This window comes from Arachis hypogaea, chromosome 18 (genome assembly GCF_003086295.3).
Source record: "Arachis hypogaea cultivar Tifrunner chromosome 18, arahy.Tifrunner.gnm2.J5K5, whole genome shotgun sequence".
NCBI lineage: Eukaryota > Viridiplantae > Streptophyta > Magnoliopsida > Fabales > Fabaceae > Arachis > Arachis hypogaea.
The window spans coordinates 25412224-25484312 of NC_092053.1; the positions used below are offsets into that span (position 1 = coordinate 25412224).

Genomic DNA, 72089 nt, shown 5'->3' on the forward strand with positions numbered 1-72089 from the left:
GTTATTCTTCTTCTCCTTCTCTGAGTTCTGTTTTCTGATATTTATGAGACAAAATGAAATTGTCTCATAAAGTTTCGCTGCACAGTTCAAACAGATTCCAAGTAAAAGTTTGCAAGTAAAGGCTTAATTCATTAAAGTAAAAGAAGGCCATAGATTCAACCTCCTTCTCTAAGCCTTCTACAACCTTCAAAAACACTACTAAGGCTTATTGGTCTAATGTGCTTCATAGTGTTAGCATTTCTAGTTTTCGGAATAAGGCAGATATTTGTATGATTGAAAGCTTTCAACAGTTTACCTCTTGAAAAGAAGCTCTTGACTACACTAATTACATCCTTCTTAATTAGCTCCCAATAAAATTGGAAAAACTTTTATGTGAACCCATCATCTCCTGGAGCTAAAAACGAATTAATAGAAAATACTGCTGCTTTAATCTCACTATCAGTTACTGTTCTAGTGAGCTTCGGTTTGTGCGAGTATCCACCTTCGTAGGAATTTCTTCTAAAACTTCCGTAGGTTCCCTTGGATTATCAGAAGTAAATAGATTAACAAAATATTCTTAAGCTACAGCCACAATACCTTACTTATCAGAGGCCACATTACCACTGTCATCAACGAGTTCTTGGATTTTATTCCTCTGGCACCTTGACTGAAATTTAGAGTGAAAGAATTTTGTGTTTTTGTCACCCCAATTTAGCCATTGCACCCGAGATTTTTCTTTCCAAAATCGTTCTTCCTGCTCCAAGTTCTCCTCTAACTCAGCCTCCAAAATCCTTATTACTGTGCCATCTACAGTTGCTCTTTTTCCGTTTTCTTCTTCCAATTTTCCCTGCACACTTTGGATCTGTTGTTTTGAGTTTGAAGCTGCTGATTTTTGCCATTCAAACAATTTATGCCTGCAATGTTTTAGTTTTACAGCCAATCTGAATATGAGTGAACCCACTACTTCCAAGTCCCAAGCATGTTTAACAACTCTGGATACCTCTTTTTTATCACACCAACGCTCCTGGAACCTGAATCTTCTTCTTGACCTTCTTTCTTCCTTTTCTGAATTAATGAGCAAGGGGCGGCAGTGTTTAGATCCTGTACCATCCAAATGAGACACAAACCCATTTGGATATTCTGCTTTCCATTCCATTGAAACAAGTGCTCTGTCTAGTCTTTCCTGAATGAAATTGCCTCCGAATTGCCTATTACTCCATGTGAACTTTTTGCCTTCATATCCCAGATCCACCAATTCAGCTTCATTAATAAAATTATTGAATTTCTGAATAGATTATGCTGATTTCATCCTCCCTCCCTCCTTCTCATGGTGGGCCTTTATAGCATTGAAGTCTCCTACCATCAATCGATGCTCTCCCAAATTATCCATGACCTGAAGTAACTGTCCGAACTGAGCTTCTCTAATAGCTTCATCTGTGTCGAGGTGCACAGCAAAAACTTCCCATGTTTTTGTATTTTGACCATCCTTCCATGCAAAGTGCACTAGAAAAGAGTCAAAAGCTCTTACTTGCACCTTCATTTCCTCCTTCCAAGCAACCATTAGCCCTCCTGCCTGTCCAATCGGGTCCATGCAAAACAAATTCGAAAAACCAACATTCTTAATCACTCTCTCCACATGCGAGGTATTGTTTTTGGTTTCACAGAGAAACAATACTTCGGGAGAATGGGATTTAACAATCTCTTTAATGTTATGAACGGTAAGGGGTTTCTCCAAATCCCGACAGTTCCACATTGTCATCTTCATGGATCCTTGGGTGCCAATTATTGGCGGCACCCTCACCCTTCTTAGTTTGACTTGTTTCTATCGAACAATGCTTCTTACATGCTGTCATATCCTCCTTTTCCTCTGTTCTCCTTTTAACATGTATCACCTTATTATCCAGTTTACCTCTTCTTGCCATATACTTCAAACGCAACTTGTGTTTTTCTTTAGTTTCAGGTGCACTGGCCGAAACACTAAAGAAAAATATGCCGTCTGAGTTAAAATTCGGTTCTGAATTTTCTTTTCTATTCTCCATCTGTGCTGCTTTCTCAGAGTTGTATTGCTTTTCCTGAATTGGCTGATCAACAAGGGCCAAAATCCTCCTCTCCTCATTATGTGGTTGACTTTCCATCTCATTATCCTCAACTCTTTTTCGTGTGTTAGCCTCATTAACCGAGAGACTTGCAAAGCTTTTCATTAGGCTTAACAAAGTTGGCTTTCTATCTCTTTGGTATTTCTTCTCTGGCTGCTGGTCAGAATTTGGATTCTGGTTCTCTTTTTGGGAGATGACCCTCCTTCTAGATTATTCAGCTCTGACCCAAGGCCTCATTTCTCTTCCTCAACCTTCCCTGCCGCTGAATCCACTAGGTATTTGCTGTATCCGCGAGCCTCATGTCTCAAGAATCCACAATAGTAACAAAAGTTCCTTATTCTTTCATATTTGATTTGCAACTCGATCACCTTCTTATCTCCCCCTGCAATCTTCATTGATCTTCGCAATAGTTTTGTGACATCCGCTTTCAAAAAACTATTACATGCATATAAATTCAACACTTTATGCTTAAACCCTTTTTTACCCAATAAATCCGAATTTCATGATACACCCCTTCGTACCCATGATAGAGTTATCTCAACTTTTTAACAAAGCTTTGCGAAAAAATATAACCATAATTTTCATCTATAATATTTTACTATTTATATTCAAATATATTATTATGTAAATTTTAGCTAAATGACAATTATCAGTGAACATAAAAACCAAATCACATCTCATTAGATATGATGGAAGTTACGGATGTTCAGGCCTCATTGCAACTTGATGTACAAAGACTCGGGCTAAGTTAAACAGAATCTATAATACATTATTTCAACTCTAAGAAGTTAAGGTTGCAATACCCATAATTATCATAAGACCTAATAGATCACATGAGTGCAGCTACTATTTAGATCTCCGAAAATGATTTGATTGTCTTGAATCCATGATTTTCAGGGAGGGGTCCATTTCCGGGTCGAATTGAAATGACAGCCTCCAAACCTGAAAACATCATCAACTGAATAAATCCATCTACAATAACAAAGCAGTTTCTTATCTGGTCATATTATTTATATAGCTGTGAATCTGTAATCTGTGATTCTATGATCCTAGGGAAGTTCAGAGAAACTCTTGTACCACAACCATTTTTGGTGGTGTTTAGGATATTACACACTACACATCTCAATTTGTAAACCTATAAAATTTAGGGCATATGAAAAGGGTGTCATGTGTAATATAAGTAAATTACCTTTTCCTTCTTGGAACTAGCTTGAAAGACTAAATCAATATGCCACATTATACAATATATGATGCGCTCTAAATGGTGTGTTTAAGTAAGTGGACTAAAGGCTGCATAGCTGACCAGTAACCACAATGCTATAATTGATTGTGACACCTTCATTAGATACTCTCAAACTTAACTTGCATATAAAGCTTACTAAAAATCATCCAGGGGTAATATATTGAGCTTTATGACATTTTATGAAACAATTAAGACTTATGCATTGCCTAAATAACTCAGCAAGAAGCTAGCTTAAGCAAACCTAGGAAAAAATAGTGAGCAAATAACTTGTAAAGAAATTAAAATTTCCCAAATCAAGCATTTTATTTTTATTTAGAATTTAAATAGCTATTTAATATTGGTCCAACATCAGTGTAAAGTTTTTTACATTGTCCACATACTAAGTGTTGTGCTACTTTCTTGTCCAGCGACTTTTATAAAGATTAAGATACTACATAGACAGCAAATCAAAATTTAAATTTTTAAAATATCGGGTCAATTATTTTTTCAATAAAAAATGTTTACTAATCACCTGAAAATGATAAGTAATGTAACAAGTTTAATACTAATTGTGGACAAAATATAACTCAAGAAAAATGCTCATACCTGCTCCCTTAGCAGCTGTAGCTTCTTGATAGACATCAGTGACAAATAAAATATCTGATGGTTTATCGACACCAAGTGACTCAGAAATTTCAACATAACTACGTGTCTCCTTTTTGTTCCTGAAAAGAGTTTTGAATGAATACAGGTATCTTTAAACAGAAATCATCAAGGGGAAACCTAAATACAAGCATTACCCCACTGTGGTGTCAAAAAACCCAGATAAGTATTTTCTTAGGTCCCCATGGTTAGTTTTTCCAAATATTAGCCTTTGCGCCAACCTGCTACCACTAGAATATATGTATACCTGGTGCAAATATCAGACACAGAAATTAAAATGCACGACAACATGCCTTTCCAAAATTAAGTAAAAGCTTCATACAAAATCTAATTGCTCTGTATGTTTCACCCTAAGCCAAACATTAGATAACTAAGAATTGGTTTGTCCTAAAAAGAATTGAGTTTAATGGATTTGCAATTAAAAGAGACAAGATTCAAATATGCTCATTAGTCCCTACAATTACGTGTCGTTTCGATTTTGGTCTCCCTATTTATTTTTTTTTTATTTTTTTGGTCACTCCCTTTTTCTTTATTAAATTGTGTACAGGTCAACTTGATTGAATGTTAAGTTGTGATATCATAAAAACATAAAGAAATTTAAAATATATTTGCAAGGACCAAAACAAAGCTTTTGATATTTTTACAAACTAATAAATACAAATTTCAAAATATTGATAATGATCAAAATTTATGATCATAATAACAAGGAATAAAAGCCAAAAAAAGGAAGATAAGGAAAGAGATGGACCCAAAAAAAAGGGCTAGAGGTACCATAATCAAATCACATGTTTACCAGGACCAAAAACATATTCAAGCCAAAGAGAAAATAACAGAAAGAAGACAAAAAGGAGGTGTTTGGTATAGAGGCATCTCAATATCTGATATACTTGGGCATCGTGGATAACTGGATATCCAAACATAAAATGGACAGGTATAACATGTCTGGCTATTTAGGATTCAAAAAGAATAGTCCACTCAAGTAAAGCAATGGGGCCTCAGGCAGGTTAAGCTGAAAGTGCCTCAGTGGAGGGACCACAAAGGTTGAATTGCTTGAAGAGGGAACTGTCTCTTCAAGAAAATTCCTTGATAACTTGATATTATGCCTATAGTTTCATATGCATGTGTGAGTCAACAAGTGACAGGAACAGGAACAGAAAAAAGGATGGCACAATCTTTAGGATAAAGGTGATAGGATGTGATGGGCGGCTAGCAAGAGTTACCGAAGAAGAGTGCTTCTGTGGGGACTCATGCCTTAACCAATGGCCTACCATAGGCACTTAGAGAAAAGGAAAGAAGAGAGTGGGTATAGGTAAATGGGGTATTTATTGAAAGGCATCGTATGCCGGCATATATTCTGCATCTCGACTAATAAAGGATTAAAGGGCATCTCAATCTATGGTTATTGTATAAATCATTTACAAAAACGGGCATCTTGCTCAAGCATCCATGATAGCATACAGAAACTTAACATGTGAATCAAAAAGAGATACAGAATTATGAAAAGCAACCTTTATGCCCAAGGCGTGCCATTTTTCTAGGGCTTCTGGTACATCATCATAAACTATTCCCTCCAGTTCGTCCTTCTCATAACCAGTTCGCCATATATGACCCTGCAATGCTTAATAATGTCAGCTATATTACAAATATAAATTTCATCAAAAGTAGAATCCAGAAATGTTGGGTTTAACCACCTGCAACTCTTTCAAGGCAGTGATCTTTCTATCAGCTTTGATCATGGCATCCACATTAGCAACTAGAGCAGCAATGACTTCCTCTTTTCCAGCATCATCAGAGGGGATAGGCACTGCACCTGGAACCCCTTGTTCAAGGTCACTTTCAACCTGTTATCCAGAGAAAGAGAAGTCAATATTCCAGAGTATATGAATGCAACAAAGGCATAAAATATCCACATCCCAATTAAGCAATTCTTATTATCAATCTTTTGCTTGAGACTCAAATTGCACTGGGAAAGATGTTGCACGGTCCCTGGCTTCAATACTTTATTTTATTACTATACAATTTACACATGAAACTTGTTTATTTCTTTTCTCTTTTGATGGATCACTAATATTTAACTCTATGCTTAAAAACAATTAAAAAAGTGTATAATCAATTGAGGGGGGAAAAACTTGAATGTAGTTAAAACAAAAATCCCAACCCTATCCTTAACATATCATTTCAGTGTCATAACACAGTTTTTTATTAGTATGTATATTAAATGCCTGATCCACAGATGCTAATTGGAGGAGTATAAAATTATAAACACATTAACCATACAGCTGTCCAAAAATTTTACCTGTGAACGAAGCAACTTGATATCATTTTGAGTATCGGGAGTATCATATGTCAGAGATAGATGCCTACCAACATTATCACGGGCATATGGAAAGAGAACTTCTGAAACAAATGATATGGGTGTAGTAGTTCCTTCAATGTCGAGAACAATGCAACGCTGCAATCCAAATAGTCGTAGAGACCAAATTCAGCAATTTAATTAGAAATGGTAGGAACCCAAAACTGCATAATTTTTACCAACGTCCTACGAACTGCAGACAAGTAGTTCCTGTTGACCAAGGATATTGGATCTTGTTTGGAATATGTGAACAAAATCTTTAAATAAAAAGGGAGCCTTATGCACACTCACTGGGAATGGATCAATATCACCATTATCTTTCTTTGCCTTAACTGAAAAGTTTGACTCCCCGACAATCCTTAGACTACTTCTTGCACTTTGTATTGGACCATGGTTTGGAGCGGACCAGTCTAATCCCATTTGGTGAAGTTTTATAGCAGCATCAAAGAGGTAGTGATAACACTCAGTCTGGAAGAAGAATGAAAAGCTTTGGCGTGTTTATATGTTATGGAACTTCTCAGCACAAAGTATAGCTAGACTTTGTATATAAATTAAGATTAATCTTCCTGTGGAATATATAAAAGTACAAAACACATACCTGGGTTTTAGCACTGATCCATGTATCTCCCCAAACATATACCCCATGGTTGCGAACAAGAACTGCTGTTGATTTTGGGTAGGCTTCAATCTACACAATGGGAAGAAATGCACAACAATGCCACATCACAAGTGGTCTTTTTGGAGAGGAAAAAAAGGACAGAACTTCGGGGAAGTCATTAGGTTTTCCAACTTATATATATATACAATACTATATATATGTGCAGAACTATTGCGAGGAAACATACAGCTTTAGCTAGAGAATCTGTGAGCTCATATTCATAGGCCGTGTTCTCAATTATGGGGACCACAAGTTCATCATAATAACCATGTCCCTTGATTCCTTTTATCATTTCCATGTGAGTGATCTGCCATTTGTGGATAGCATCAGAATCAGACAAAAAGAAGAAGAGGGGGGAAAAAGGAATGAGGACATACAATGTAAAAGAGAAACCTCAACCACTTATTCTTTGTCTTCTCAGAGCACTATATAATGAACTATAACAACACTAACAAATAACTTCCGACCCTTGATGCAAAAACCACAAAAGAATGAAAATAGAATGCCTCTTTGGAGCTTTATAATTAAACTTTGGTATATACTTAATTATCAAAGTGCAATAGAGAGACTCTTTTCCTTTCAAGAAAGTTTTGCCTTCATAGAATGCACTCCACAACTAACCTTTTCCCCAACAATCAGATGTTTCTTCAACTCAGCTTAATGCACTACTACCAGTCTCAAAGCCTCTTTAAAGATAAATTGATAAGCAAGAATCACGTATTATAATTTTGTACCAAGACTCCTGACCCCACAAGAGTAATAAACGAAAAAGCACCCATGTCAATATAGACATACTCGAAATTCCTTTGATAGAGGATTGATCATTGTTACAAGACAAGATTCTATCCCGTGACTGTGAATAACAGCCCCAGCATCACGTAACTCATATGCCTGGAAAGGAAAAAAAGAAATATATCAAATATTAATTATGTCAAAAATGAAAATATTCAGATATTGCAAAGAAGTTTCTAGGCATGAGTCTAGCAATTGATAGAAAGCACTTATCAGCCGAATGTTACAGTTAATTAATATTGTGTCGATACTTACTCAGACACCTAAGTGACACCATCTAATGCAAATATTGTTTTGAAAGTATAATAAGATTTAGATCCTGCATATTAATTATCACATATAATACAACAACCAGTAGCGAGTAACATTATGAAATGTCAAAAGATCAGTATGCATATTGGATACTACAATAACATATGTAACACATATATTTACACATACAAGGGATACAAAATGAACATTATACACTAAAATTTACAAATTATAGACACATATATGACATGTATGATATATATAGTATTCAAATCTAGGAAAAGATTGTTACTCATAATCATATTTATGAGGTTCATCGCCACCATATGTTCTTGTATCATTCTTTGAAATTGCTTATAAATTTTCAACAAACCCAAAATTTATGTTATCCCCTCCTCCCCCTCCCCCCCCCCCCCCCTCTTTTTCCCCTCAAATTTTAGAAGTGTGGCCTATGTTGTATCCATAATTAACTGCGCACTACAAATCCTTGTTGTTGCCATGTTTTGTAATCTAATATCAATGATAGTGTGTCCATGCTTTATGGACAGCAGCTAATAGAGTGTAAACTAGCCCCTACCTTCAAGAACACTGGACTAGAATCAGAACACTTGGGAGGCTTGTGTGGGTAAGGTTTGGCAGATGGGGCAGACAAGACTGATCCATTGTGCGACAATACATACATGTCCTCCGGTTCCATTCTTTCCTTCTGAACACCTGTACACATTTTTCAGCCAAACAAGGAAGATTTAATTCTTAAACACCAACCAAATTGAATTGATATCCAGGACAATGACATCACATTGGTCATATATATAAATGAAAATCTAACAGCAATCTATAAAGGTCCTAGCAGAAATGTATTACAATTTCACACAAATGTTACATTTTTTTTGGGTTTTTTTTGTTTTGGGGGAGAGGAAGGGGGGGGGGGGGGGGGTTCAAATAGTGAAATCATCATTTTAAGGAGCGGTACTAGCCAAAACCCGAAATTTCACTAGCAATGCTTTGAATTGGGCAGCAAAAATCAAAGAGCAAATTACACTGGTCTCTCTTAAGACTAAGCAATAATACGACAGTTTATACATGATACTTCTTCATTTGTCATGCCTAAAGGGGTTTTGTTATGAAGTTCTATCAAAATGTCAACTGTAGTATCACCTAAACTTTAAAGGGAATCAGTTTACATGTCTACCAGGATGCATGTCTTATATAATGGGAAACTCAAGTAAACTACCACTTTGACTCCCGAACGGTTAGTTTCCTAACAAAATAATCCCTCAAAGATTGGTTTTTGGTTGAGAAATCCACCCAAAGTTAGCACTATTTTGTGGGTAAACTAGCACCCAATGAAGCATAATTTCGTTAGTGAACTAACATTTAAAGGATTAGAATAATAATTTGGTTAGAAAGTAAATGTAATTTACTAATTTATTAAAAAACAAACTCCAACAGCAGATAAGAATGGAAACAAGAAGAGATCACAAAAAGCAGAGCTTAGACATTTTAACAAACAGAAAGCGATCAATTAAAAGTGGCAACAAAGGCAAAGTGATGGAATATAATACGAACCAGAAGGGGACATGAGTATGAGTTGGTGAGACTTGGGGATGGAGTCATCGTGGACCTTGAAGGCGATGCTGCCACCTGTCCCAGAGACCCATCCGAGGGTATAGAATTGGCGGCAGAGTTCGGCCATGAGAACTTTTGTTTCCTTAACTGCCTTCCCTTCCAGGTATGCTTGCGTCACCTTCAACCCGTTCAGGGCAGTTACTGCAGGTGCTGCCGCCATGGATTCTAGAGAGAGAGAGAGAGAGAGAGAGAGAGAGAGAGAGAGAGAGAGAGAGAGAGAGAGAGAGAGAGATGGAGAGTGGATTGAGGTTGGTATGGTGGCTATCTACATTCAACAGAAACAAACAATGCAATCTTTGTGTGTGTTTCTGTTAAAAGTCTTAAAGATGAAAAAGGCTGAACATAAAAATTTAAAAAAAATAAATAAATAATAATAATAATAATAGTAATATAAAAAAATCGAATAACTGGCTCAGTGTCAGTGGGTGAGTTTAGAAAATAGAATATCACAGTCACATACGTGATATTCCAAAGCCCAAAACACGTTGGCACGTTCGGTGAATTACATATATTGAAATTCAAAAATGTTATTTTTTTATCAAAAATCAATTGTTAAAATAGTTATTATATATTTGTGTATAAAAATATGGGACAAATCACAGTATTAAACCAAATGGTGATAAAAATTACAGGATTCGACCAAAGTCAAAAACGTAATATGGATCACCCAAAAGCATGTTTCCTGTAATTCGAATAAAAATAATTCGAACAAGGAAGTGTAATTCGAATTTGATCTATTCGAATTATGCATGCATGAACTCGAAGGTAGTTCGAATCAGGTAGATTCGAATTATGCATGCAACCTGAGTTTAATGTAGTTTGAATCACATTGATTCGAATTATAAAAGAAGCAATTCGACATGTAGTTCGAATTTGACTCCTTCGAATTATATATATAATTCGAATTAGTTTGATTCGAATTATGAATCTCCAGACGTGTATAAGCATGGTGTAAACGTGAATTCCTCTCATTTGAGTGAAACACAATGGCTAGTGAGGAGAGTTTTTTAGTGCTGGTGCATTACAGAGGGTCAATTAAGAAAAAAACTTGTTCTGGTGTGAAGTTTGCTAATAAGGATCCCCCTCAGTATTTTTCTGAAACCTTCAACGAGCTTCGTTAATTTTCTGAATTCTATAATACAGAAACTTGGGCTGCAAGGCGTGAAACAGATTGAGAAGTTATTCTATCGCATTCCGATCTCAGTGCTGCGAGATGACGTGAAGTACGATTCGTTTGTCATAGGGAGTGACGAGGATTTGGAGGTCATGTTCCATTGTCATCGGCAGTTTCCCGAGGTCAGGACACCAGAATTGTTGGCCAAGCTGGTTGACGTGGTCTCTAGCTCCGGTAGTTCGAACCGGAATACCCAAACTCCATGTACAGTAGCCGGTTCTAATTCGATACCTGTTGGTGCATCTTCCTCCGTGCCTGTGATTGCACCTCAGGACAAGCAAGTGGCCTCTCCATCGTTCGTTGTTGATATCAACCGCAGCGGTGGTGGAGAAGTTGGTATCGTTAATAGGGCCCCGACTACAATACAGTGTGGGGCACCAGCTGGGATGGATGATGCATTGCCAGATGATGATGACGTGGAGCCGAACATCATTGCCGACGATAGTGGTGATGACATTGCAGTGAGTAATCCAGTTAGGGTTGGCGGTGGTTCCAGCTCTGGACTCAGCAGTACCCTCCGCACTTTTCATCTTTGGACTTGGATGCCATGAGACAGGAGGGAGTTCCTGGGGAACCCACTGGATTCGGTGCCAGAGATACCCAGGGTACGGGAGGTCTTTCAGAGTTTCAGGTTGGCCAGCAATTTTAGGATAAAGAGGAGGTTGTGTTAAGCGTGAAGACGTATAGCATCAGACGCGGGGTACAGTACAAAGTGGTGAAGTCCGATTATCGCAAGTACCTTGGGAAGTGTACTGAGTTTGGGAACGGGTGCACATGGTTGATCAGGATCAGTCTCCGTCAGCGCAGGGATATTTGGGAGGTAAAACGATACAACAGACCTCATACTTGTCTGGCCACGTCGAATCTCTTACCATGCTGGCTCCACCAATCCAAAAAATCATGTGATGGACCTGGGTCTGGCACAACATCAAACCGGAGCACATTATCTGCCCCTCCCAATGAAGGTGCCAAAACTACAAGCTGTACAGGAACCAACGATCACCACCTCTGCCATCTTCGACATCAAGAAGTCGATGTCTGGTGCGGCCTGGGGTCGAGGCTGTACTCCACAAAACTGCGACAGCACCCGATCTATCTGGTGCCACTCTACGACAGCAAAATATATCAGTGCCATGACAGACCTCCATAACTCCGTATGCCGAGGCTCCAATATCTCCGGATGCACAACCTGAACAACGTCATGAGAGCTGTACGGCATCCAAATAAACTACGAATACAAAACGTTATGAAACGTCATCGTTTAGCTATGCAACCTTGTCCCTCTAAGGGAGATCTTAATTAAAAGGACTGGTTCAAATACTTACATCCCCAGCCTATAAGAGATCTATCCGGAGCCTCCACGTCGCAACTCAAGGTCCCTTCTCACTCGCTGTTGGGTTGTGACCTAACCACCTGCAACCCACAACCAGGTTATCCCAAAATGAAACTAACACCAAGTAATATAATAGAAAAAATGTAGACAGAATAACAATATTGCATATGATAGAATAAAATATTAGCATCTTACGAACCTAATACCTCGTAATTGTAACAATCAAAGCATTTTGAATATAATAGTACCTCGAGGCCAAAGGCCAGCTGAACGTATCATATCCAACGGGTCTGAATCCGGAAAATCGCCATGAGATCCATACTAAATTAGCTGTAGCAGTCCGGCTAACTTCACCATGTGCCTGTTCGCCACGCGACACATGCACCTGTATAACCACGAGAGAGCAGCTCATCCCCAACTATACCCACCCATGTCCTCAAGCCTAGCTACGTATGGGAGCCACCTAATGTGAATGCGATTGCCGAACTTATCAGCAAATAGCTGAGTCCCTAACAGCATCATGATATAGGCCCGGGCATACCTCCTAACAACGGGCTCATCGGCTCTGTCAGGAAGCTCTCCAAATGTCTCCTGGAACCAGCTGTAGTTCATTGCAAACTTCTGGATGCAGTTCGCAGGAGGTAATACACCCAGCAGCTCTTCAAACCACACCCAAGCCGGCCGACCACCCTCTATGTACGTCTGAAAATCTATTAGGCAACCACTAACATAACGTCCATCGATCGGCAGTCCTAACTGGTACGCCACGTCCTGCAGTGTAATAGTGCACTCCCCAAACGGCATATGAAACGTGTGCGTCTCCGAACACCAGCGCTCTACGAACGCACTAACCAGGGGCTCATCCAGCCTAAACCATCTCTCGTTGAGCCTTGCGAGATGGTACAACCCGGCCATCTGCAAGTACGAAATGTACCTCTCATCAAGACGCATACCCTGCTGTCGTCGCATGCTCGTAATACATCAATAGACTGCATAAAGAATGTACCAGAATGTCTCTCAGCTAGGCACATATTCGTACACGACCATTCACTAATGTACAATACCGAATAATGTAACGCGTTAAGATGGAAAATAACACCATATATCCATCAAACTGGGCCTACTGACCAAAATATCTTTAAATCATATTTCTTAAAAAAAGAACAATTAATAATTTGGATTACTGATTACTATTCATGTTAAAAAAAAAAACTTTCTTCAAAAAAGTTTCACCCGCTGTTGTCCTTACTTCTCACTCTATCCTTTTAATTTGTGATCACTAAAAAATCATTAGTATAACCACTTATATAACAATCCTATCTAACTTAACAATGCTAAATAATGACTACCATTCTAACATATATAAAGGGCAAAAACATAAAAAAAAATATTAAATCCTATTTTAAAGGAAAAAGTTCGCACTAACCTCTTCATTGACGACGCCAGCTATACGAGCGACTCCATCCAAACGATAAAGTCGGTCCGGGTTATCCCCTATCGGCTGAATATTCTGTTCAACCCTTTGTTGGAGTCGTATGGAAAGACTTTTCTCTGGGATTTGGTGGGGTAGAAATTCAGGATAGTGGTTCGAATAAGGTTCTTTCAAACTCTATTTATAGGCAAACCATTGTAATTCGAATGAGGGCATTTCGAAATACCATGGGTAGCTAAACTTTGGGTAATTCGAATCAGTGTGCTTCGAATTACTATGGGTGTGGAATTCGGCTGCTAGTTCGAATCAAACCAATTCAAACTAGTGTAGGTTAGTGTGTGTGTGTAATTCGAATCGGTTTAATTCGAATTACTATGATGATTTCATGCATGCATTATTCGAATTGTACCAATTCGAATTAGTATGGTAACATTAAATTCGAATTTTGGTGATTTGAATTACTATTGTTTGGTGTAATTTGAATGAGGTTAATTCGAACTACATAGAAATGTCCTCCTGGTAGATCCTTATCACGTTTTTCTCTTTGGTAGATTTGTGTAAAAACTGGCTCCAATTGGTTTATATGTGTGATTTGCCCTAAAAATATGTATTTTATATTGATAGTTAATTTTAGTATATATATCATTATTGATCTAAATTTGTAATATTAATAGTTAAAATAATTTTTACAAAATAACCTGTGTATTAATTTAATTTTGAAAAATCAAGAGTTTTAAATTAGTCTCAATGTTGTATATCATTATCTAATTAAAAAGGGTTAAGTACGATTTTAGTTCTTATGTTTTAGACCGAAAATTTATTTCGTTTCTAACATTTTTTGCATATAAAATCATCTCTAAAGTTTAATGTAATTTTAAAATCGTCATTTTTGGATAGATTAATTTTTTAAATGACAAAAATATCTCTCTCTTTCTTCTCACTACCATCATTATCTATTCTTCACACTGTTACTATTACCACCACCGTTAAACACTTATTTTTCTCTTCTCACCACAATTGTTGACTCTATCCACTATCACCCCATCACCATTTGTTCATCAATTCAACAAGAAAACTCAACGTTCAACAACAACCTCAAATAAATTAAAACCAAAATAGAAATTCATCACCAAGACCATCAAACAAAAAAAAAATCATCATCATTATCATCAAAACAAACATTGACAAAAAAAATTAGACATTAACAAAAATAACAAACATCTTGTTCTTCCTCCAATTAGGGTTTGTGGTGAAAGGGAAGGGAGGGAAGAGAATTAGGGAATTAGAATTTCTCTATTAGCTCACCCATGTTCTACAAGAGTCTGGACGGCGGAGGGCAGAGAAGGAAGGGAAAGGGAGGCGCGGTAGTGATGCTGAAAACGCGAGGAACACGACCACCACCACCACCTCCCCGACGACGACGGTGCGTCGCGGTGAGGTGAAGGCGAGGGCGAGGTGTGGCGAGGGCGACGGTGAGACTTCCTTCTCTCTTTCTTTGAGTTTCTGCTTCTGTCTCTAAGTCTCTGCTTCTCTCTCTCTTCTGAAGGTGTGATGGAGATGATGATACTGAATATATAATTGTCCGAAAGACGATTTAAAAGTAAGTTAAACCTTAGGAACGAATTAAATGTTAAAAAAGGTTGGGAACGAATAAAATTTTTGAGTTAAATCTTAGAGACTAAAATCGTACTTAATCCAATTATAAAAAAGATTTAATTTAATGCATTTGATCTTTTGTAAGTAATTTAAATTAGCCGAGCAACCAATTTATTTGATAACTTAAACAAATATCAATCTACTTATTGAATTAGATAAAACTATAAAAAATAAAAAAATTAAGGTGGTCAATCTTTTAAGATTAAATTGATGCCTATAATAACCTTATCTCAATTACGAAGAAACTGACTTTCTCTTCAAATGCTTAAAAAGACAATTTTTAAGTGTGGCAAAAAAAAATCTAGTTTGGAGAGTTGTTTTTGACAATAACATTAACTTTTGAAAAAACTATTGAATCTCAGATGTCCATAATTTTGTTATTTTTTCTCAAAGCAATATCACTGAAGACATGTTTGATAAGAGCGTTTTTTATTATGTTGCTGAAAATAGACTGGATTTGGAGTGCATTATAGATGTTCTGGAAGAGGATCAGCAACTCAATTTCACTGTCTTAAAGGTCTCGAAGCCAGATTTGGGAGAAGATGTGTAGTTGTGTGGCTCTCGAACTTTAATAGTTTGTTTACTATTGAAATGACTTATAGTCTCTACTTTAACTCTCGAAAGATTATAAAGTCGAACTTTTCCCTAAGATTTGGAGGCTTGAAGTACCTCATAAAATTTAGAGTTTTTATTGGTTAGTTGCTAAAAGATGCTATTGACTAATGAACTCCACTTCAGAAGACATATAGTTCTGAATAATTTATATAATATTTGTACATCTTCATCTGAATCTTTGCTCCACAATCTCTGTGTTTCTAAATTGCATATAGGACATGAAAGAGCATACACAGAAAGCTGGTCTCAGGTAAATTTTTAATATTATTCCTGGTTCCTATGTTATTAGTAAATTTATCTTCTCAATCCCATATCAAAAGAGTTTCGTAATCTTTTCTTTTTGCTAGCATTATAAATTTAATATGGTTTCATCGGAATGGGGTCATTTTTAAAGAGATAATGGCTTTAATGAAAGTAAGATTCATAAACTAGTTCTCTATTTGGTCAAAGACTACCATATGACCCAAACTGAGTTGTCTCTGGTGAAAAGGGACATGGATAATTTCATAGAGAAACATGTACATTGGCTGTCCTTAAACCCTATTCATTAAACTTAATTCAGATGGCTCTGTGACAAAAGATGGAGAAGGTGACATGTGGAGAAATTCTCAAGGACTATAAAAAAAATTAGTAGCCTATAATACGAATTTGGACATTTGTACAGGGAAATTTATCGAGTTTTGGAACATCCTTTTAGAATTGGATTTGATGTTGAATACGAATTTCATCCATATAGAAATGAAAGTTAATTCAAAAATAATTGTGACGGTGTATTTTGCAAAATTTAATTGATTTTCATTCTTTAAGTCCTTTTGTTTTGGCTATCCAAAATCGTTACAAGAGATTGGAGAATTGATTACTCTACTATGATTTTAGAGAAGCGAATTTTTATGCAAATAAATTAATCTTACATATACATAAATTACAATATAGTTATTATATATTTTCTTTTTTATCTCTGTGTATTTCTTCTAATTTCTTTGCAAATTCGATTAGAACTATATTTTAATTTCTAGAGTAATTTATAACAATATATAATGCTAATACATGGGTTTGGTGTCTAAATTTTTTTTTAATTTTGCCCTTCCTAATAATCTATCCCACTATATGTCAGTTATTTCACATTAAAAACTTCCACTACCTCATTTACTCTCTTATCACATACATTGAGTTCTCTCTTATCTCATTAATTCACATAATCACGAAACTTCTATAATTATCTCTTTCCTCTTTTACTATCTATCATATCAGATTATTGTTACTACATACTAAAAAAATTTTTTTCTTTTCTTATTCATCTTCTCTTGCATCATTCTCACTTTACTTAAATATAACATAAAACCTAATATCTATAACAATATATAATGTCAATACATGAGTTTGGTGTCTAAAATTCTTTTCCAATATTACCCTTCCTAAATATCTATCCCACTATATATCAGTTATTTCACATTAAAAATCTTTCACTACCTCATCTACTCTCTTATCACATACATTGATATTCTCTCTTATCTCATTAATTCACACAATCACGGAACTTCTATAATTATTTCTTTCCTCTCTTATCTATCATATCAGATTATTGTTACTGCATACTAGAAAAACTTTTTTCTTTTCTTATTCATCTTCTCTTGCATCCTTCTCACTTTACTTAAATATAACATAAAACTTAATATAAGGATAATTGGTGTCTAAATTTAAGTTCCAATATTGTTCCTAAAGAAAGGTTTATTATTAAAAAAATTCTTTCATCAGTTACGTTAAATAAAAAATTGTTTATCCATTTTTTCACAGTAATTTCATTAAGATTTTTGTACTGAATGTAAATTATTGTTGCAGATTTTTATTATTTGAATATATTTTTAAAAAATAAAAATAAAATAGTTCAATAGGAACAATTTTCTAAAAAATAAATTTACACAGAATAATTTTTTTTATTATACTCTTCTAATATACTCTAGGTACCTATATAATATATAATGTCAATTGGCGTCTAAATTTAAGTTCCAATATTATCCTACAGTTTAAGTCTCAATTGGCGTCTAGTGTATGACCCCGCACGGAAAAATTTATAAAAGTAAAAAAAAATTATATGCTTTGATATTTAAAACAAAAATACAAAATAATTATTATTTTAAGAAATTTATAAAATTATTATCAAAATCAAAGTTTAACTCAAAAAAAGTGAGTAATAATTATTTTATATTTTTAAAGTAAAATAATTATACACTGATACATAATTTAAAATAAAATTAAAATATTTATATTAGAATACTATTTTTTCAAAGACTTCTCTATAAACAACATTGATGGTTGAATTTGCAGACATTCCTACATGATTCATAAGTAAAACTTTTAAACTTCTCTTACTCTTAACTCTTAAATGTGCCACATATAGTTGGCCATGTGTAAAAACTAGTTTGGACAAATACAATCCAACATGAGATAAAGTTTGTCCCTGAGACTTATTAATTGTCATGGCAAACGATACTATTATGGGAAACTGTCTTCGTTGGAATCTAACTGGGACGGTTTCATTTGTTGGTACCATATTCATTCTTGGAATCAAAGCAATATGACCAACATTGTTACCCGTTAAGACTTCATATTCTATGACATAATTTTCAAGCTTCCTAACTTGTAGCCTTGTACCATTACAAAGACCACTAGATTTGTCAATATTCCTCAGTAACATCACCAAAACACCAACCTTGAGTATTAATTTATGTGGAGGCAAACCAGAGCAATTTATGCTATTCAGTAATTCAGGACTATAGAGATTTAGTTGACTCTCCATATTCCCTTCATCCATACAAATGGAATCCGAACTAAGATATAATTTTTTTCCTCCAGGAATGATAGCCATCAGATGGTTGTTGACCTCTTCAACGATGTCTAGTGTGGGAGCCAGTATAGTTCTTGCTTTGAAAAAATCCTTTGAGGACATATTTTCTAAAATATTTGGATAAGAAAAATGAACCAACTCATCAAATGCCTGGTCTGAAGAAGGAATAGCAATATCTCCTAGAAGACATATCTCAGATTCACCATCCATATTGTCACCTATTAGACCATCACCAATTTTCAATAACCACTCATTAAATTGCTCTGTCTCATCTTGATCTGAAGCAGTCATCCCTACAGAGAGTCTCATGTATTTTGTTAGTTTGAGCACCTGACAAAACTTCCAAAGGTAAGATGAATTCACGGTTGAATGAACGATGTCTTGTCTCGGTCCTCGTGGAATGACAGGAAGAATTTGTCTAAAGTCTCCACCTAGTACAACTACTTTTCCTCCAAAGGGTAAATCTTTGCTATATGTTGGAGAACACCTCATGATATCACCCAAGCATTTATCAAGCGCTTCATAGCAGTACCTACTAACCATTGGAGCCTCATCCCAAAGTATAAGTTTGGCTTTCAACGGCAACATTGCTTGAGGGGAACCAGGTTTGATGTTACATACAGAATCCTCAGTTATATTCAGCAGTATTTTAAACTTTGAGTATGCCGTTCTTCCATTGGGAAGAAGTAAAGATGCAATACCACTCAAAGCAACGTTTAACACTATATCACCCCTTGAGTGAATCTCAGCAGACATAAGATTCCAGAGAAATGTTTTTCCAGTATCCCCATGACCATACACAAAGAAAAAACCCCCTTTCATCACAATACATAGCTGTAACAATTTTATCGAATGCATATCTCTGCTTAGGTGTTGCGATGGCTAACATGTCTGAGGTATTTTTCTTTAAATCATCCCTGTTAAAGTTTAGCTCTTCCCTAATAACCCTTTCGGTTAACAAAGAACTATCAACTTCAGTTGCTAAAGGCATAGGAAGATAGTCTTTCAAGATTTTACCATAGGAATGTAAGATCTTGTCTATATCCATTAAGCACAACTGCTTAATCTCATCATCTGACATTGTTAACTCTGCATATTATACTATACTGTAAAAATTCAATCAAACTAAAAATGATCAATAAGAAAGAACTTTTATCATTGTAATTAATAAAAACTCACCCCTCATGTTCATCACGGCTCTCTGTCGATACAAAATATCATCTAAGAGTTCATGCCAACATCTATCCCAGACATGTTCTGTTATTGAGATATTGTTGGATGTTAATAGAATGACAAATAACCTCCTAACATATGATCCTGAGGCCCATGAGCTTGCTTCCTTAATTGCATCAATGAATTCTTTGTCATCTTGGAAGAGTTCAAGGACGAAGCATGCATATCTATACATAGCATAAATTGTTCTTCCTATTGTTTTTATATCTCGAAAACTCATACATCCTCTTTGAGTATTCAAGAGAAGTCGTTGGTAATATTCTTCAGTATTTGCCGCAAAAAACTTGGTTAAAATCCCACTTTTAAGTTGTTAAATGGATTAAGCTATGCTATTTTTATTATTATGTAGCTACACATCCGCATAAGAATAATTTTCCTAAAAAATATAGAAAAATAAAAAATTGTATAATCTACAGATTATAACTGTTGAAAGTTATTTGAACATTTATTTTCTAGTGTAGAAAAATCGAATAAAATAGACGTGAGGTACAGGCTATTAAGATTTTAAATTTAAATCATTAAATAAGTAAGATCAAAATTGAATATAAACTCGTCATTACCTGCAGGTACACGAGTCAACTTTCCAATTGCGAAGCCTTTCTTTCGAGGAAACCATTTTGAAGAATCGTCCTTCCAAACAAACTTGGTTGGAAACTCAGGATAAGTTAGATTTCGAGTATAGGGATATGACATGTTCGCCGCCATCCATCCCAAAAACATGGACTTATGAGATATTACTCTTTCGACGATATCATTCACATTAGAAGTTTCACCATAAACCAAAGGTTGCTCATCCTCCAAAAGGAATGGAAGTCTAATCACAAATGGTTCTTTCTCTTGGATTTCGTATCCAAATAGACGCCAGACTGCCTCACATGCCGAAATGTACCTACAATTGTAGTAATTCCTAATTTCGTCAACAACTTGTGTGGCTTCTGACAAATCACCAGCATTGTATAGAGTAGCTATTACGCAGTCATTACCCTTGTGTACATACTTAAACAGATACTTAATAGAACTTGTTTGACATGTGTATTCCATATTTATGTGGCACCCGAACTTGAGCAACAATTCTGGATTATACGGAACAATGAACTTATTGTCTAGTACACATTCCCTTTTCTTCACTGTTCAACCGTTATCAGTACGCCTTTATTTGGGAAATCTGGCCTCATCAATGAGTGTTCGCTGTCTAAACTCTTTAGGATAGAACTTTGAACAGGATCCATTCTTCATGCAAGGTGAATTTTTGTTGTACGGACCACATGGACAATGTACCATGTAATTTTGAACAGCTCCATGTAGATTTGGCCTTTTATTTTCATCAGGAATCTCAGCTGTTATATGTTTGTCTATGTCATCTGGTGTTTGTGGCTAGGGGTGGCAGGAGGACCCGAACCCGCGGGTACCCGACCCGCCCCAACCCGGTCGGGGCGGGTTTAAACCCGACCCGGAACGGGGCGGGTTTTGACCAGGACGGGTGGAAGAGCGGGGCGGGGCGGGGTCGGGGTCAGGCTAAACCCGCCCCTACCCGCCCCGGAGTACATATATATATATATATATATATATATATATATATATATATATATATATACCATTTTAAGTTTTTAGGGTTTCTATTCCTTAATCCTTACAGCCACCACCCTAACACTGTACTCATTTCATTTTTCCATTTACGCGTTTCACCCTCCCCAAAGAACCCTAGCGGAGAAGACTGAAGAGGGAAGGAAATTCACTTCTTCTTCTCCGTAGTGAACCTCAGATCTAGTGACCTTCACTGCGCCATCATGCCTTCCGCCGAGCTTGTCGCCGTCGCTGCGCTGCCGTCCTGTCGAGCCCGTCACTGAGTCGCTGCCACTGCGCTGTCGTCCTGTTGGCGCCGTGTCGTCGCCCTGCTGAACCCTCAAATTTACTCATCGTTGGCTCCTTGCTGCACTACCAAAGCTACTGAGTGAACCCCTCTTTCTCACCGTCTTCCTCCAAGTGGTAAGTTTCCCTGTCTCTGCGCTGCCCTCCTAGAGATTGCCTTCACAATATCTCATCTGTAGCTTTAATTAATTTTAATTTCATAGTTTTGGTTAGAGTTTAACTAGTTAGAGTTTTTACTGTTTTCTCTTGTGATTGAGGTATTGCTTGCCAAATTAATGCTAGAGTTTGTCTTCACAATATTCTCATACAATTGCTTGTTAATTTTGATTTGAGCCTTTTTGATGTGCCCAGTGATGAATTTAAATATTGTATATCAATTTGTATGAAACTCTAGCATAATAGTCACATAAACCACAAAAGATAACACCACTGTAATGCCATATTCAGATTATGGACTTTAGGCAGTAACAGAAAAATAGAAGAGAAAATTAAGACTATCAGTAGTATAAAAATATATAGGTGTGGTCAAATTGAGTATGTTGTGCTATGATACAAAAACAAAATACAAAGCACTATTCCCTATTTATAATAATATTACAAAATCAAATCTTATTTAGATGAAGAAACAAATCTGAAGTATAAGGAAATATAAACATGAATCCTAAGAGATAAACTGATAATGTAATATTTTAAGATATGATATGAGACATTATATGATACTATAAGATACAGTATAGACATTTCTAAATTTCCAACATATTTGTACCTCTCAAGCATTTACAGCTATAAATGTAAACAGATCCAATTTTAATATAAGAGTGGTGTTTTCTCTTTTGTGATCTCGAAAACTCTTCTTTAGTAGTTGTGTATCTCAATGAATATACTTGTAATTGAACTACTTTTTGTCATGATTTTTGGGACTGCAATGTCTTTTAATTTATGAGGAGTTTCTGTTCTGAAATTTTAATTTATTTATTATTCTATTTAAATCCTACTAAATTTCAATTAATATAATTTTACTGAAAAGATTGGATAAAATTAAAACAAAATTGTCAGATTATGTTGCTTTTTTCATTCTTTAATATTCGTATTGCATATCACTCACTTAATTATAGTGCTAAGCTTCCAGTTTTGTTTCTCTGTCCCTCAAGATACATGTTATGACTCTTCCCTTTCATTCTTTGCATGAAGAATCTTGTATGCTTAATTGAAATGAGCTGATCTTATGATAGCATGGATGGATTTTTATGTTATTTATTAAAGAATGAAATTAATATAACAAACAAAATTGAGATTATGTTGCTTTTTTCAATTGATGCATGCTGCATGGTCAAATTGCCTTTAGTTTGTTTGCATTTCAGTGGAAATTTTATAAAGCTATATCTTCTTCATTCAACTATTGTGCTTTAAGGAAAAAAAAATATTTTGCTTTGGTTCTGGTTGTGGTTGCCTGCTGCATAGTTCAATTACTATGTCAAGTGGTTTATGTGGCTTATTATGATTTTTGGTGTACTTCAATTTGTGTTTACTTATCTTAGTGGCTTAAACTTCCGATTCTCTACTCTTTCATTTATGCATTCTGATCTTTATGCATTTATTGGGAGGATTTTATTGATATAGGTGTTTTTAATGTAGGTTTGTTAAGATAGTTTCATGGCTAGTAATGCTAGAGAAGACACACAAAGCAATAATATTCCTACCAATATTGAAGTTGAAGTTCAGAGTAACGCTAATCCAACTTCAGAAACTCCACAACCAACGGATAATAATGCCTCAAATCCAGAAGGATCAAATCCTGTTGAAGGTGACAATAAGGCTAATGTTAAGAGTGCTTATTGGGAGTATTTTGATCGTTTAAAAGTTGAAGGTGAATGGAAGGCAAAATGCAAATTTTGCAAGAGTGTGCTTAGTGCAAATCCGAAGAATGGTACTAAGTCATTGAGAAACCATGTGGACCGCTACTGTAAAAGAATAAAAGTGGTGAACTCAAGGCAATCATCAATTGTTGAATCACTAGCAAAACAAGCACATGTGCAAAAAGTAAATGAAGATGGCTTTGTGTTTGATCATTCAAAGACAAGAAAGTGTGTCGCCGAAATGATTATCCTGCATGAGTATCCTTTGAGTTGTGTGGACCACCATGGACTGAGGCGATTGGTTGCATCAATGCAACCAACATTTAAAATGCCTAGTCACAACACGGTTAGGAAAGACATCTTGAAGATGTTTGGGGATGAGAAGCTGAAGCTAACTCTTCAACTAGATGAAAATGATAGCAGAGTTGCAATAACTAGCGACATGTAGACTTCCAATCAAGAAAAAGGTTACATGGTTGTCACAGCTCACTATATCGATAGTTCGTGGAAGTTGCAAATGCGCCTATTGAGGTACTTCATAAACTTCTATATATTGTGTTGTATTAGTATGTTGACATCTAAAATGCATGCATGTTTGTTTTATTTTCCAGCTTTTGTTATGTTCCTTGTCCCCATACAAGTGAAGTTCTTACTCAAACATTGATGAAAATATTGTTAGAATGGAATGTTGATAGAAAACTGTCTACTGTTACATTGGATAATTGTTCTACTAATGATGCTATGATAGATGAATTGTTGGGGCGGCTAGATTCTTCATTCTTGATGTTGGGGGGTAAATTGTTGCATATGCGTTGTTGTGCTCATATACTGAATTTGATTGTGAAGGATGGTTTGAGTATAGTTAAGGAAAGTATTGAAAAGATTCGTAGTAGTGTATTGTATTGGACTGCAACGCCGAAAAGGAACGAAACTTTTGTGAGTTGGTGTGCTAAAACAGCGATTCCATTTACTAAGAAATTGGTTCTTGATTGTCCGACTAGGTGGAACTCAACTTATTTGATGTTAGACACTGCATTGTTGTATAGAGCTGTCTTTCCTAGGTTAAGACAAAAGGAACCCCAATATAAAACTGTGCCAAGTAATGAGGAGTGGGAACTTGCCAAGGAAATATGTGATAGATTGAAGTTGTTTTATGATGTTACTCAACTGTTTTCTGGTTCTAAATTTCCGACTGCCAATCTTTATTTTACTCTGGTTTGTAAAATAAAAGTCTCATTGGATGAATGACAACTTTCTAATAATTCTTTAATTGCTAATATGGCATCTAATATGAAGAAGAAATTTGAGAAGTATTGGGATGAGATTCATGGCATTATGGGTGTTGCTGCTGTTTTAGATCCTAGGTACAAGATGGTTGGGGTTGAATTTCAATTTGGAAAAATGTATCCAGATCCAATAGAATGTTCTAAGCAAGTTGACAGAATTCATCAGTTGTGTAATGAGTTGGTTAATGAATACAATCAAAAAATGAGTTCTGATGTGTCACATGTTGGTACAAAAGAAGTTGATGAAAGTGGAAATACAAGCATATTTGGGGGTGATGATTATATGGTGTATCTTAAAAGAAGAAAGATGACAAGGGGTTTATGTGTGAATGTTGAGTTTGATCATTATCTTGAGGAGGACATTCATCCTCCAAATGATCCTAACTTTAATGTTTTGAAATGGTGGAAGAACAATCAAATGAAATTTAAAGTTTTGGCAAAAATAGCCAAGGATATATATGCCATTCCGGTATCCACTGTTGCTTCTAAATCTGCTTTTAGTACAAGTGGTCGTGTGATTTCTCCTCATCGCGGAAAGCTCAAAGAAAGCATAATTGAAGCTTTAATGTGTGGCCAAAGTTGGCTGTGGGCAGCTTTAGGGAATAAAGGTGACATATTACTTAAATATTCATTTATGTTAATTTTTTACATTATAGTAATTATTTTATTAATTGCTATCTCTTTTGATTTTTAGGTTTAAATCTTGATCTTCAAACCTTTAATGATGATGAAGATGTGAAAAGTGATCAAGAATAAGGATTGAAGACTTTTTAATATTTTAACGATGTAATTTCTTTATGTTTGTATTTTAATTAAGTTATTTGACATTGTATGGACCTTTTTAAATTTCAAGTTATTTGATATTATATGAATCTTATGTTTGTATTTTAATTTAATTATAAATTTTAAGTTTGTATCTTAATTTATAAATAAATGTGTAAAAAATAAAATGTCATTTAATTTTTATAGGGGCGGGGCGGATACCCGTGGGGGCGGGTTAGGGTACAGGTGCCTACTACCTACGGGTAGGGATGGGGCGAGTAGTAGTGGAATGCAAGGAGGGCGGGGCGGGGTCGGGTAGGGCTAAAACCCGCCCCTACCCGTCCCATTGCCACCCCTATTTGTGGCTTGAACTCATTACTCATGAATAAAAGGATATATGCATACGGAAGTTTGTCTATGTCATCTGGGGTCTAAATTTAAGATACCAACATATAATTACTTTAAATTAAGTAATAATTATCAATACTATATAAGGGACACACTATTCCACTAAGAATGATTGCCATAAGGAATAATTTTCTAATTTTCTATATTAATATTAGAAAGTTTATATAATACTATATAATAATATTATCATTATCAATACTATATGATATCAAAACAAAAAAAAATTACCGTGCTAATATAATATTATCAATATTATATAAATCATCTTTGTATTTATTTTTCTGTGTGTATATAATATTTAATTAACACATTAAAATATATATAATATTTTGTTAATACATATATAATATAAAGTGATTTACAAATTATTTTATTGAATATTAAAAATTAGAGTAATTTATAAATTATTATAAATTTGTATATAATGTATAATTAAATTTAATGAATTCAATTAGAATAAATAACAAATTATTTATTTTATTTCAGACTTTATAGATGAATAAATTAATTAACTAATATAACAAATTACAATTAATGTAGTAAAATTAATTAAGTAATATATATTATAATAAATTATATTAATATTTAAATATCTAATCAAATCAATTAGCTGATATAATTATGTCATAGTAATAAATTGTATTGAATGAGTTAAAATAATTAAATCAGAAAACACTCTCCGAAATATGCCACGTCAGCTTCATCATTAAGTGCAGACATCAAATTTTTATATAATAGAATAGATAAATTTATAAGATGATTAAGATAATAATAACGAGCATTTGAATCATGATTCAATACATAAAACTAATCTAGCAATATGTAATCAGATATTACCTAATGTAAAATTTTCTAGGATAAACAAAATCACAATTAATGAATAACTCTTAAAATAAGATACAAATAATTTTTTTTGCGGGTGTTATTATAGCTCAAATGGCATAATTTTTTCATATTCAATTAAGAGGTTGCGGATTTGAGTCTCCTATCTTTAGAAAAAAAAAAATTAAATCAGGAATTTATGTATTTTTTTGAAAAAATTATATAAAAAAATAAATTCATTCAAAATTTATTATATAATGTGATATGAGAGAAATTGGATATACAATTTAATTTATTATACAAATATCCTTTTTATATCTAAACTTAAATTTAATGGCTTTTAATAATTGCGTCAACTATTTATTATTTTGGTTAGTATCACATTTATTATCATTATTCATTAAACACAAATAATTTTTTTTGGTAAAAGTTTTATCTATAATATTATTTTTTTTTGTTTTCTATAGGATTTCTCAACTTGACCGAACCTCTGATACTTGTTTAAACGGACGAATGAGTTGACCACTCGACCAACCCAAGTTGGTTTGTTAAGATTTAATTATAACATTAATAACTTATAACTATATCAAATGGGCCATTCAACCAAAGAACATATGAATAGGGCTGTAAGCCTGTAAGTGTCAACTATGAGCCTGTTTGGTTGAGTTTTCCGAACTCCCTTTCCATTTTTTCAACAACCCTATCCGTATCGAATCCGATTAACACCCAAAAAGCTAAATACAAAAGAAAAGGTTAAAACTTAAAAGTGAAACCAAAACCTCTGCACTGCAAGTCTATCTTCTTGGGTCTTGTCTCTGGCGCCAATGCTGTGCTTGGCTCACTCTTCTGAGGTATCGCCATGTCGAAGGACCGTATTGTGAAGGCAGTGAAGAAGTTCGTTGGGGTTCGCTACAAGGTCTTCACCAAACACTATGGCCAAGACATCATTGACTTCTTCGATCTCCCCATCAAGCTTGTCTTGTCCCCTTTCACTCTCGCATTCGGCATTGCTGGCTCTGCTCACCGTGGATTTGGTGTTCCAGAACTCATCTCCAAGCTCTCCTACGCTTCCGTCTTCGTAACTACCCTCCACTTTCTTACTCCTTTTTGCTCCTTTTTTGCATTGCAATTTCTTGCCTTTACGAAATTCGTAAGCTTTTCTGGAAATTCACGTGCTTTCTTGAGACCCCATTTCCGTGCTTGTGTGTTTTGATGCTAATTCTTTTTTTTTTCTTGATTTTGTTTTATTGTTAAGGATAAGCTTATCGAACTCCGGAGTTAACTTGTTTATAAGTTTAGCTCTCCAATTTGAGTTTATGACTTTAACATAAAGTTTACTGGTTGAGGTTTATGATTCAAATTTACCTAATCTCTACGAGTTTAGGTGAACTCTAAAGTTTGATAACCTTGTATATGGATGATTTTATGAGAAAAAAGAGAAAGAGAAGAGAAAAATAAGGGGGGGGGGGTCAGGACCAAATTGTTTGTTTTCTGAAAGTTTTTTCTGTTTATAGTATTGATTAATTACAAAAATGGTGATATCAATTATAAAGAAAATTCAACCGGGTTCTATGATATTCAGAAACATTTTGCATAAGCTTGTAGTTTGGTCAGTTGGATTATCGAAATTTTATATTCATGAGAACTGCATTGCCTTTGGGGTTTCACTTAGTTAGTTAGACAATGAATGTTACTGCATGGATTTGTTGCAGGCCGTAGCTACTTTGGGGACATATGACATTGCATTGGACCTGGGGAAGAAGGTCGTATGTCAAAGGTGCTATTTGGTGTTCCTTCCTCACTTGGATACATAATATGTCTCTGCACAACGTAATAGTGTTCGGTGTTGAATATGAAATTTTGTTGAACTCTAAACTAAATTTTTGTCTCGAGAACAGGAACTGTAGGACATGTAATGGATGGCAGGCCCTGCGGTGTACCATGTGTCGAGGGAGTGGGAGGGTGCACTATCAAGTGAAGAATTGCAGCTTCAAGAGGTAACTTACTCTCCATTTGAACTTTGCAGATAGTATCACAATTTAAACTGTGGTGTCTTTTGGTGCTCCTATTGAAATGTTTAATAAATAATTCTAGAAGAATATATTTCAGGTTCTAGTTGTAGTAGAATACTCTCTGTTTTTTTTATTCATCTATTTTTCCCTAGGAATGTTCTGAAGTAATAAACTGCTGCCAACATATACAAGTTTACATAGCATTGTAATGTACTCATTTGAAATTAGTGAGTTTTTCTATAATGGTCTTTTAGAAGGCCTCTGTTCACTGAAATTCATAAATGTTGGACGCTGACTTGTATAGTTGTATGCATCAAAGTTACATTGCATTAATATATTAATATTTGGAAATGCAAAGACAAAATATGCTGTCAATCTCAAAAGATGATGTCTTTCATATTTACAGGAAATTGGATGTAATATTATTTCCACATATGTTCCTTTTGGCATATCTTTTAGTTTTATTTATTTCATTAAAAAAAACTATCCATCAACTTATCAATACCTCATAACTTGTTATTTAATTTATTTACTTTCAGAGGAGAGAAAGCAACTGCTGAATCTGTAGCAGATGCTATTGCAGACAACCGCGCTGAAATAGTGCATCTACCATCCTCCTTGGATCTTCATATTCCATTACCATCAAAAGAATGCCCAAGTTGTGATGGAACTGTATGACTCAATCTCCTGGTTGTCTTTCTTTTTCATTAATAAGCTGAATCCCACTTTTTTTTTTTGAAAAAAAAAAAATAGTATTTCAAAAATAAGCTGCACCACACCATGCTTTGTTTAGTAACCCTCTTGTTCTGTAATATTTGGTTAAACATTATACTAATTCTCCAGGGTGTAATGAGCTGTCCTGAGTGCAAAAACAAGTTGCAAGTGAGGATCTCAGCGGATGATGTGAGTTGCTTTCTTTATTCTGGGGTTCTTAGAACTTATGTTTTCTTTTAATTGTTGACTTATCTGATTCATACTTTCATATTTATTAGTATCCATTAAAGTTTACTAGTTCTTGCAAATTTTAAGCAAGCATCCCTTTGTTTATGCAGATTATGGAGCCCCCATGGAAAGCTTATAATATCTTGAGAAAGATGGATTATCCATTTGAGGTCAGTATTATTTCATATCTGAGTTTGTCTTTGTTATTGTTATTATGAGCATAGTTAACTCGGATATACAACTAAAGGCAACCCTTGGTCCTGAATGTTATGGTTACTTAAAGCAATGCATTTGATAATCATAGTTTTCCCTACTAATATTTCCATAATTAGCTTTGTTCTCCCTTGATCTTTTTAGTTTTGTTATACTCTGCCTTTATACTTTCATTTGTTATGTTTTTGTCATGCATAAGCATAAGGTTCATATTATTGTTTGATTTACATTACTTGACATGCGAACCTAACTATTTATTGTTTTCAATTCCCAGCACATAACGCACAGCATGAAAGATCCAAGTATTGCTGCATTTTGGCTGCTAACCTTTCCTCAGATTATGGGTGGATTTACCTATGATGATGAAGTGAAGCAGAAAATATGGTGGCAGTACAAGGTTGTTGTTTTCCTTTTTGTTTTTAGTTAAACTCTTAATCTATTCCTTTCCCCACCTGTTGTTTTCAATATATTATCGTTTTTACTTTTGTATCTCCTTGGTTGCCACATGCAATGCCCAATTTATTCAAATCAATTTTGTTAAACTAAGTTTGAACAGTTGTACCTATATATGTTGGAACTTGAAAATGTGCTTTTGATGAGAAAACATAAGTCACAAAATGATCACCTTTATTTTTATATTATACCTTTCTAAATGATCCTTTTGTGGTGAACTTAGGAATCCACGCAGTATGATCAACTCCGAGATGTGGTGGCCAAGAGGAAACCAGGGTGGGAGTACCTGCAGGAGGTAGGTTTCTTGTACTGCATCACAGGTTGTTTATTGAAGCTTTGGTTATGCACATACCAAGCTTCTGAAATTAGTATTGTTCAAATTGTTGAAACTATATAATCTAAATTTACTTGGCATTTTATTTAAATCAATTTAACACCCTTTTCTTTTATTTTTTAAATTTGGGATCTTTCTGTTACCACAGGCCTTGATATCTATAGACCCTGAAAGGGCAAGGGATGATCCCATCATTGTGAGAAATGTTCCGTTCTATAAAGCTAAGAAGGCTCTAGAGTCAGAGGTTATGAAGCTTGATCCTCCACCAAGACCGCCAAATTGGGGTGTCCGTACTCACTAAATTCATCTTCTGCTAATTATTCTTAATTCTTTTTATCGCTAATACTTTTTTCCGTCTTCTCCTTCTCAAATTAGAATTTTCTTTTGTTAAGTTCACTTTTTGAATGTTTTCTCCTTTCAATTTACTAGAACGAGCATATAACTCATTACTCAGTTTCCTATATCATTGATCTTTTAGTACTTAAAAAGGGTGGCAAAGGAACTTCTTCAGTTTTGTTTCTTTAGCATCGGTGTAGGCACCATTGGGCATAACTAACTGGAAAGAATTGGCAGGAACTGGATCTTCCATTGAGTTCATCATCTTGGAGTGAGGAGGATCTCAAAGATCCGGAGAAGTTCTATGAAATGACTGTTCTTCTTAATGCACAGAGAGAAATCTCCAATAAGATCTTGGATGCACAGTGGGAAACTAAATGGCGTCAGGAAAAGGTTCGACATTTTTGTCTTTCAATTTCCTGTTTGTTTTCTTCATGGCGAAACGATAAACATGTATATGATTTATCAAATACCATCTTATTTTGGTATATGGGTCTCAATCTTCAGGTGAATCAGATGTTGGAGGAAAAGGTGCAGCCATATATTCAGGATATAGGCAATGGAGTTCTTTCTGAACCTATTTTATTAAAACCACAACAAAATCAGGATAAGGTCTCTCTCTCTCTCTCTCTCATGCACACACGCACGCACGGGCACATTTATATATGTTATGCATGTTTGGATAGGATAGGCTCTCAAAATTCTGTCAAGAATGTTGTTCTCATTTGATGATGAAGATTACATGCATGCGCACGCACACAAAAACGCTCCGATTTATTGTGGGTTTTTTTTTGCAAAATCAACTATAACTTCCTATGTTACACTGTCTTACTAAATGATGGGTGATTTTGCTTTTGTGCAAAAGATGTTCAAATGCAGAAACTTCAATGCTATCTAAATTCTAAAGTTTTACTTTGAAATTTTCTAAAATAAAATAATTTTTCAAAAATGTTTATTTGTGTGTTTCGCCTTCCCTACAATCTATCTTGCTCTTTATTTTAGTTGCAGTGATGTGATTTTCTATACTCACTCAACCATTGCAGAGACAACGACGAAAGAGGTGGTTTTTCTTTTGAAAAATGGCCAATGCTGGTGATGCTAGAGCATGCTTTTGTATTCATCATTGTATAAATTTATAATCTGTAACCATAGATGATTGTATCATACTGTTGAATTTTGTATTTGTTTTTTACCTTCTCCGTTTAGTTGCTTTGGATTGTTCTCTTTCTATATTTTTTTTTTCATGAATTTCTGTTTTGTGTAAGGATGAAATCATGTCTTTTGTTTTCTACATAATAGGTCAAAGATTAATTCGTTGCGAATCTGAACTTTATTTAAGAATTTGTTGCTGACTAATAGGTTGCTGCACGTACAAGACGAGATTTAATGTTTTGTTTGGTTTAATAGAAAATGAGTGGAAAGACAATAAATAGAAAGAAAATGGATGGAAAATGATATTTTTCTTTGTTTGGTTATAAAAGGAAATAGGAAGGAAAAAAAATTTTTGTGGGTCCCACTAAAAAAATTTTCTTTCCATCACAAGCAAGAAAACAAGAAGAAAAGTGCTATATTTTTGTATTTTCAATACTACCCTTAGTTATATTATTATTAACAAATATTAATATAAATTTAGTTTTAATATATTATTATAATAAAAATTTATATTTAAATATTATATGTATTAGATAAATAATTTAAATCAAATATATAAAATTATAATATTTTATAATATTTATAAAATATAATAAAACATGAATAAATAAAAATATTTATACTTTATTCTATGATAAGGGTATTAATGTAATTTTATACTATTATGATTTTTTTTCTTCTCACTTTTTTTTTTTCATCTAAACAAAAGAAAATGTTCTCTCTATTTTCTTTCCATTTATTTTCTATTCATCCAAACAACACACAAATAATTCAACTTTTCTTTCCATTTTCTTTCCTCTTATTTTCTTTCTTCTTATTTTCTTTCCTTTCATTTTCTTTTCAACATCCAAACAAACCTTAAATCTCCGAACACTTGCTTCAGCGGATTAGTGAGCTAATCACTATACCAACTTAAATTGATTTGGATGAATTCATGTCTAGCCAAACTTTATTGTTAACTAGTGTTTTTGTCTGTAATAATATTACGGGAATATAAGTCTTTTAAAATTATGTCAGTTTTATCGTGATATTATAAATTATGGCACAAAAGATTTATATAATCAAACTATTTTTACAAAAAAGTCATAGGGAACAAAATTCACCATCGGCTATGAAGATTAGAATTTCTTAGAATTTCTGTAGATAAAAAAAAAATCTCATAATAAGCTTTTAAGTTATTATTTTCATGTGAAAGAGTTTAATTTTTTAGTGATAGTTAATTTTAGGATAATATATATTTTGTTTTAATTTTGTCTTAAAAGTTTTTTATTTGTATCAAATGTACTCCTAGCAACTAAATTTCAAAAAAATTTAGGGCTAACTAAACAATAGTACATGATAAATATGTCTCATTTGTTTGTCTTAAAAGTAAAAAGTTGTTCTTGTGAATTTATTCTTAAATGGCCATAATTTTTTTGAGGAGGGTGAGGGTAGTGGCGGTGGATTTGTGAAGAACAAGCATAGGAAGGGAAAGACAAAAAGGAAATGGTGGAGCCAGAATAATTTAAAAATTTTATTGAAAAGTCAACAAAAATTTATGATTTGGATACTTTTGTCACACATAATCTATATTTTATGGGTATAACGTTAGTTTCTTTCTTTGATTGGTACTTTTATCAGTGTTCACAAACTTTATCGGTACAAGTGGTTATTTTTCTTATAAAAAATTAATCAATTTTTTTCATATTTTAAATTACAAGACCATAAATGCTAATTTGTATAATATTGATAAAAGATATAAATATTAGTTACACCATAAAAATTAGATTTAATTATTGTGATAAAAACAAATACATGGATATCTATTTATGACTTGGGCGGTTAACATTGAAAGAATTACTTTTTCAAAGATGAATTCAAATTAATGAGAGTTGAAGATGAAGACATCTTACATGTATAAATAGATGCAATTTACACACAGCAATAACAATAATCCTCCTTTTTTTATACGGTTAATATTCTTCTTTTTCTCTTTACGTTACTACATATATTAAATAAATATATGAATCGTATATATTATATTGAGTTAATTATATTGGTGAATACTGATAATAGGGTCTTCTATTTATATTTTTTTATTTTATACTTATTTTCCCTTCCTTAGTTATTTATTTCACAACACGTTATCAGCACGAGACTCTGATAAACATTTAGGAAGACTCAAATAATAAATTTTTATTATGTCAAAACTCTCTCATCTTGAATTTAATGCTCTTGAATATCGAAACAACTACTTATCATGGATACTAGATACCGAAATCTATCTTGATTCAATGGATCTTGGAGATACCATTAAGGCTGAAAATAATGCATTCCAAAAGGATAAAGCCAAAGTCATGATCTTCTTTCATCGTCACATTGACGAAGGATTGAAAAATAAATATCTCACACTAAAAGATCCTGCAGATCTGTGGAAAAATCTTGAAAAAAAGAATAATCATAAAAAAAAAACAGCGATGCTTCTTCAAACCCGATATGAATAGACGTACTTACGTCTACAGAATTTTAAATTCATAAATAAATATAATTCAACAATGTTTCGAATTACCTTACGAATGAAATTATGTAGAAAAAAGATAACTGACAATGACATGTTAGAAAAAACTTTCTCGACCTTCCATGCCTCGAATGTGCTCTTACAGCAGCACTATTGAGAAAAAGAATTTAAAAAATATTCTGAGGTAATTTCTTTCCTTCTTGTTGCTGAACGCAACAATGAGTTGCTATTAACAAATCATGAAGTGTGCCCAACTGGCGCCATCCCATTTCCTGAATCAAATACGGTAAATCATTACCCCAGAAGAGGTAAATGGTAAGGTTTTGGTAACAAGAAAAGTTATGAGAGGAAGAAAAATTATGTTCATAAGAAAGGATCTCACCAGAAGTGGGATAAAGAAAGAAATAATGAGCAAAATAAATCAATAGAGGATAAATATTTCTGTTGTGGTAGAAAGGGTCATTGGTCGCGTACCTGTCGTACCCCGAGTCACCTAGTTGATCTTTATCAAGCATCCTTGAAAAATGATGATAAAGGAAATGAGACGAATTTTGTTTCAAATGATGTTTCTAAAAATTACACCACTCATTATGAAGTATCTAATTTCTTTGAGAATCCTAAAAGAAATATTGTCCATTTGATCAATGAAGAAAAAGTTTAGTATGTGGGTTTGTTAAAGTACTCATGTAAATAAATAATATAAATTTTTTTGTTAAGTTTTATTTTCAATGTATTTAAATAATATAAAAGTGAATCACATGCCATTGTAAACTCGAAGTTTACTAGCCCAAATAAATTTATAATTTGGCATGATCGATTGGGTCATATGAAAACAACCATGATGCGGAGAATTATTGAAAACTCACATGGACATTCACTAAAAAAGCCAGAAGATTCTTAAATCTAGTGAATTTTATTGTGCTGCATGTTTTCAAAGAAAGCTAATTTTAAAGACATCACCAATAAATATTGGATTTGAGTCTTCTGAATTTCTAGGAAGGATTCAAGGCGATATATGTGGATCTATTCATCTACCATGTGGATCTTTTAGATATTTTATGATCCTAATAAATACATCTTCGAGATAGTCACATGTGTGCTTATTGTCTTTTCGCAACCTGGTGTTTACAAGATTACTTGTTCAAATTATTCGATTAAAAGTACAGTTCCCAAAAAATCCAATTAAAACAATTTGTCTTGATAATGTTGGTGAATTTACTTCCTAAGCGTTAAGCGTTGAACATCCAGTAACTCATGTTCATACACAAAATGGGTTAGCAGAATCACTTATTAAATGCCTCCAATTAATTGCTAGTCCTTTACTTATGAGAACAAATCTCCCAACCTCGGCTTGGGGCATGATATTTTACATGCCGCAGCATTTATTCGTTTGAGGCCAACAAGTTACCATCAGTTCTCTCCTATGCAATTAGCTTTTGGCCAGCAGCCAAATGTTTCCCATTTGAGAATATTCGGGTGTGCGATATATGTTCCTATTGCACCACTTTCACGTACTAAAATGGGACTCCAAAGAAAATTGGGGATATATGTTGGATATGATTCTCCATCTATAGTAAGGTATCTTGAGATACAAACTGGAGATGTATTTAAAATCCGATTTGCAGATTGTCATTTTGATGAATCAAAATTTCCAACATTAGGGGGAGATAATAAGCTTCCTAAAAAGATTATACATTTAAATCCTTGATGCATTTAAATCCTTGATAAGGACAATGTGAACTATAAGTTCAAAAGATTATACATTTGCAAAGAATAGCAAATGAATTGCCTGATGCATTTTCTGATATGAAAATGATAACTAAATCTTATATACCAGCTGAAAATGCTCCAATTTGAATTGATGTCCCAGTCGGACAAATGGCCACCAAAATAAATTCATGTCAGAAGCGTGGTAGGCCTGTCGGTTTCAAAGACAAAAATCTTCAAAAAAGAAAAGAAGTAAATATTATTCCTGTTGAAAAAGATAAAGATATAGTAAAGATACCTACAGTTGTCCAAAATTCTGATATAGTTTTGATGCCAGAAGACGTTCAGGTACTTGAAAATTGTGAAATGACGAGATCTCAATAAATTATGCCTTTACAGGAAAAAAATAGGATCGAAATAAGACAATTATCAATGAAATATTTGCATATAATGTGGAATTAAATATCATGCATGAAAGTAAGGATCTTGAGTCAAGAACAGTCGAAGAATATCGACAAAGGAATGATTGGCCAAAATGGGAAGAAGCTATGAAGGCTGAATTAGACTCACTTGCAAAACATGAAGTCTTTGGACCTGTAATCTGTACACTAGAAGATGTAAAACCTGTTGGATACAGATGGATATTTGTGAGAAAACGAAATGAGAAAACTGAAGTTGTACGCTACAAAGCTCGACTTGTGGCACAAGGTTTTTCACAAAGACTTGGTATAAATTATGAAGAAATATATTCCCCTGTAGTGGATGCAATAACATTGCGTTATTTGGTCAGTTTATCCGCATACTATAAACTACATATGCATTTAATGGATGTGGTAACAGCCTACTTATACGGATTATTAGATCGTGATATCTATATGAAAGTCTCCCGAATGATTAAAGATATCTAAATCATCCAATGAATATTCACAGGGGTTATACTCAGTCAAATTACAAAGATCTTTATATGGTCTAAAGCAATATGGACGAATATGGTATAATCGTCTTATTGAGTATCTGGCCAAAAATGGATTCAAGAATGATGATATCTTCCCATGTGTTTTCATAAAGAAATCTGCATCTGGATTTATTATAATTGTTGTGTATGTTGATGATTTAAATATCATTGGAATCCCTGAAGAGATTCCAACAACTATAAAAGATCTAAAAGAAGAGTTTGAGATGAAAGATCTTGGAAAGACTAAATTTTGTCTCGACCTGCAGATCGAGCATATAAAAAATAGAATCTTTATTCATCAAACAACATACACAGAAAATATCTTGAAAAGATTTTATATGGATAAGTCACATCCATTAAGTGCCCCATTAATTGTAAGGTCTTTGGATGTGGAAAAAGATCATTTCCATTCTAAAGAACAAAATGAAGATATCCTTGGTACTGAAGTACCATATCTCAGTGTCATTGAGGCACTAATGTATCTTGCTAATAATACACGACCCGATATATCATTTGCTGTGAATTTACTAGCAAGGTATAGTTCTTCTCCAACCAGAAGACATTGGAATAAAATCAAACAAATCTTTCAATATTTTCTTGGAACAGTTGATATGAGATTGTTTTATCCATATGGATCTAAGTCACAACTAGTTGGCTATGTAGAGGATTGTTTTATCCATACAAAGGGAGATCTCAAACAGGATACTTGTTCACATATGGTGGTATAGCTACATCATGGAGGTCCGCGAAACAGACGATTGTAGCAACATACTCTAATCATGCTAAAATACTAGTAATACATGGAGCTAGTCGCGAGTGTTTTTGGCTCAGGAGTTTGATCCAATATATTCTGTCATTATGTGGACTGATTGATCATAAGAAAGCTCCAACTGTCCTGTTTGAAGATAATACAGTATGCATTGCTCAACTTAAAGATGGATACGTCAAAGGTGATAGAATAAAGTATATTTTTCCCAAATTCTTCTTCACTCATGATCTTCAAAATCAAAGAACAATTGATACCCAACAAATCCGCTCAAGCGATAATCTAGTAGATTTATTTACAAAGTCACTTCCAAATTCATCCTTTGAAAAATTGGTACATCAGATTGGGATGCGCCAATTTTGAGATATTAAATAATGTCGGCAAGAGGGGGAGATTGTACTCTTTTTTTCTTGGCCAGGTTTTTGTCCCTATTGGATTTTTCTTGACAAGGTTTTTAACGAAGCAGACATCGTCACAAAGGATATTGTACTCTTTTTCTTTCACTAAAGTTTTTGTCTATTGGATTTTTCTTTAGTAAGGTTTTAACGAGGTATAATCTTAAATGGACATCCAAGGGAGAGTATTGTGATAAGAACAAATAGATGGATACCCATTTATGACTTGGACGGTTAACATTGAAAGAATCACTTTTTCAAAGATGAATTCAAATTAATGAGAGTTGAAAATGAAAGCATCTTATTACATGTATAAATGAAGGTATCGTCAGATACAATTTACACACAGTAATAATTTTTCTCTTTACATTACTACATATATTAAATAAACATATGAATCATATCTATTATATTGAGTTAATTATATTGGTAAATACTGATAATAGAGTTTTCTATTTATATTTTTTTATTTTAGATTTATTTTCTCTTTTTTAGTTATTTATTTCACAACATTAATGACTTAGGATCATATTGACAAAAATTAAAAAAGATTCAAGTAAAAAAATATCAAATTCCATAATTATTATATCAAAATCTATAAAATTTTAATAAAATCGATTGTGAGGTTGTAATCTCTAATACTAATTTAGATAATTTTATCATAGTTTTTTAAATAATTTAAATAATTCTATTTTAAATTTTAGATGTTCTGTGTTTGATTATACGATGAAAATAGTGAAAATAAAAAAAAAGTTATATGGTATAGATAGAGTTCGACATCCAAAGGTATAGATTCGACGTGGATGAGACGCAGTTACGATGCGTGCACAGGAGCCCTGTGTTCGTAAAATATGTGAGTTGATAGAAAGGCTGACAGCCGCAGGTGGGGAGCAGTCTTGTGTTGTATTCCAGAGAGTGTTAACAACTTAACAAAATTGAATAAACGTATGATGTGATTAAGTTTTATTGGATGATGGACTGAAAAAATGTTAAGTTTTTTTTTTTGATCGATTGGTTGAATTTTGGAAGCCATGACAATTAATTGCTAACAAAAATTTTGAACATTTTGTGAAGAGTGATAACATATAAAGTAAAAAGATGTTTTTGAAGAGTGTCCAAAAAACAATGATGCTAGTGGTGAAGGGGTAAAAATGATCATGCTTGGATGAGCAAAATATGATGATATTCCCAAATGTTTATTGATTCTTGCTTTTGTTTTGCTTTGGGCTTAGGCTCGTATGTTAACCAATATATATATATATATATATGTCTTAGTTGTACCTTGAAAAAACAGGTTAAATTAACATCGGCATGGTTATGTTAATCACAAAGGTGCAAGGGTTCGTGTGATTTTATGAAAAATTTCCTTCCGTGGCACCCTGAGAACCATAATATGAACAGAACAATCACTGGTCCATTGTAAAAAATCTTAGATGTTAGGAGTCTCTTTTGGACACGTCTAGTAGGAATTTCTCTTAAATGTTGGAGAAATTTAGAATGTTCTTCAAGTAAAATCTTAAATATAAATTTTTTTCCAAGGAATACTTGCAAATTTGTCACGTCTTTTTTTGCATTTTTTATTTCTATTGAATTATAAATTTTTCTATTTTTGGCATTTTTTTAAGTATAAAAATATATTTTTTAAAATATATTTATGTTTTTTTATTATTTATATTATTTTTGAAAAATATTAGTTTAAGAAATTATTTTTACAGCTAAATTTAACTAAGTATTTGTTTTTGTTCTTCTTATGTGTCTTTTCTTTTGTTTTTTTAATTTGGTCATGCAATAGCATTGTGGTAAAAAGATTTTCATTAATGTTGTTTGCAAAGCAAACACATTTAAGAATGACGTTCAACTTATTTTGTTGTAAGTATAAATGAGATAAAATTATATTTGTAGTATGATTTAAATAGATTTAGAAAATAAAATTGATATAATTCATTATGATTTGGATAATATCTGTTTGATTTTTATTGTTTAACTGAATTCAATTTTGTTATAAATATGGAAAAGCTCTATTTCCATGTAAAAATTATATGGATGGTACCCAAGTACCTTCCATTCCACATCCCACATACTCGTTTGTTTTACACGCGCCTCTTATAACGTATATAACGTAATCCTTATTTTGCGTGATCAACCTTTCTCAAAGTAAACCTTTCTCAACGTAAACCTTTTCATACAACGTAAACTTTTCTCGCGTTCTTCTTCTTCTTCTTCTTCTTCAACCTAATTAAAATCGTTGTTCTCCTCTTTCACGTTTTTCTTCTCTACATTATGGATCTGGATTGACTTCAACGCAATTAGCTTCGTCGTTCATCTTCTTTTTCGTTTTCTTCTTTGATATGCACTTCTTAATTGAAATAATGAATGAATCAACTTCAAATCAGTTGAATGAGTGCGATTTGGATAATTCTTCTGAAACGCATCAATTTGATGAGTTTTGGATTATTGAATTTTGAATCGAATTCAATGGAATGAAATTGGTAATTTATTTGAAGTGAATTGAATGGACTGAGGTGATCTATATCTGAATTGAATTGAATTGAATTGATAATATGTAACTGTGAGTAAATGTGAGTAACTTTTCGGTTCGGTAATTATCAAAGAGTTGATTCACCATGTGCATGTTTTCGGTTCGGTATGCAGAAAGGAGTCTAAAAATAATTAGACGAATATAGTGTTTAGAGTTTAGGGTTCAGGAGTTAGGGTTCAGGGTTTAGGGTTTAGAGTTTAGTGTTTAGGATTTATGGTTTAGGGTTTTAGGGTTTAGGGGTTTAGGGTTTATGGTTTCAGGGTTCAGTGTTCAAGGTTCTGCATTTATTGTTTAGGGATTAGGGTTCTGGGTTTAGTGTTTAGTGTTTAGGGTTTAGTGGTTCAGGGTTCAGGTTTTAGAGTTTACGGTTCAGGGTTTAGGGGTTCAGTGTGTTTCTAACTTTCAGTTCGCCAAGCGTATCAATTTCGGTTCACTGTTCAGCATTCAGGGTTGAAGGTTTAGGGTTAGGGGTTTAAGGTTTAGGGGGTTCAGGGTTTAGGATTCAGGGTTTAGGAATTCAGGGTTTAGGGTTTAGGTTTTAGGGTTTATGGTTTAGGGTTTAGGGTTTTAGGGGTTTGGGGTTTAGGGTTTTGGGGTTTAGGTTTTTAGGGTTTTAGGGGTTTAGGGTTTATCGGTTCAGGGTTCAGTGTTCAAGATTCTGGTTTAAGTGTTTAGGGTTTAGGGTTCAGGGTTCAGGGGTTCAGTGTGTTTCCGTCTTTTGGTTCACCCAGTGTATTAATTTCGGTTCACTGTGTTATTTAGGAGTTCATAATGTATTGGTAAATACAGTCATTGCAATTACTGAGAACCTGGAATAAAACAACAGCTAGACAGTTTCATCAGATATATAAATTAACATCTCAGATGAGTAATCCATGTTGAATCAAATATAAATATTAACATTAACATTTAGATTAATATTCACATGTATACATTTGAAGTAAGAATTTTTTGCTTTTTAAATAAGTTAAACAAAATATTGTTAATTACAAACTGCCAATCCTAGTATATGCTATTTATTATCTAAATTCCCAGATATGAATTTACAATAAGGGCTGGAGAGGGCAACAGATGGGTTTGGGAGTCTTATTGCTTCAAATTTCGAAATCACTTGGTCTCTAATTTTGTTCATTTCATGCAACAAAATGTGCAGACCATATTGGTACCTGAAGCTATCAATCTCTCCCTACATTTCAATTGAAAGGAATTAGTTACATCTTAAATGAACCCAACTGAAATAAGAAAAGAAAGAAGTTTATAAATTAGAAAGTACTAACTTGTGTCCAAGCTCTATATTTATATCTCTTTCTACTTCTGATCTTTTGTGGATGTATTGTTTCAATCCATTTCATGACGTATATCCCACAATCATAACTAAGCAAGAATTGAGTATAATACGATTAATAGTGTACAAAATAAAACATATTAAAAATAGCACTATAGAAGAGAATGATTCTTACTCTGTATGTTGACTATTTAGTAGGATGTACTCTGCTTCTACTCCTAGTCCATCCTCCATTAATGGTTCCCCCCAACATAAACTCTCATATGAGAAATTATTAATCCCTGAAAGGTATGCAAGAATTAAAAAAATAAATCAACAACACTCAACCGAACTCCTTTCATTTACTGAATAATTTGAATAATTTACAAAAAATAACTTACAGCAAATTTGTTCAGTTTCTTCCTGGAGTCAGGTATATTTTCTGGTAGCTTATTGATAGGGTCAAACACATAGAATTTATTTTTTTCCACATCGGCAATCCACAACCACCAATGCGCTCCATTGCAAATTGGCACAAATAGCTGAAGTTTGGGAAAATAATAAAATATTTCAGTCAAAACAATAGCAAACAAGAGAATTATCAAAGAACCTTTAGAAATTACAACTTACAAATGGATGCGATGCAAGTTTTCTTTTGTCAAGAAACTGGCGTTGGTGGGCATACTGTTCAATATCGAACCGGTAGGCCTTGTTTGTACTTTTATCAATGTAGGACTCGCCATGTGTTCCCAACATAAAATTCTGCAAAAAGAATATTAGTTAAATCACATTTGCACTGAACCCAACACAATTCATGAACCGAACCAAAAATAATTCATGTGCTGAATAATACTTGAAAAACATTCAATTATCATGAGAAAAGTTTTATTTATGCAAAAGAACTCAAGAAAACACATAACAATCATGTGAATCAATATTAACAGTCCCACTCTACCAAACAACAATCAGCAGTGATTAAGAAATTTAGCTTACCACAATATCCAGCGGCACAATGTATATTAGTTCTTGATACCGCCAAACTTTTATTTTGTTGAGAATCATGCTGTATATACAAACCACCTACAAGATGAAAATTTATGAGATATACTATATAAGATTGTTTAGAAAAATCATTAACGTTAATGCAATTTGGCAAAGGATTTACCGTGGCATGCACTTGTTCTTTGGGCCTTAGAGACATGAAATATTCTCTTAATCCCTCGTAAAGTGCCTCGTGTTTCAAGACAAATATTGGATCATATTCATTGCTACCATCTTTTGTGTTTTTCACATGTGTCATCCAATGATAGCACTTTTCAATGAACTCATTTGTGATTTTTTTTTCTTTTTCTTCGGGGTTTTGTAAACTTCAGAAGCTTATAAGGTTGGTTCTGAAGTTGTTGCTTCAGCAAAGTTTAATGCTGCTCTCACTCCAGCATCTACCACCGTCTCTTCCAAGATTTCAAGCTGTGAAATACTCAGTTGAGAGGTCTGACGTGGTTGAGATACTGGTGGACTTATCCCAAGGTTAAAGGAAGGCTTTTCATCTTTCCTTTCCCTAGGTTGAGTAGCACTGCAAGATGATAGATATTTAACAAAGATATTAAACAAAAATGATATTTAATCATTGCAGGGAACCAAAATTTAAACAAATAGTGAACCAAAATCTAAACCTATAGTGAACCGAAATGTTGTTAAAGAAAAATGATATTAAAGAAAAGCAAGTAACATACCTATCAAATGATGACAAGATTAGAGTTTCTTTTTCTAATTTCCATGCCACCGGAGGTTCTTGGGATTGTTGCTGTTCTTCTTCATCAGAAATTTCATAGACATCTTCATCTTTGAAAAACTCTTCAATAATAGAACTCATAAGTGACACCATAACATCCTGCTTTTTGTGTTCTGGAGGACAGCTATATGAAACAGAAGAGAGTCCATAGACAACACTACATTGAATTAATTTCTGGTTTCAACTAAACCTAATTAAACCATGTCTAAGCAATAAACATTATCAGTATTTATATAAGTAGTAAAACTTACCCTTTATTAGAAACTTCATAGACATAGTCATCTTTGATTAATTCTTCAATTACAGAACTTGTAAGAGACACTGTAACACCCTGCTTTTCCGGTTCTGGAGGACAACTGCAATAAACAGAAGAGAGTCCAAAGACAAAAATACATTGAATTCATTTCTGGTTTCAACTGAACTATAATTAAACCATGTATAAGCAGTAAACATTGAACAAGATTCATATGGTGAATAAATATTTTTTAACTTACTCATTATTAGAAGTTTGTTGTGTTTCATTTTGTGGAGGGACATAGATAAAGTCATCTTTGATCAACTCTTCCTGGACAGAACTTGGAAGAGACAATGCAAGGGGATGTCTAAGGAATGTAAACAAGGATAAAGTTAATGTTGAATAATTAGAATTTGTTTTGAAAAATAGGAATTTTCACATTGAAAAACTCACACTTCCAAAGGTTGAGAACGAGTTTCTTGTCAAAACTCAACAATTTGTAGCTCAGAATCAGGTGTAGCTCTAGTGACATTTAAACACATTAACCTTGTGATTAATTAAACAAAAATTATTACCTAAATCTAAAAGAGTAACATAAATAGTTTTAACTTACACTATTGGAGTTTTAAAAGTCTTTCTTGGGAAGATTTTCTTTTTTCTAAAATATTTAACCGTGCTTTCTGGGGTTGTTTTCCTAAAAAAAAGATAACAAATTAAAATTAGAAACAAGATTAAAAGCAGAGGTCTAGAAATATATTAACATTATTTTTGGGCAACCACCGAATCGAAATTAGAATATTCAGTGAACAAATTTACCTGGTATTGCTTGCGGCATTTATAGAAGGTGTATAGCTTCCTTGAGTCTGTAAGAGTTGCTCACTATTGAGATTTACAGTCGGCACTTTAAGCAAGTTTAAATAAATATTAGTAATTGAATCTAGAGGAATTAGAAAATGTTGTAGCAAAAGTAAGCAAAGAAAGAAAAAGAACTCGGGAATAATAAACTGAATCTTACGTTTGAAAGAATTCATTTTGTGCCTGTGGAGAGTCAAAATGATCTGGAGCAATGTTTGCTGACTGAGCTCCATCATTTCTTTTTTTTTTGATATCTTTTCTCTTATCATCTCCAATGCTCGTTTTCTTCTCTCCGTAGCATTGTCTTTTGCTTGTTCATTTCTGAAAGTTCATAAATTAAGTGTCAAGCAACCTAGAACGTAAGTATCAATAAAAGAAAATATGATTCAAGAAATTTACTCCTTGTCAGATTGGGCTTGTGTTTTTGCCACCCTTTTCGGTTGTTTCCTTTTTATTACGGGTGTTTTCTCGATTTCATTTTCTCTGGAATACAGACAAACACATTGAATTTATACCGGAGACAAGACACTAACAATGAAGTCAATCAAACTGACAGACACCACCGAACAGAATTGAATTAAAATACAAAAAAGAAAATTAGAAGCTCACCGAACTGAAATTAATTCATTTGCTCACAGAAATTAAGCTATACTTACTGGCTTTCAGATTCACTTGTGCTCTTTGAATCTATCGGCACAGGCCTTATTTTTTTGGTTTATTTTTTAACCACCTTCGGTGGTTGTTTTTTTTGTTTCGGTTTTTTTTATTTCTTCTTCTCTGCAATACATAAGAACAATCACATAAGAACAAATTTAAGCAAATACAAGTTAAATGAAATCAATATAAAAATTAAACTTACTGGATTTCAGATTCGGAAAATCTTTCCTCTTCCGAAGAAGAATCTATCTCGACAATTTTCTTTTTTATTTCTTTTCCATTTTCTTTCTTGTCCAAGTTTCTTGTTTTTGTTTTTTCTTTCTTTTTTCCTTTGTTGTACAGAAGTCCCTACAACAGAAACAAAGACTCAATTATTTAATCATTAAGAAAACACATTAAGAATCTGGTGAACCCAATGAAGCAATCCCACCGAACCAAAAAATATTCATATGGTGAATAGTACATGACAACTATTTAATCATCAAGAAAAATGTTTCATAATGCAGAAATATTCAAATCAACAAACGAACAATTGTAAGTAGGACAAATAAATTAATTATAACCTAAAACAGAAGTTTATTTAGTTGGTAGAGTATTTTAAAAGCATTTGAAAGCAATTTTTTGGGAGAATGTTAGTAGAGTATTTACCAATGGTTCTGTTGCTTCGAATGAAATCCATTGAAGCATCATTTCCCTTGTCCAATGGGCCACCCATGGTGCAGGAGGAGATTTAGGTGTAAACGAGTGGGGAAACTTGGTTTCGTGGAAATATATCAACATTAATACATAAATACATCCATCAACAGACTGTTTCTTCCCCTTTCTTTTGTTTTCAACTCCTTTTATCAAGAAGTTGAGCACATGCTTTGCCCAATCCCATTCCCAAATGTTATCCACGTGAAAGATCGGTGGCTTATGGATTGGGGAGGCCACACTTACTGTTGTGGGGAGTAAGAAGTACTTTTGTATGAAGACAACGAAAGTTCTCTTGAATTTTTTTCGGTTTTCCTCCCCTTCTACACTCATATCTAGTACATTCCTTGTCTGTTGGATTCAGGTTGTTGTAATCAACCTTATCAGGAAAACGATTTCCTACAATATTTTAATAGCAAAAATCAGCCAAAAAAGGTCAGTTAAATTTTTTGGACACCAATGAACTGAAAATAAGCAGTAAGTGGAAAATGTATTACCTCCGTTGGTTATGCCGAGGGCAACTGCTACTTTCCAAGGAGTTATGTATATTTTTCCCTGGAGAGTTTTCAGGTATCCTTTCTCTTCATCAAAGCGATCAAGCAATTCTTTCAAGAGGGTGTTAGAGACATTCATTTCTAGGACATTTGCCAAGGCACCAAATCCCATTTCTTCCACAATATCTTTCTTTTCTTGACTCATTCCCCTGTACACTATTGCTATTGCCTTTGTTTGGCATCTTCAATAGTGAATTTTCTGCAAGTTTTGAAACAGAATGTGATGATATATTTAAAATACAAAATAGATATTATTCGAATGAAAGCTGATAAATATATTCAATCTGCTCACATTATAATGTGTCTTCTCCTTCATTGTTGCCATTTTCTTATTGTGTTTTGCTGTAATGAAAAATTTTGGTCAATACTTCATTGAATACATCAACAAGTACAAGCAAGTATATCTTAATCAAGTCAATTAAAATGCCACAGCCACCGAACCAAACCTCATTCATGCACAGAACCAAAATTACAAAGGTCACCCAACCGAAAAATGTTCATGTGGTTAATAAATGATGATAAACTTTCAATCAATAAGAATAGTATTCCTCCATGCAAAAAAAGTACTGAAGATAGTAACAATCATTTTCAAAGATCTAGTTAAACTATCCACACAAAGAAGAACAAGCACATTTATCTTAAGAAAAGTTTTTCAAATTTCATCAATTAGGTGTTCTTTCAAAATGACATTCGCAGATTGGCTTCTTTAAAAACTCTTACTGAAACTTGATATCTTTCTTTAAGTATAAAGGTCAACTACCATTCGTGCTGAAATCTATCCAATATAATGAGACAATTTTACAGTAGTATGACTTATCAAAGTGAAAGAGTTTTCTCTAATTTCAATTATCCTAAACAAAACTTATTTAATACATCAATAAACAGAAGCATGAATATCTTAATCAAGTTAATTAAAATGCCACACCCTACCGAACCGAAACTCATTCATGCACAGAGCCAAAATTACAAAGGCCACCGAACTGAAAAACGTTCATGTGGTTAATAAATGATTATCAACTTTGAATCAACAACAATAGTATTCTTCCATGCAAAAGAAGTACTGAAGATAGTAACAAAGTTTTAGTTAAATATCCACACTAATAAGAACAAGAACGTATATCTTAAAGCCCTAGTTATACTGAATTGAATGAAAATAACAACAAATTTCATTCCAAGCCCTAGTTATACTTTAAAAATTATTCACAATAGTTCAATCTACTAAACGAAGCAAATCAAACCAGTAAAACTAAAATGCAACTAAGCGAAACGCTACATTGCAAGATTTCAGATGAACAGTAGTTTTCTCATACCTTTGGTAGTCTTTGTTGCTGTTTTCATTTATTTCTGGTTGTTGCTTGCAAAATCTTCTTCCGATTTTTTTCCAGTAGTGGTTTTCGCAGAGAATGTGATAGAAGTTTGAGTGATTTTGAGAGAGATTCGAAGAGACGGAGCGTTTTCGTGTGTGTTGAAGAAGAAGGAACATTTCTTCATAATGAAGCGCGAATGAAGTAATCATTTCGTTTGTATGGAGTGCGTGGAAGCCACGTTTATCTAATGATACTGGGAAGCGCATTAGTTGTTTTGGATTTGGGCCAACTTGGTTACATGATTACATGGATGTGTAGCAGGCCTGTTATAAATAATAGAATTTATATTAATTGAACTTAAAGTTATTTTCAATTTATTCTAATTCAAATTATTATAATAAATTTATAAATAATTGATTTATTGGTATATAATTTTTAACGGAATTTCAAATTTTATAAAGATATGCGTATTAATAAAAAAATATGTAAATGTTTTAAAAAATATAAATACAAATAATTAACTTAAGTTATTTATTTAAGAAATTATTTTATTTTATTAACGAGAATTTGTCGACCTAAATTAAACAAGTGCAATTTCATTTTTCCTGTGACAATGTCCACACCTAACTACATTTGGTGTTAGAAATAGTTTAGGGTCATATTTTGAAAAAAAAAAAAAATATCATTTCAAATGCAACTTTTTACGTGAAAAAAAAAAGTAAAAATGTATAAATTTTAACCAAAAAATAAAGAATTTTTAGTTGCATATAAAAAATTGTTATCCTAAATTTATCATCTATCCTGTCTATTTTTTAGATTCGGCAGAATTTTTACTTGACAACAATGAAAAAAATATAAATTATACATGAAAAAACCTAGATTTTTAGGTACTGCGTTATCTTTGGAAGGGACTAACAAAGAAGATTTATTGAACTTTTACGAAATTAAACAAAAATTTTTGCTATACAAACACTAAGGCTGTGTTCTATTTTGAGAATGAAAAAAGATAAGACACTAAAGAACAAGACACAAAGAACAAATATAAAAATAATTAGTGTTTCTATATTTTATTTGGTAATAAAGTAGAATAAATCCCAGAAGTTAAATTTATTAATAGTTTTTTTCTATTCCAAAAATTTGGGAAGATAAATATAATAATAAAAAATACCATTATAAAAATTTCATAAAGTGCAAGAAAAAATGAAAATTAACTTGTGTCGCTAGTTAGTGACTGTGTGTTCTTCTTACCAGGATGGACACAAAATACACTAATTATGTCTGTTGACACAATGTTTCTATCCATGTTGTATCTGCTAAAGATGATTTTATGTCTCTGCATCTCTATCTCAGTGTCCTGTTCCTGTAAAGAAACGTGTCCTAAGAGTTACGCTGAATGTGGTGTTGATTTTTGTATAATGAAATTACAAAATCTAAAATTAAATTAAAAATGTAACTACACAGTTGATTCTAAATAATTTAAATCAGATGTATTCATATTTTGAATGGAAAGCCAACGTTGTTTGTTTTCATTCCAATACATTGAGCAAGTTCACTAGACCACTATCAGTTGATGGTGTAAGATTTTTCATTGTATGGAACATGACCCTAAACTCTAGACCTAAATCCTAAAGTACGAAAGCAGTTTAATTTATAATTTTATATTATCTAGATAAAGTTACTATTCCTAGTCATAAGCAAATTATTCAAAATTAATTAATGACAATCGCCAAGATTAATTTTTAAGTCTCTCGTTATAGGGCTAATTGTACGTTATTAGAATAAAATTGGTCTTTGTATCTTACTCGTGTTTTAAAAAAAAAAATCATCTTTAAGTTGTTTTAGAATTTTACAGAAGCCATTGTCAAGTATAAGTACAACTTAGAGGGTTTTTGTTCCGAGCATATCTATCTTGCATCTTGTACGTTTTTTTCAATGGAATAGTTGTGATTCAATCCTATTAGAGATACAAAAGACTTTGATTGAGGGAGATGGAGACAACTCTTCAATCACCTTTATGAATGTAGATATGCTTCTGTATTATGATTAGTTTTGCATAGATTTGACATGAGTGCTTTCAATTACAATGTCTATTTAGTTATAACACTAGCATTACGAAATACGTAGATTTGGCTATATCAGCAATTCTTCATGAAAGATTTGGGACAAGTAACTTATATTCTAATCTATAAAGTTAAAATTATAAGGTTGTTCATACTTTCACAATCCATGTACACTGTTACCAAATTAAAAATGCCTAACCTAATATATTCCAACATGGAATATTTACCAATCGGCACTAAAGTTACTCTCCATAGGAACTCCCCTATCTGAAAATCCCTAAAGAGAGAGTACTGTGAATAGATTACGATATGGTAATATCAAGCATACCTCAAATAGCATCCTTTGGTACCATTCTCGTTTAATGCTTACTTGTCTTGTTGTATCTCTCTGTCTCTCTTTCTCTCTAGCTATTTCTGTGTTTCTGTCCCTTTCTTTTTGTGTCTGTGTCTATCTCTCTAAGTATCTTCACCTATTTGTTGCTATTTATTTTTCTGCTTGTGTATCTGTCTGTCTCTTAGTTTGTCTATATCTCCATTGGCTCTCTATGCCGCTATCTCTCTCTGTCAAAACTATGGTTGTCTCTCTCGCTCTGTAACTCTCTATTGCTCTCTGTCATCTCTGTCTTGCTATCTGTCTGTCTTCTTTTTTGTCTTTTTGTCTCCTTTTTTTGTATGTCTCTTTCCCCTAGTCGTCTCTTTATTCCATTCTCTCTCGCTTCCTCTGCTTGTCTCTCGGCACTTGTCTCTCTCGCTATCTTCTCCTTGTTGTGTATTTGTTTGTCTCTCTCAGTTTGTTTATCTCTCTTGTTATCTCTCTTGCTATTTCTATCTCTGTCTATCTGTCATTCTCTCCGTGCACCTACATCTTTTTTGTCTGTCTGTCTCTCTAGAGAATCTCCCTATCGTTGTCGCTAGCACTGCTCTGTCCCTGTCTTTCTCATTGAACTTTTTGTTCTGTTGCTTTGTTTTGGACAAATGTTAAAAACTATATTTGACTTCTATTGAAAGGATATTAATTTTATAAACTTCATATTAATCATTTAATATGATTCGATAATGAGATAGTAATGGTGGACACCACGATACAAACGTTATGGAGATCGCCTCTTAGGTTCATTTGTTAAGGGTTTGTTTTCTGGTATAAATTAAACATCACTTCTTAATGCCAGAAAAACATGAATCTGGGATTGTATCCCGGAATGTAATTTTCTTTTATAACATCCTAGATTCATTCTGTCTTGTCCAAAATACTTTGTTAAAGGTTTTTTTTGGTACAAAGTAAACAAAACTTGTTAATGCCACACAAGTATGAATCAGGGACTATATCCCGGAATCTATTATCTTTTGTTAATCTGGGATAAAATCCTTTATTTATTTTTTTGCAAAAATACTATGGTATGGATTTGTTTTCAGATTTGTTTTCAGGTATGAAGTAAAAAAAACTTCTTAATGCCATAGAAGATATGAATTCGGGTTTGTAACCCGGAATCTTTTTTTTTCATAATTCGGGATACAATCCTGTGGTTATTTTTCTTGTGAAAATAATTTGTTAACTCTTTGTTTTCTGGTACAAAGTAAACAAAACTTCTTAATGCCATAGAAAAATGAATATGGGATTGTATCCCGGAATCTATTTTTTTATAATCCGGGATATAATACTATATTTATTTTTTGCGAAAATAATTTTTTTTTTGTATTTCAATTAACAACCAAACTCATTTGTTTCAGCCAATTATCATCTATAGACAATGTGATTTTATATTCATCTCAGTCGGAAATGAGTATGTAGCAAATAACCCTTACGAGCACCCTAGAAAGGCCACTCTATCTATAATTCCACCCCTACTATCTGAATTGTTGCATCAATAGTAGGGTTGTAAGCTTTCCAGACATCACATGGTGCAACATGATTATTAAGATGTTACAGAACTATGGTGATTTTGTTTATTTATATGGGTTTAATATTGGTAATGTTAACATAATACCAGCTCCGTAGGGTCATTAGATAAGGTGTTAGTGGAGGTCTTATGGAACAATTTTTGTCGTGTTCTGCTGCCACGTTGGACTCGTCCATTGTTCTTTGTTCCCAGGGGTTTAAATTCCTCAACAAATATTCATTCTCTTGTATATGCAAATCTCAGACTCCTTTTTTTGTTCCCATTTATTTTTTTTGTTTGAGTGAAGACCTTCCTCGCTACCATGGTGTATGATGCGTGAGCATCTTATCTATCTTTTCCTTTTGAATTTGTACCTGAATTGCTAAGTTTAATCAAAATTTAAATATCTTTTAGCCACTATGGATGCTACTTTGAGTTGTGCACAATTCTATTTATTTCAGGTAGCATTCGGAGGGATTTGACGGAGTTTTGTAGCAGAAAAGGGAGAAAGCAAATGATGCTGTCAATCCTGACCTCCCTGCACTCAAACTGGAATAACATGAGTTACAGAGGTTCAATTGACGCAATTCCAGATTTCCAGTGGCATTGAAAAGACAACTTCTAGAGCTTTCCAACGATATATAATAGTGCACATTTCTCCTCCAGCAACCTCTGCATCCTCCACGTTGAACTTGGTTCCTGCCAAGTTCAGCGTGGATTTGAGAACTCCCGGGGAAGCACTCGCTGCCTTCTCCACGCCGAACTTGGAAAAAGCCAAGTTCAGCGTGGATTCAAAGGAACACGCTAAAGACCACGATGCCTTCTCCACGTTAAACTTGGAAAAAGCCAAGTTCAGCGTGGAGCTTAATGAATCCAATGGTCCCCACGTTCCTCAAGCCCTGCACGGATCAATCAAATTAATTTTGATTTAACTTTTATTTTACTTATAATTAGGAAAAAATATTATTTTAGTTTTAGAACATATATTTTACATTAATTAGGATTAGATATAAAGGAAAAAGAATCAGCCCTTCGGGCTCTCTCTTCTCTTCTACCTCATTCCGCAATTTACAGTTTACCAGAATCCTAGTTTTCTCTCTGAACCATGAGCAACTAAACCTCCACTGTTAAGGTTAGGAGCTCTATCTATTGTATGGATTGATACTATTATTTTTCTATTTTAATTCATGTATTGATTTCTATTTCAAGAATTATTTTCATTCTTTATCTTATGAATTTGGGTGGAACGGAAGTATGACCCTTGTTCTAATTGAGTTCTTGTATAACTTGGAAAAGCTCTTTACTTGAACAACAGCCTGAAAAAACAATTTCTCCTAAACTTCTAATTATCTGGACTTAACGAGATACGTGACATATAATCCTTTTATATTTGGATAATTAGAGTTTTTGTGGCACATAAACTAGAATTGAACTTCATCCTCTAATTGGAATTAAGTGACCAAGGAATTGGCGATTGATGAAAGTTAGAGTAGACTAAGAAGATCTAAGGAATTAAGGCTTAGTCATATATAGTTTTCCATGACTTAAATCTTGCATGATTAAAATAGTTAGTAGGAAAAGTCAATCCGGAAAATAGATATCTCTGAAACCTTAACTGTTTCTCCGTATATTATTCTCATCAATTAACTGCTTGCTGTTTTAATTTCTGAATTACTGTTTAATGCTTTTAAATACCAAAACACTCTTTTCTGTTTGTCTGACTAAGCCAATCACTCAACCATTGTTGCTTGATCCATCAATCCTCGTGGGATCGACCCTCACTCACCTGAGGTATTACTTGGTACGACCCGGTGCACTTGTCGGTTAGTTTGTGGGTTATAAATTCAATACTAAGTTTTTGGCGCCGTTGCCGGAGATTGACTGTGATTAACAACTACTTGTTATTTGATTGCTTAGATTAGATAATTTTTTCTTTAATTATATTTTTTTAGTATTATTAATTTTTATTTTCTATTTCTTTTTTCTTTACATTTTTTTTCGTTTCATTTGCTATTCCCCCTCCCCTGTGTACGTTGTTCCTTTTTATTTTTATTATTCAGTTTTTAAAATATAAAAAATAACAAACAAACAAACATTCATTATTATTTTCATCCTCTTTTTTTAATTTTCTTTTACATTCTTTTTATTTTAAATTTACGTTTTTGTTTTATTTTTTTTACGTTATTGTTCTTTCTTTTAATTTCCGTTTTTTTATTTTATTAGTTCCATTTGATTTTTGTCTTTATTTTTCAAAAATTTGCATCATATATTTTTTTCTTAATTGCTAAAATTAAGTTTGGTGTTCCCTAATTATTTCTATTTTAATTTTTATTAATTAATTGGTCTAATCAATTCGAAATTTTTGTTCTATTTTAATAAGTAATTTTTGAATTTTTGAGTTAATTTTTTTTAGTATTTTTTATTTTATTTTTTTTACACAGGTTATCTCACTGGGAATTCTCTACACTCTGACGTAGAGATTCCCATCTTTTCTTATTTTCTGTTTGTTTATGAGCAGGAACAGAGATAAAGAATTTCTTTTAGACCTTGATCCAGAACTTGAAAGGACTTTCAGGCGGCGTTTGCAACAAGCAAGACTGTACAAGGCTGCAGAATCCACTATGGATCATAATAATGCTGTTAATGCCAATGTGGCAAATCCAATTGGGAATGAGCAACCTAGAAGAGTGCTTGGCTCTTACACTGCTCCTAATGCAGATCTTTATGGCAAAAGTATTGTGGTGCCTCCAATAGCTGCAAATAATTTTGAACTGAAGCCACAGCTAGTCACTCTTGTGCAACAAAATTGTCAGTATCATGGACTCCCTCAGGAAGACCCAAATCAGTTTATTTCTAATTTTCTGCAGATTTGTGATACTGTAAAGACCAATGGAGTGAATCATGAGGTGTACAAACTCATGCTCTTTCCATTTGCTGTGAGGGATAGAGCAAAGCCGTGGTTAGATTCTCAACCCAAGGAGAGTCTGGATACTTGGAACAAGGTTGTCACTGGCATTCTGACTAAATTTTTCCCACCTCAAAAGCTGACTAAGCTAAGGGTGGAGGTTCAGACTTTCAGACAGAAAGAGGGTGAGACCCTTTATGAAGCTTGGGAGAGATTCAAGCTACTTACTAGGCAGTGCCCTCCATACATGGTCTCTAGATGGACTCAGCTGGATATCTTTTATGAGGGCTTATGTGAAATGTCCAAGATGCACTTAGATAATTCTGCAGGTGGTTCTTTACACATGAAGAAGACACCAGAGGAGACTATTGAGCTTATTGAGTTGGTTGCTAACAACCAATACTTATATTCCTCCAACAGAAATCCTTTGCACTCTGAGACCTCTCAGAAGAGAGGCGTGTTGGAAGTGGAAGCTGTTAATGCTCTTCTTGCTCAGAACAAGCTTATGACTCAGCAAATAAATCTACTTACTCAACGGTTGAGTGGGATGTAAGTTTCAGCTGTCAACACTCAGAATGCACCCCAAGAAGCCTCTTATGACATGACAGGTAATTTTATGCAAAATAAAAATTATGATTATGCTCAATTTTCTTCTGAACATGTCAATTACATGGGGAGTGCTCCTATAAATCCCAATAATGATCCTTATTCTAAGACGTATAATCAGGGATGGAAAAATCATCCAAATTTTGGGTGGAGAGAGCAACCTCAGAGGCCACAAAATTTTAATAATAATTCTCAGGGTGGTTTTCAACAGAATAATTTTAATAACCACTAGTTTCAGTCATCTCAGCAAGCAACTTCTCAGCCCCAGCAGAACAATAATTTGGAAGTAATATTAGCAAGTTTTAGACAGGAAACCAGAGCATCAATCAAGAACTTGGAGATTCAGATGGGTCAATTAGCCACAAAAGTTAATGAAATTGATCAGAGGACCAGTAATAGCCTTTTTGGTAACACAATTCCAAATCCAAGAGAGGAATGCAAGGCTATTACCTTGATAAGTGGACAAGTGGCAAGTACGGAAGCACAAGTTAATGAGGAGCCAGTTGAGAAAGAAGCTCCAGAGGAGAAGAAGGAAGGAGTAGAGCACGTCCCTCTAAAGCGTGCAGACAACCCATTTCCAGACTCTCTTGACACTTATCCTACATTGCCAAAGGCTCCTGAGTACAAGCCCAAAATGCCATATCCTCAGAGACTTCAAAAGGAGACCAAGGACAAGCAGTTTTTGAAGTTCTTGGAAGTCTTCAGAAAGTTATCAATATTCCTTTTGCTGAGATTTTGGAGCAAATGCCTCTCTATGTCAAATTCATGAAGGAATTGTTGTCAAAGAAGAAGCCTTTAAAGGGAGACGAGACAGTGGTCCTGACTAAGAAATGTAGTGCCATCATTCAGAATAACTTGCCATGAAAGATGCCAGATCCAGAGAGCTTTCAAATTCCATGCACCATTGGGAGCACAACCTTTGAGAAAGCGTTATGTGATCTTGGAGCAAGCATCAATTTAATGCCCTTGTCTGTGATGAAGAAGTTGCAAATCCAAGAGGCACAACCCACAAGGATAGCATTACAAATGGCAGACAAATCTATGAAGCCTGCATACGGATTAGTGGAGAATATCTTGGTCAAAGTGGGTAAGTTCTTCCTCCCAGCAGATTTTATGATTCTTGATACAGGGGAGGATGAGAATGCCTCTATAATTCTAGGAAGACCATTTCTAGCCACTAGAAGTGCTCTGATTGATGTGGAAGAAGGTGAATTAGTACTTAGAGTGCATAATGAGCAACTGGTCTTTCATGTTTTCAAAGATATACATTCAACAGGTGAATAAGAGAGCTGCATGCAGACTGAGCTTATTAATCCAAACCTTCAAGAACCTCCTGATGATGCACAGCAGAATTTGCAGCTCAAACCTCCTTTGGTGACAACCAATAAAATTCTTCCTGACATCAAACCTAAGTTTGGTGTCGGGAATGCATTATCCACCAAGGGAGAGGGTCCTAAAAAGAACCTAGAGGATGGAGAAACAAAAAGATCCCCACTGAAGATTTCTCCCTAGGAATGAAAGTGGTGTTGACTAGCAATCCAATGTGGATTTATACAGTAAACAGAATCCTCTCTCTGGAGCATATTGAGCTGATTCATGGAGACACAAGAAAGAAGTTAAAAGTAAGGAGTGAAGAGCTGAGCCCCTATGATCCTCCTCCTTAGAGGAGCTGACCGTCAAGCTAGTGACGGTAAAGAAGCGCTTGTCATCGCACCGAGGTCATTTTTGGAAACTACTTCTCAGACGACGTATAACTCTACCAGGAGCTAAGCAACCTCGTCGGAGACACATACCTCGGTTGACTCGAACGGAACATTTGGCGCCCACCGTGGGGCCCAAAAGTTAATTTAACCCCACTGCTTTCTACCATACTCCATTTTCTTTCTTTTTTACACAGGGTTTCTCAACCTTCTAGCATGGCCGATAATGGAGTCCCTCAGCTCACTCAGGCCGAGCTCTTGGCACAAATGGCTGAATTACAAGCTGAAGTCAGGAGACTCGCTGAACTATCCACTCAAAACAGCGTTAACAAGTGTGAGGAGAACGGTTCGGACGTCAAAAGGGGAGAATTGTCCAAGAGTCCACGCTAAACTTGGGCTGCATCAAGTTCAGCGTGGAGAGGAAGAGTGCATGCAAAGGTTGCGACGCTGAACTTGCTCCATTTCAAGTTCAGCATGGATCACGTCACTTGCTCTAATCATGCAATTCCATACCATATCATGCCCAAATCCCACCAAAAATCAAGCAAATCAACACCCAACCCTTTTGATTCTCCCTTTCTTTCCCCTTCGTTGGTCCCCACCCCCTTCAACACCCTTCACCACAGCACCCTTCCATTAAACCTGACCCCCAACCCCTTCTATATATGTAACCACTCCCCTCCCCTTATATATCTACGTTCCCCATTATATATATATATATATGTTCCGAGGGTTACCTGAAACTGTAGGTCGATCTCGGACGAGATCTTTTGTGGTGATCGGAGATGACGTGTCCGGCTGTGAGTGGAGGCCGGAGCTATCGTATCCGACTTGTTGAGCTTGGCTGCACTGCTGATCCTTCATCACCGGAAGGTGGGGGGTACCTGCAAGGGACTCCGATGCTTAAGTTAGCAAGGGTATTAAGCAAGTTTTTTGTAGAATCAGAGTATGAGTTATACTTGGGTGCTCTAGTGTATTTATAATGGTGTGGAGTGACCCTTTTAGATAAGATAAGTTAGTTATCTTATCTTATCTTATCTTTAGGTGAGGTTAGCTTATCTTCAAGGAAACCGCCCTTATCTCTATAGGCTTGGGCTGCCTTTGGATTTGGGTCGTGTTCCTCTATCTGAGCCCTTTACTGGGCTTTTCTGGCAATTTGGCCGAGCTCTTTGAGAAGAGGTCGGTCGCTTTGTCGCTAAATATCCCGGGTCGGATAGCTTGACCCAGGGTATGAACAGTGCCCCTGATCGAGCTCGGTCTTTCTTTCTGAGGTCGAGTCTTAGTTTTAGGACTTCGATCCTTCTCTGGTGAAGCCGAACTCGAGCATTTTGTCAACTTCATCTTTGCAGAGTTCTCCTTTTCGGAACGTTTTCTTTTGCTTCTTCTTAAAAGCGCGCGCTTTTGCATTAGCGATCTTAGCTTTGGGAATATACGAGGGTTTAATACCCTCATTAATTGGTTTTTAATTGCCCCATTTCCCTTAGCCTCTTTATTTTTGAATTTCACACTCAGAAAAATGGTTTCTCTTCTCCGTAACTTCCCTGTTCTTTCTCTCTTTCTGTTTTCGTCTGGAGTTTGCAGTTTTCGCGTTTCTCCATGCGACATTGCTTGGTTATTACTTTTTCTGGCTGTGGAAGAGCGATTCTGGATTCTGTTCCCCTCTTCAACTTTCTTTCGAAGTTTTCTGCTTTTTCCAGGTTGGTTTTTTCTTACTTTCTTTGTTGCTTGCGTTATGTCGTTTCTGTTTTTGGCTTTTTTGAAAGTTTGAACCTTTTGTATCGCCATGCATATGCTTTTTTATTGTTGTGAGGGTATTTCTTGCTTTCTGAAATGAACCTTTTGTGCTCTAGGGTTTGTGCCATTTATTTTTCTTCTTTTGCGCTCTGCATGAACCCACTTGCTTTCTCGAAAGATTGCTCCTTTGATGTCTTTCACCTATGTTGATAGTTTTCTTTACTGATGGATTTTGTAAAGGATAACAATGCTTTTTTATTTCTCTAAAAAAGGTTGTGTCTTTGATGACTTCTTCTTGATACGTCTTGTTATTTGGTTGCTTCGTTTGTTGACTAAACTGAGACTGTGGGTCTGGGGGGTAGTTATTTTGATTGTTTTATCTGTGGCTCGTGGCTTTCTATTCAGAGCGTCGTTTTAGTTGAAAGAGGTCATTATCTTCCTGTATCGAGGTGTAGGCTTGTAGGTTTTCCTAAGTCCTTGTTCTGTAACTGCCTCCAAAGGATGCCCCTGGATCTTTGGTGTGGGTCCTGGAGTTTTCTTTTGTTGCTTGTGTTGTGCTGGATTATGTTGGCCGAGTTGTTTTCGATTTCATCCGAGATGTTTTTTAGTAATCCAATCTTCTTTTCTTGTTGTAGGACTAGTTGACTTCATGTCTTCTCGCAAAAATATTGTTGAGATATCTTCCCAAGTCCCTGAGGGCATGGCTGATTGGGTGGATTCTATGGTTCTTCTATGTGTTTCGTTGGTTGACTCCGAGTTTTGTCAGCATCTTAGGCAATTTCATAGGATTTGTGGTAATGGTAATGATGAAAAGAACTATGAGCTTGTATCTCCTAATTCTGAGGAAAGGGTCTGTTTTTCTATCTGAATTGCTGGAGAGCGCCCCTTTTTCTATGCATATGACTTCTTTTTTAGTCAAATGAATATTACTCTTCCTTTTACCCCTTTTGAGACCAACCTATTGTGGTCTTGTAATGTAGCTCCATCCCAACTTCACCTCAATTCCTGGGGTTTTATAAAATTTTTTCAGTTGTTGTGTCATGAACTAGGTATCCCTGCTTCACAATCCCTCTTCTTTTATCTCTTTGTTTTGACAAAGCCTGGGGTGGTTAAGAAGAAGGCCGCTTGGGTTTCTTTCCGAGCTTCCCAGGGAAAAAAGTTTTCTCCATGTTTGATGAATCTTTCCGCGACTTCAAAGATTACTTTTTCAGGGTCCGAGCTGTTGAAGGAGCTTGGCCCTTTTTTCTGGATGAGAATGATGAGCCCGCCTTTCCTTTGGAATGGCAAAAGAATGTAATGGTATCTAAATACACGTGGGAGATGTTAGATAAGGCTGAGCAAGCCTTTGTGACTGTGCTGGAAGAACACTGGGGGCAGCCTCCCCATCTCGACACAAAGAAATTCTTAGCAAACCCCTCTCTCCTCCGAGCTGAGCTGGGTAGTGGTCGGTTTCTCTTTTGTTTTTTGCTTATTTTGTCGAGTTTATCTTTTATAAGATCTTTTCTGATTTATAACTTGGTTTTTCGCTGTGATGTTTGTTTGCAGAGATGATTAAAAATAATGAATCCATGAAGGCCTTTAAAAGGGCAAGGAAGGCTACTGCAGCTCAAAACGTCTCGGCCAAGGCGGCTGGGGAGGAGGCTAAGCGAGAGTTCGACAGAATGAAGGGTTTGAAGGAGGAGCTCCAAGTGAAAGTGACCAAGATGGAGAAGGAGTTGGAGGGCGAAAAAGCTAGTTCTGTTGCCTTGGCGGCTTCTGTGAGGTTGGCTGAAGACACGGCATTGAGGCACAAGGATAGCTATGTCACAACCTATAGGGAAGTGATGCGTCTCAGGGAGGAGTTGGAGTCTGCCCGGGCTGATTATGCCGAGCTCCAGGGTTACCTTGTAGGCAGTGTAAATGCTGCTTATGAGAACCTGAAGGAGCAGGTTCAAGTTCTTGCACCCGAGCTTGACCTTACTCTCTTCAGCCTAGACAACGTTGTGAAGGATGGAAAGATTGTCCCTGACGACCCTGATGACGATGATGTTGAACCTCCTCCTGTGCCTGTCGCCAAGACCTCTGTTATGCCGACTTCTTCAGCTCCTTCAGCCGAGGCCGGTCATCCCGAGTCAGAACCTGACTGTCAAACTTGAACCGGGATGATGGGACTATGGATGCGGTGCTTCTTCAGACTCGTCCTCCTTCACCCTGTGTTGATGCTGCTAAGAAACCTGTGGATCCCCAATGATTTTTCTGGATGTTTGTGTGAATAGCCCGACTTGTGGGCTTTTGAACTCTTTATATTTTGTAAATGGTGGTTCTGACTTTGCTATTTTCTTAGTTGCTTGTTTAGCAACTTTATTTTGAAAAACAAAGTATTTTCCAAGCTCTTGGGGCTGATTTTGATAGCCTCTTGAGTTTATTATTATTATAACTTGTCTTTTTCGTAACATATCTGTCTGCACCCGTCTTGGTACCTTTCTAGGTTTTAGGAGTGTTGGAACTTTGTTGTCCGACCTCTTTGGATTTCCTTTGTATTTCATACTTGTGGCTTGATTCCTTTGAGCCTTGGCCTGAAGTTATTTCTAGTAATTCATTTTGTTTGGACCTTGTTCAGGTCTCTATTAGGAATTACCTTGTATAACGTTAAGATTTTTGGGAGGCCGATGTCGTCATGTCGGTTTTGTCCAAGTTGTTGTTAGTAATCCTCTTTCTTGGACCTTGTTTAGGTCTCTTTCAGGGAATACTTCTATAACTTTATGTTTTGGGCCGACTTCATCATGCCGGGCTCTTCTAAGTTATTTTCATAATCCTCTTTCTTGGACCTTGTTCAGGTCTCTTTCAGGGATTACTTTTATAACTTGTTGTTTTGGACCGACTTCATCATGTCGGGCTCTTCTAAGTTATTTTCGTAATCCTCTTTCTTGGACCTTGTTCAGGTCTCTTTTAGGGATTACTTTTATAACTTGTTATTTTGGGCCGACTTCTTCATGTCGGGCCCTTCTAAGTTATTTTTGTAATCCTCTTTCTTGGACCTTGTTCAGATCTCTTTCAAGGATTACTTTTATAACTTGTTATTTTGGGCCGACTTCTTCATGTCGGGCCCTTCTGAGTTATTTTTGTAATCCTCTTTCTTGGACCTTGTTTAGGTCTCTTTTAGGGATTACTTTTATAACTTTGTATTTTGGGCCGACTTCATCATGTCGGGCCCTTCTGAGTTATTTTTGTAATCCTCTTTCTTGGACCTTGTTCAGGTCTCTTTTAGGGATTACTTTTATAACTTTGTGTTTTGGGCCGACTTCATTATGCCGGGCCCTTCTAAGTCATAGTAATCCTCCTTTATAGGGCTGGCCAGACCTCTTTCCAGGAATTTACTTATAACTTTGGTTATTGCGACTGATCCGACTTCTTTACGTCGGCCAGTCTTTAAGTTATTTTTTAGCAATCCATTTTTTTAAAGACCTGTCAGGTCCTTTCTATGGATCACTTTCGATAACTTCTTGCATTATTCTATTTTCATCTTTGCCGATTTTGTAGAGATTGGGTTTAATCCTCGTTTGGTCGACCTATTAATGAATTTGGTTTTCATCTCTGTTGGTCTTTATCGTGATCGTGCAGTGAATTTGATTTTCACTTTCTTCCGATCTGTAGCTTTATAATTGGACGATGAATGTTTCAGATTAATACGCCTTGAGAATTTGTAGAAGATCTAAACAGATTTTATTCAAAAGAAAATGCAAATATATACATGTGGGAGCTTTATCCCTCTAAGTCGGGCAATTTATAGGTCTTGGCTTGGCGCCTCATTAAAAAACCTTTTCAGGAAAAAGAGTGTGCCTTATCCTAAGATCCTTTATCGTCCCTAACTGTAGTACCTTCTTAGGTTGCAGGCGTGCCATGACCTAGGAAGCTCTCGCCCATCGAGTTCGGACAGTCTGTAGTAGCCCTTTCCAAGTACTTCTATGACTCGGTAAGGTCCTTTCCAGTTTGCTGCTAGCTTTCCTTCTCCAGGTCGAGTTGTTCCGATATCATTTTGGATTAGGACGAGGTCGTTCTCAGCAAATCCTTGCGGCACTACCCTTTGATTGTATCTCGAAGCCATTCGACATTTCAATGCCTCTTCCCTGATCCGAGCTCTTTCTTGGACTTTTGGAAGTAGGTCGAGTTCTTCCCTTTGAAGTTGGGAGTTGGCTTCTTCATTATAGTGGATCACTCTTTCTTGGCTTCTTCATTATAGTTATTGCCTCCATTCCGTATGCTAATCGGAAGGGTGATTCCTTTGTGGTGGAATGCGGCGTTGTTCGATATGCCCATAGGACTTGTGGGAGCTCTTCAGCCCATGCTCCCTTTGCGTCCTGTAATCTCCGTTTTAGCCCAGCCAATATGACTTTGTTGGCAGCTTCGGCTTGTCCATTGGCTTGGGGATGTTCTACGGAAGTGAACTGGTGTTTTATGTTCAAGTCGGCTACTAACTTTCTGAAGCTTGCATCTGTGAATTGGGTGCCATTGTCTGTGGTGATGGAGTATGGAACTCCGAACCTTGTGATAATATTTCTATATAAGAATTTTCAACTTCTTTGAGCAGTGGCGTTAGCTAGAGGTTCTGCCTCAATCCATTTTGTGAAATAGTCTACCCCTACTATGAGGAATTTAACTTGTCCCGATCCCTGAGGGAAAGGTCCGAGAAGGTCGAGTCCCCATTTTGCGAATGGCCAAGGTGAGATCACGCTGATGAGTTCCTCTGGCGGGGCGATGTGAAAGTTGGCATGTTTCTGACATGGTGGACATGTCTTTACAAACTCCGTGGCTTCTTTTTGTAGAGTTGGCCAATAGAACCCTTCCCGGAGTACTTTTTCGGTAAGTGCTTACGCTCCGAGGTGATTGCCACAGATGCCACTGTGTATCTCTTCTAGGACTTCTTTTGTATTGGAAGTCAGTACACATTTTAACAATGGTATTGAGATCCCTCTATTGTATAGGGTATTGTTTATGATAGTGTAGTATTGTGCCTCCCGTTTTAACCTCTTTGCCTCCTTTTCATCTATAGGAAGTGTTTCTGTCTTGAGGTAGTTAATTATGGGAGTCATCCATCCTTGATCCAGACCTGTTATGGCTAGGACTTTTTCCTCTTCCGAGATTGATGGATTCTGCAGCGTTTCCTAGATGAGACTTCTATTGTTGCCCCCTGGTTTGGTGCTGGCTAGCTTTGAGAGTGCATCAGCTCGGGTGTTCTGTTCGCGGGGTATGTGGCGGACCTCATATTCCCCAAGTTATTTGAGATGTTCCTTGGTTTTATCCAAGTACCTTTTCATGGTGGGATCCTTGGCTTGGCAGCTCCCTGCTATTTGTGAAGTGACCACCTGTGAGTCGCTGAAGATGATGAGTTTTTGACTCCAACCTCTTTAGCCAGCTTCAAACCAGCTAGTAGTGCCTCGTATTTAGCTTGGTTGTTTGAGGCAGGGAACCCGAATTTGAGAGAGAGTTCGATTTGGGTTCCTTGGTCGCTTTCAATTATCACACCAGTGCCGCTTCCAGTCTTATTTGAGGAGCCGTCCACGTAGAGATTCCATTCTATGGGGTTTTCGGGGTGTCTGTAAATTCTGCAATGAAGTCGGCTAGGTATTGTGATTTGATGGTTGTCCGAGCTTCGTATTGAAGGTTGAATTTGGACAACTCGACTGCCCATTGAAAGATTCTACCTGCTAGGTCTATTTTCTGCAGTATCCCTTTTATGGGCTGGTTGGTCCGAACCCTAATAGTGTGAGCTTGGAAGTATGGACGAAGTCATCGAGATGTTAGTATGAGAGCATAGGCAAATTTTTCTATTTTTTGGTAGTTCAGCTCGGATCCTTGTAGTGCTTTACTGATGAAGTATACGGGTTGTTGCCCACTGTCGTCTTCTCGAACTAGTGCTGAGGCTACTGCCCGACTTCCTACCGCGAGGTATAATATGAGTGGTTCTCCTTCTTGTGGCCGAGATAGAATAGGTGGTTGTCCTAGGAATCTTTTGAAATCTTGGAAGGCCTGTTCGCACGCCGTTGTCCATTCGAACTTTTTTCCTTTCCTTAGAGTAGCATAGAAGGGGAGAGATCTATCGCTGATCCCACTAGAAATCTGGACAAGGCTGCCAGTCTTCCATTAAGCTGTTGTACCTCTTTATGCAAGTCGGGCTCTTCATATCGAGTATAGCCTGGCATTTATCCGGATTTGCCTCGATTCCTCTTTGTGTGAGCATAAAACCCAGGAATTTTCCAACTTCTACTGCGAAGGTACATTTTACAGGATTTAGTCGCATGCCATGCCTTCTTATGGTGTCGAATATTTGGGCGAGGTCGGACATCAACTCTCTTCACTTTGTGTCTTTATTAACATGTCGTCCACATAGACTTCCATGATTTTTCCAATATGATCCGTGAAGACCTTATTCATTAATCTCTGGTAAATAGCTCCCGTATTTTTAAGACCAAAAGGCATGACGATGTAGCAATAGCTTGCTTTTGGTGTTAAGAATGAATTTTTTTCTTAGTCGGGTGGATACATTGGGATTTGATTGTATCCCGAATATGCGTCCGTAAACGAGAGGTATTTATATCCGGAGGAGGCATCTACCAAAGCGTCGATACTTGGGAGTGGATAAAGATCTTTTGGGCAGGCTTTGTTGAGATCAGTGTAGTCGGTGCACATTCGCCACTTCCCATTTGATTTTTTCACCAAGACGATGTTAGCTAACCATAGTGGGTACTTGACTTCTCTTATGAATCCTGCCTTCAGTAGAGCTTGTACCTGCTCTTCCACAGCTTGGGATCGTTTGGGTCCGAGCTTTCTATGTCTCTGTTGTACTGGCCGAGATTCTGGGTAGACTGCTAGCTTGTGGCACATTAACTCGGGGTCCATGCCTGGCATGTCTGCAGCATTCCATGCAAAGAGGTCGACGTTATCTCGTAAGAACTGTACGAGTGATTCTTTTATGTCTCCCTTTAGGATTTTTCCAATATTGGTTGTTTTGTCTGGGATGTCTCCGATCTGTACTTTCTCTATTTCACCTTCGGGTTGTGGGCGGAGTTCTTCCCGCCTCTGAACTCCCCCGAGTTCGATTGTGTGGAACTCTTCTCCTCTGTCTTTGAGGTTTAGACTTTCGTTGTAGCAGCAGCGCGCCGTCTTCTGGTCTGCTTTTATTATAGCTATCCCTTCTGCAGTTGGGAATTTCATGCATAGATGTGGAGTCAAGACTATTACGCCGAGCTGATTTAACGTTGTCCGACCTATTAAGGTGTTGTAGGCCGAACTTACGTCGACCATGATGTAGTCTATCTTGAGTGTTCTTGACTGGCTTCCTTTTTCGAAGGTTGTGTGTAGTGAAACGTATCCAAGTGGTTGAACTGGGGTGTCTCCCAGTCCGAACAAGCTGTTCAGATATGCTCTTAGTTCTTTTTCTTCCAGGCCGAGCTTGTCGAAGGCAGTTTTGAATAAGATGTCGGCGGAGCTCCCTTGGTTTATCAGTGTGCGGTGAAGATTTGCGTTTGCCAGTATAATAGTGATGACCATGGGATCGTCGTGTCCTGAGATGACACCGGATGCGTCTTCTTTGGTGAAAGTGATTGCGGGGAGGTCGGGTGCTTCCTCCTTTCCCTCGACATGGTATACTTCTTTAAGATATCTTTTGCGAGATAATTTGGAGATTTCTCCTCCCGCAAATCCACCGTGTATCATGTGGACGTGTCTTTCTGGTGTACGAGGTGATCGCTCGGTTCGTCCAACATCTTCGTCCCTTCTTCTTTTTCTTTGCTCATCGTCTCGGTAGCCAGGTACCGATCCAATTTCCCTTCTCTTACTAGTTTTTCTATGACATTCTTTAAGTCAAAACATTCGTTGGTAGAATACCCACAGATTCGATGGTATTCACAATATTCAGTCCGATTTCCTCTTCTTTTTTTGCCTTTGAGTGCTCGAGCTGGGGGTATTTTTTCAGTGTGGCAAACTTCTCTGTAGATATCCATAAGGAACACCCGAAGAGGGGTGTAATTGTGGTATTTTTTTATTTTCTCCCCATGTCGATCTTCCTTCTTTTTGGACTCTTTGTCCTTATCCCAGGAAGGGTGGGTGAATCCGGATTTTGAGGTCTCTCCTAGTCGAGAGTTTTCCTCCATGTTGATGTACTTCTCTGCTCGTTCTTACACTTCGTTCAGAGATATGGGGTGTTTTTTTGATATAGAATGGCTAAAAGGTCCCTCTCACAAGCCATTGATGAGGCCCATAATGGCGGCCTCCGTTTGTAAGCTTTGTATGTCTAGGCATGCCTTGTTGAATCTTTCCATGTAGCTGCGTAGATTTTCCCGATCTCCTTGTTTGATTCCTAATAAACTTGGGGTGTGCTTGGTTTTGTCTTTCTGGATAGAAAATTTGGCTAGAAACTTTTTGGCCAAGTCGTCAAAGCTTGAGATGGACCTAGGGGGTAGATTGTCGAACCACCTAATCGCCGTTTTGGTTAAGGTAGTCGGGAAGGCTTTGCAGCGGACTGTGTCCGAGGCGTCGGTGAGGTACATTCGACTTCTAAAATTACTGAGGTGATGGCTGGGATCTATCGTGCCGTCGTATAATGGCATATCCGGGAGTTTAAAGTCCTTAGGGATTTTGGTCTTCATGATCTCCCTAGTGAATGGATCTTGATCCTTGCGAGAGCTGTCCTCATGGGTAGATCGAGTAGCTTTGGCTTTGAGATCGGCTTCGAGTTTTAGAAGTTTATCTTCTAATTCCCGACACCGCCTTATCTCCCTTTGTAGATCCTTCCTAGCTTCTCGCTGATGTTGGGCTTCTTTTTCAAGTTGCTTTAAACGATATTGAAGCGTCTCTAGAGCTCCCGAGTTTGGTGAGTTTTTATCCCCGTTAGATTCTGGGGTATCTTTTGGTGTGGTGTCTGCGTTTTTGTGTGGCGTTCTATCTTCTAGATCTGAATCATGGTCGTTGTCATGGTCGTCCGCCATGGTGATGGGATGACTTCCAGATTCCCCGGCAACGGTGCCAATGTTTCAAGGGTTACCTGAAACTGTAGGTCGATCTCGGACGAGATCTTTTGTGGTGATCGGAGATGATGTGTCCGGCTGTGAGTAGAGGCCGGAGCTATTGTATCTGACTTGTTGAGCTTGGATGAACTGCTGATCCTTCGTCACCGGAAGGTGGGGGGTACCTGCAAGGGACTCCGATGCTTAAGTTAGCAAGGGTATTAAGCAGGTTTTTTGTAGAATTAGAGTATGAGTTATACCTGGGTGCTTCAGTGTATTTATAATGGTGTGGAGTGACCCTTTTAGATAAGATAAGTTAGTTATCTTATCTTATCTTATCTTTAGGTGAGGTCAGCTTATCTTCAAGGGAACCGTCCTTATCTCTATAGGCTTGGGCTGCCTTTGGATTTGGGTCGTGTTCCTCTATCTGGGCCCTTTACTGGGCTTTCCTGGTAATTTGGTCGAGCTCTTTGAGAAGAGGTTGGATGGTCTGACCTGAAGAGGTCGGTCGCTTTGTCGCTAAACATCCCGGGTCGGATAGCTCGACCCAGGGTATGAACAATATATATTACTACCCCCCTTATATTTATATATACACCCCCTAGTTTATATTTATATATTTTGTTCGGTATGTCGGGTACCGGACGGTTCGGGTTGGTACTTCGGTTGTTGAGGGGGAATCGCCTGGTTCCGGGTTGCTGGGTTGGAGAAGGTGTGGCCGACGTCCCGAGCTCTTTGTGTGAGAGGGGGTGTCACCTGCAAAGACACTCCGACGCTCTAGTCAGTCGAGTGTGCAAGCGAAAAGTGAGAGAATGGTGTGTGACGTACCTTGGAGGAGGGGTAGGACCCTCCCCATTTATACCATGTCAGAGGTGGGTCCCATAAGGGCAGACCCACATTCCTCGAAGCTTTCTCCATACAGTTATAGCGGAGCTATCAGGGACGCGTGTCCGGGTAGGAGGTTGAGCAGCTCAAGCCCGACCGTTCGGGTCAGGTGGTCCACGGGTCGAGTCGGCCCGTATGCTGTTTGGGCCAGGCCGTAACAGTGCCCTTAACGCCGACAATGGACGTGAACGCTGTTGGTGGCGCGTTATGTTTTCTCCCTTATGTCGTCGCCAGATCGGCCGCTCGTGGAGAGGTCGTGCCTCTTGCGCGCGTGTCTCTTCATTGACGGGGATAACCGTTCGTTGCCTCGTTCTTTGTGCCGGGCATTTAATGCTCATAATGGGTTGTTTCAAACCCTGTGAGTAAAGACTCAGTTTTTTAATCCCCTAGCCAGTTTCACACTCCATTTTCATTCCATTTCCTTGTTCATCTTCATTCCATTTTCTTTGCATTCTCCTTCTTCCTTCCTGAATTTCCTACTGTGATCTTCGCATTTTTGAGCATCCATCCTTTCCTGCTTTCCTCTCAGCTATCACAGTCAATCAGGTAAGCACTCTTCTCCTCTTCCTCTGCTTATGTTTGTTTTATCTTCATTATCAGTTCTTCTATATGCATGTTGCTTATTTGATTTGCATGCTAGATGATCATAGTGTCGAGTAGGTGCGTTAGGGGGTTACCATTCCAGGGTGTTAGCCTTTTAGGCCTTTGCTTGGATTCTGCTTTAGCCATGCTTGATCTTAGTTATTGGATAGGCTAAATGTAGTTTCTGGGCATTTTCCGGACTCCCGACTTCATAGACTAACCGAGTGGTACCTACACTGTAGGTATGCCTCGCGTCGTCTCTCGAACTTCCTCCTCTGCTGCGGGTTACGACCCGTACGCTTGGGTGACTTCTGACGTAAAGGACTCCCCGAACCAGATGGGCGAGGAGGAGCTTACCGAGTTCCGCCAAGCCGAGTACTTGTGCGGTGGGACTAACGAGGAGGCCAACTACGACGTCTTTGTTCCTGCCCCCCAACGAACGACTATATGAGCTTAATTTCCATTCTCCCTGGGTTGCCGATTGGATTTGGTTCTATAAGTACATGTTCACCCAAGTGAGGGTTCGTATTTCATTTTCTGCATTTCAAATGGCGCTCTTTAACCAGATCTCCGTGGCGCCGTCGCAGCTGCATCCGAACAGTTGGGCTTCCATCCGCTGTTTCAAGATGGTGTGTGAATATTTAGAGTTGCCGGTGTCCATCGACGTTTTACTTTTTTTCTTCAACCTTACGAATCCTTCCAAGGAGGGAAAAGCGAGGAAAGGGTTCATGTCCTTCCAATCTGCCCAGGGTCGGAGGATTTTTGGCTTGTTCGAGGACTCTTATCATGGGTTTAAGGGCAAGTATTTTAAGGTGCGCCCAGTCAAAGGTCGCCATCCCTTCTGGTTGTCGTTAGAAGGGGAATGCCTCATCCTGACGTATTGGAGTTTTGGGGCGGGGTCCAACACCTTTATCAAGGTGACTTATAAGGGGATGTCCGCTGTGGATAGAAAGATTGCCGACGTGTTGTTGGCCGTTTTTGGGAGGAATCATGTGAATCTCCACCTCTTAATAGGTGACCGGGAGGTCGCCAGAAATTATATTTGTGAGTAGTTTTGTCGTTTCCTGCATTATTGTTGCTTCGATTGGTTATGCTGATTTCACGACTAACTTATTTACTTATTCGTTGTAGTGGAGATGTCTGCTTTAGTGACAGGGCTTGAGGGTTTGTACAAGACTTTCTTGGCGGATAGCGATGAGGAGAAGGCTGACGAGAAGGCTGATGGAAAGCCAGAGAACCTTCCTAAGGACAAGAAGGATCAGGCGGTGCCTTCACCTCGTGACACCGAGATGTCGGACAAAAACTCTGACGGGATGCGCGTTTCTCCTATTCATGAGGATACGGCCAGCATCGGGCATTTGTCTTCCACTCAACAAGAGGATGATGACTTGAAGCTTATCCCCACCCCCAAAAGGCAGAGGGCATCCTCCAGCCTCGAAAGAGTTCTCACTGTGATGGAGAGGAACTTCGACGCTGGGGCCTTCATAGACTCCCAGTTGCTCCCTGGCACGGAGGATCACTTCCTTGGCACTGAGCTTGCGAGGCAGGCGAGGTGGATGTACCGTACCCTTCTCCGCGGTGCTGCAATAGCTTGGAAGGCCGAGTTCGAGCTGTCGGGAATGCAGTCGCTGCGCAGGAAGCTCGAATCTGCTGCCAAGGCCAATAATGAATTCAAAACTCAAGTTGAAATGCTTCGGGAGCAGCTGTCCAAGACGGGGGAGAAGCTTAAGGCTGCCGAGGAGAAAGTCGTGTCTGCCGAGGAGAAATTGAAGATCTCTGATGCCACCGTGTCCCGTCTAACCGAGCGGGAGATGACTTTGGAGAGCCAGCTCAATGCTGCGCAAGGTCGGGTGGTCGCTTTGGAGAAGGAACGCGATGCGGTCGTCTCGTCGGCTAAGGCTACTCAAGCTGAGGCCGAGGAGCTTAAGAAGAAGCATAAAAAGACCGTGAAACAGGGAAAAAGCACGATCTTCATGACTGAAGAGGCTCTCAAAGCCCAGGTGAAGATCGTTGCTCCTGATTTCGACACGTCGGCAATTGGCGTCTTTAAAACAATCAAGGATGGCAAGATTGTCGACATTCCCAAAATGTGATCTCTTGTACCTTTGTATTTTTGTTTGTAGAACTTGTGGAACTTTTTTCTTAATATACTTTAGTAGTCGCTTG

At 36.1% G+C, this 72089-nt stretch overlaps 4 protein-coding genes, 1 long non-coding RNA gene and 1 other non-coding gene across 6 annotated transcripts; 2 read left to right on the forward strand and 4 right to left on the reverse strand.

Annotated features, from left to right (window-relative positions):
• Positions 1 to 2728: 2728 nt before the first annotated feature.
• LOC112770646 (probable bifunctional methylthioribulose-1-phosphate dehydratase/enolase-phosphatase E1) lies at positions 2729 to 10126 on the reverse strand. Its single transcript, XM_025814972.3, has 12 exons — positions 9585 to 10126; positions 8593 to 8729; positions 7767 to 7862; positions 7159 to 7278; positions 6912 to 7001; positions 6605 to 6781; positions 6257 to 6412; positions 5652 to 5801; positions 5469 to 5570; positions 4098 to 4207; positions 3904 to 4022; positions 2729 to 3017 (listed from the first exon to the last, which is right to left on the reverse strand). Exons 1-12 carry the CDS (start codon positions 9802 to 9804, stop codon positions 2926 to 2928), a joined length of 1569 nt encoding a protein of 522 aa, XP_025670757.1. The 5' UTR covers positions 9805 to 10126; the 3' UTR covers positions 2729 to 2925.
• A 2433-nt stretch (positions 10127 to 12559) lies between these two features.
• Positions 12560 to 13120, reverse strand: LOC140181316 (protein MAIN-LIKE 1-like). Its single transcript, XM_072224855.1, has one exon. The coding sequence runs from the start codon at positions 13118 to 13120 to the stop codon at positions 12560 to 12562; it is 561 nt and encodes a 186-aa protein (XP_072080956.1).
• A 1775-nt stretch (positions 13121 to 14895) lies between these two features.
• On the reverse strand, positions 14896 to 20973 carry LOC140181317 (uncharacterized). Its single transcript, XM_072224856.1, has 6 exons — positions 20493 to 20973; positions 19879 to 19956; positions 19646 to 19788; positions 18903 to 19533; positions 18225 to 18806; positions 14896 to 15149 (listed from the first exon to the last, which is right to left on the reverse strand). The coding sequence occupies exons 1-6, from the start codon at positions 20971 to 20973 to the stop codon at positions 14896 to 14898; spliced, it is 2169 nt and encodes a 722-aa protein (XP_072080957.1).
• A 4306-nt stretch (positions 20974 to 25279) lies between these two features.
• On the forward strand, positions 25280 to 25852 carry LOC112771474 (uncharacterized). Its single transcript, XR_003187090.3, has 2 exons — positions 25280 to 25551; positions 25638 to 25852. It is a non-coding gene; the product is annotated as an uncharacterized lncRNA (long non-coding RNA).
• Positions 25853 to 27540: 1688 nt separating this feature from the next.
• LOC112771476 (uncharacterized) lies at positions 27541 to 32547 on the forward strand. Its single transcript, XM_025816240.2, has 12 exons — positions 27541 to 28013; positions 28648 to 28712; positions 28834 to 28932; positions 29487 to 29619; positions 29791 to 29850; positions 30000 to 30059; positions 30377 to 30499; positions 30779 to 30850; positions 31038 to 31175; positions 31463 to 31618; positions 31733 to 31837; positions 32269 to 32547. Exons 1-12 carry the CDS (start codon positions 27795 to 27797, stop codon positions 32299 to 32301), a joined length of 1263 nt encoding a protein of 420 aa, XP_025672025.1. The 5' UTR covers positions 27541 to 27794; the 3' UTR covers positions 32302 to 32547.
• A 23033-nt stretch (positions 32548 to 55580) lies between these two features.
• LOC112774775 (small nucleolar RNA R71) lies at positions 55581 to 55689 on the reverse strand. Its single transcript, XR_003189236.1, has one exon. It is a non-coding gene; the product is annotated as a small nucleolar RNA R71 (small nucleolar RNA).
• Positions 55690 to 72089: the final 16400 nt, after the last annotated feature.

What these genes read in the sequence shown, in the direction of transcription:
- LOC112770646 (XM_025814972.3), bottom strand. Translation starts at nt 9,804, where the DNA reads ATGGCGGCAGCACCTGCAGTAACTGCCCTGAACGGGTTGAAGGTGACG. An exon ending in GGCACGCCTTGGGCATAAAG is followed by an intron (nt 4,208 to 5,468) that starts GTTGCTTTTCAT and finishes TATTTGCACCAG; the next exon opens with GTATACATATATTCTAGTGG. An exon ending in TACAGCTGCTAAGGGAGCAG is followed by an intron (nt 3,018 to 3,903) that starts GTATGAGCATTT and finishes TGATGTTTTCAG; the next exon opens with GTTTGGAGGCTGTCATTTCA.
- LOC140181316 (XM_072224855.1), bottom strand. Translation starts at nt 13,120, where the DNA reads ATGCGACGACAGCAGGGTATGCGTCTTGATGAGAGGTACATTTCGTAC.
- LOC140181317 (XM_072224856.1), bottom strand. Translation starts at nt 20,973, where the DNA reads ATGGAATACACATGTCAAACAAGTTCTATTAAGTATCTGTTTAAGTAT. An exon ending in GTTGACTCGTGTACCTGCAG is followed by an intron (nt 19,957 to 20,492) that starts GTAATGACGAGT and finishes TCTCAATAACAG; the next exon opens with AACATGTCTGGGATAGATGT. An exon ending in AGCCGTGATGAACATGAGGG is followed by an intron (nt 19,789 to 19,878) that starts GTGAGTTTTTAT and finishes TATAATATGCAG; the next exon opens with AGTTAACAATGTCAGATGAT.
- LOC112771476 (XM_025816240.2), top strand. Translation starts at nt 27,795, where the DNA reads ATGTCGAAGGACCGTATTGTGAAGGCAGTGAAGAAGTTCGTTGGGGTT. An exon ending in CAAGACCGCCAAATTGGGGT is followed by an intron (nt 31,176 to 31,462) that starts GTCCGTACTCAC and finishes AAGAATTGGCAG; the next exon opens with GAACTGGATCTTCCATTGAG. An exon ending in CTAAATGGCGTCAGGAAAAG is followed by an intron (nt 31,619 to 31,732) that starts GTTCGACATTTT and finishes CTCAATCTTCAG; the next exon opens with GTGAATCAGATGTTGGAGGA.